Raw genomic sequence first — 72,089 nt, 5'->3', positions numbered from 1 at the left:
TTATATTACTGATGTTGTAGGGACATACAACTGTTTACACTGTGACATTTTGGGGACCAGTTCAGGTTTAGGATAATGTAAAGTTTAGGTCAGATTAAAGTCGGGTTGGGGATTAAGTTATGCTCAGGGTTGGGTTAGGTTTGGTAAATCAGGTTTAGTTTTGGTTAAAGATTAGTTTAGGTTAGGTTAGAGTCTGTTTACATTAAGGTCAGGATAAGGTTAGGTTTAGGTCAAATCAAATTCATGTTAAGGATGAGTTGAGGTTCGGTTAAGTCGGGGCTGGGTTTGATTAATCAGCCTTAGTTTTGGTTAGGGGTTAATTTGGGTTAGGTTAAAGTCAGGTTATGTTTAGGTTCAGGCATGGGCGTATCCACGGCCTTTTTAGGCGGATCGTGTGTCCCCCCCCCCAATACTGAGAAAATACCAATCTGTCTCAAATGGACTGAGACTGCCTGAAATTGGTCCTCTTTGGGAACTGTTTTTGTACCACCTTAAACAGAAACCATGGCGACAATATTGGTTGCAAAATTGTTCATATTAAGTCCAGAGCAGAGCAAATGGTGTCCGCGTTACTGCAGATGGTTTGTAAAATGGACAAACTCTTTAGTTTCTCTTCAGCTCTTTCTGTCATAACTGCTGCTGGCTCTACTTTCTGCCCCCACTGGTCCTGTGCTTGTTTGCATTTAGACAAGATGTGCATGTTTGGTTAAAAGCAAGAATGTCTGGGTAAAGTTAGATTCAGTTTGACTTAGGGCTGCACCTAAATATTTATTTTTAATTACTCACAACACTATTTTCACGATTAATCATTTTGTCAATGAAACCTCGGAACTTTTTGAAAAAATGGCCAACACAAGATCCCAGATGACATCCTAAAATGTATTCAATTTCATTATTTAACCCTAGAATATCAAATTTAGAGTCATGTAAAACCAAGGAAAGGAGCCCACTGTCACGTTTGAGTCTTCAACCGGCAAATGTTTCGCATTTTGTATTTGAAAGACCTCAACAATCATTAGATAATGGAAACTGATGGAGAATCGTTTTCTCTTCACTGACCGCTGCAGCTCTAGTTCGGTGTTTCCAGGAAGTAAATGTAAATCAAAAACCTTGTCTGCTTGTTGCTGCATTTTCAGACAGATTTTATGGCTCTGTAGCAGCTCATGAACTCCTGCAGTAAGATTTTCAACACTTCCTGTGTTTAAGTTGTCCCTCTTTAGCACTGGAGTGTTTTTCTTGACACATGACGGGATTCCTCTGTTTTCTCTCGAGCTGCTTTAAGGTAAACGTCGCACTGAACTGAGACCTGCTGTCTGTCTAAAACGCTCCTTTATCACCGCGGTGTGTAAACTAACAGAGCATGAAAATTCGACTTTACTGGAGGCTTCACTCACAGGAATGTTTCTGTGAGGCAGAGAAATTAAATGGCCAAAATTTACAATCTCAGAAGGTGAAGTAAGACAAAAAAATCCACTCTGCAAATCATCTGTGTAAAAGCAAAGCTGCTGGAGTTGTTGGTCCTAAAGGTTTTTATTCCTGAAGTAGACTATGAGTTGGTTGGTTTATAATTAAACAGCTGAGAGGAAAGTTTAGGGAAACTTAAATAACACCACTGAGCAAATGACACTCATTTGCACCACCTGTTGTTGTGAAAGCGTGTTAGACATCCCAGTTACGGCTTTAACACTTAACCCACTTTCAGATTTGTGAAAAAACAAATCAAAAACCATGTCGTCCAAAATTTCACGTCCCATAGTAGGACTTTTTGTAATTTTTTGGACGATATGCTATTGTATGACTTTTTTTATGATATTTTGGACATGCTATAGTATGACTTTTTTTTATGATATTTTGGACATGCTATAGTATGACTTTTTTTATGATATTTTGGACGTGATATTGTATGACTTTTTTTTATGATATTTTGGACGTGATATAGTATGACTTTTTTTATGATATTTTGGACGTGATATTGTATGACTTTTTTTATGATATTTTGGACGTGATATTGTATGACTTTTTTTTATGATATTTTGGACGTGATATAGTATGACTTTTTTTAATGATATTTTGGACGTGATATTGTATGACTTTTTTTTATGATATTTTGGACGTGATAATGTATGACCTTTTTTATAATATTTTGGACATGCTATAGTATGACTTTTTTTATGATATTTTGGACGTGATATTGTATGACCTTTTTTATAATATTTTGGACATGCTATAGTATGACTTTTTTTATGATATTTTGGACATGCTATAGTATGACTTTTTTTTGTGATATTTTGGACATGCTGTAGTATGACTTTTTTTTATGATATTTTGGACGTGATATTGTATGACTTTTTTTATGATATTTTGGACGTGATATTGTATGACTTTTTTTATGATATTTTGGACGTGATATTGTATGACTTTTTTTTATGATATTTTGGACATGCTATAGTATGACTTTTTTTATGATATTTTGGACGTGATATTGTATGACTTTTTTTATGATATTTTGGACGTGATATTGTATGACTTTTTTTTATGATATTTTGGACATGCTATAGTATGACTTTTTTTATGATATTTTGGACATGCTATTGTATGACTTTTTTTTATGATATTTTGGACATGCTGTAGTATGACTTTTTTTTATGATATTTTGGACGTGATATTGTATGACTTTTTTTTATGATATTTTGGACGTGATAATGTATGACCTTTTTTATAATATTTTGGACATGCTATAGTATGACTTTTTTTATGATATTTTGGACGTGATATTGTATGACTTTTTTATGATATTTTGGACATGCTATAGTATAACTTTTTTTATGATATTTTGGACATGCTATAGTATGACTTTTTTTTATGATATTTTGGACATGCTATAGTATGACTTTTTTATGATATTTTGGACATGCTATAGTATGACTTTTTTTATGATATTTTGGACGTGATATTGTATGACTTTTTTTATGATATTTTGGACATGATATTGTATGACTTTTTTTATGATATTTTGGACATGCTGTAGTATGACTTTTTTTTATGATATTTTGGACGTGATATTGTATGACTTTTTTTATGATATTTTGGACGTGATATTGTATGACTTTTTTTTATGATATTTTGGACGTGATATAGTATGACTTTTTTTAATGATATTTTGGACGTGATATTGTATGACTTTTTTTTATGATATTTTGGACGTGATAATGTATGACCTTTTTTATAATATTTTGGACATGCTATAGTATGACTTTTTTTATGATATTTTGGACGTGATATTGTATGACCTTTTTTATAATATTTTGGACATGCTATAGTATGACTTTTTTTATGATATTTTGGACATGCTATAGTATGACTTTTTTTATGATATTTTGGACATGCTATAGTATGACTTTTTTTATGATATTTTGGACGTGATATTGTGTGACTTTTTTTGTGATATTTTGGACATGCTATAGTATGACTTTTTTTATGATAGTTTGGACGTGATATTGTATGACTTTTTTTATGATATTTTGGACGTGATATTGTATGACTTTTTTTTATGATATTTTGGACATGCTATAGTATGACTTTTTTTATGATATTTTGGACATGCTATTGTATGACTTTTTTTTATGATATTTTGGACATGCTGTAGTATGACTTTTTTTTATGATATTTTGGACGTGATATTGTATGACTTTTTTTATGATATTTTGGACGTGATATTGTTTGACTTTTTTTTATGATATTTTGGACGTGATAATGTATGACCTTTTTTATAATATTTTGGACATGCTATAGTATGACTTTTTTTATGATATTTTGGACGTGATATTGTATGACTTTTTTATGATATTTTGGACATGCTATAGTATAACTTTTTTTATGATATTTTGGACATGCTATAGTATGACTTTTTTTTATGATATTTTGGACATGCTATAGTATGACTTTTTTATGATATTTTGGACATGCTATAGTATGACTTTTTTTATGATATTTTGGACGTGATATTGTATGACTTTTTTTATGATATTTTGGACATGATATTGTATGACTTTTTTTATGATATTTTGGACATGATATTGTATGACTTTTTTATAATATTTTGGACATGCTATAGTATGACTTTTTTTATGATATTTTGGACATGCTATAGTATGACTTTTTTTATGATATTTTGGACATGCTATAGTATGACTTTTTTTATGATATTTTGGACGTGATATTGTATGACTTTTTTTGTGATATTTTGGACATGCTATAGTATGACTTTTTTTATGATAGTTTGGACGTGATATTGTATGACTTTTTTTATGATATTTTGGACGTGATATTGTATGACTTTTTTTTATGATATTTTGGACATGCTATAGTATGACTTTTTTTATGATATTTTGGACATGCTATTGTATGACTTTTTTTTATGATATTTTGGACATGCTGTAGTATGACTTTTTTTTATGATATTTTGGACGTGATATTGTATGACTTTTTTTATGATATTTTGGACGTGATATTGTTTGACTTTTTTTTATGATATTTTGGACGTGATAATGTATGACCTTTTTTATAATATTTTGGACATGCTATAGTATGACTTTTTTTATGATATTTTGGACGTGATATTGTATGACTTTTTTATGATATTTTGGACATGCTATAGTATAACTTTTTTTATGATATTTTGGACATGCTATAGTATGACTTTTTTTTATGATATTTTGGACATGCTATAGTATGACTTTTTTATGATATTTTGGACATGCTATAGTATGACTTTTTTTATGATATTTTGGACGTGATATTGTATGACTTTTTTTATGATATTTTGGACATGATATTGTATGACTTTTTTTATGATATTTTGGACATGATATTGTATGACTTTTTTATGATATTTTGGACATGCTATAGTATGACTTTTTTATGATATTTTGGACGTGATATTGTGTGACTTTTTTATGATATTTTGGACATGCTATAGTGTGACTTTTTTATGATATTTTGGACATGCTATAGTATGACTTTTTTTTATGATATTTTGGACATGCTATAGTATGACTTTTTTATGATATTTTGGACATGCTATAGTATGACTTTTTTTATGATATTTTGGACGTGATATTGTATGACTTTTTTTATGATATTTTGGACATGATATTGTATGACTTTTTTTATGATATTTTGGACATGCTATAGTATGACTTTTTTTTATGATATTTTGGACATGATATTGTATGACTTTTTTTTATGATATTTTGGACATGCTGTAGTATGACTTTTTTTTATGATATTTTGGACGTGATATTGTATGACTTTTTTTTATGATATTTTGGACATGCTGTAGTATGACTTTTTTTTATGATATTTTGGACATGATATTGTATGACTTTTTTTATGATATTTTGGACATGCTATAGTATGACTTTTTTTTATGATATTTTGGACATGATATTGTATGACTTTTTTTTATGATATTTTGGACATGATATTGTATGACTTTTTTTATGATATTTTGGACATGCTATAGTATGACTTTTTTTATGATATTTTGGACGTTATATTGTATGACTTTTTTATGATATTTTGTACATGCTATAGTATGACTTTTTTTTATGATATTTTGGACGTGATATTGTATGACTTTTTTTATGATATTTTGGACGTGATATTGTATGACTTTTTTATGATATTTTGGACATGATATTGTATGACTTTTTTATGATATTTTGGACATGCTATAGTATGACTTTTTTATGATATTTTGGACGTGATATTGTGTGACTTTTTTATGATATTTTGGACATGCTCTAGTATGACTTTTTTTAATGATATTTTGGACATGATATTGTATGACTTTTTTTATGATATTTTGGACATGCTATAGTATGACTTTTTTTTATGATATTTTTGACATGATATTGTATGACTTTTTTTTATGATATTTTGGACATGCTGTAGTATGACTTTTTTTTATGATATTTTGGACGTGATAATGTATGACTTTTTTTATGATATTTTGGACATGCTATAGTATGACTTTTTTTGTGATATTTTGGACGTGATATTGTATGACTTTTTTTATGATATTTTGGACATGCTATAGTATGACTTTTTTTTAATGATATTTTGGACATGCTATAGTATGACTTTTTTTTATGATATTTTGGACGTGATATTGTATGACTTTTTTTTATGATATTTTGGACGTGATATAGTATGACTTTTTTTATGATATTTTGGACATGATATTGTATGACTTTTTTTATGATATTTTGGACGTGATATTGTATGACTTTTTTTTACGATATTTTGGACGTGATATAGTATGACTTTTTTTAATGATATTTTGGACGTGATATTGTATGACTTTTTTTTATGATATTTTGGACGTGATATTGTATGACTTTTTTTTATGATATTTTGGACGTGATAATGTATGACCTTTTTTATAATATTTTGGACATGCTATAGTATGACTTTTTTTATGATATTTTGGACGTGATATTGTATGACTTTTTTTTATGATATTTTGGACGTGATAATGTATGACCTTTTTTATAATATTTTGGACATGCTATAGTATGACTTTTTTTATGATATTTTGGACATGCTATAGTATGACTTTTTTTATGATATTTTGGACATGCTATAGTATGACTTTTTTTGTGATATTTTGGACGTGATATTGTATGACTTTTTTTGTGATATTTTGGACGTGATATTGTATGACTTTTTTTATGATATTTTGGACGTGATATTGTATGACTTTTTTTAATGATATTTTGGACATGCTGTAGTATGACTTTTTTTATGATATTTTGGACATGCTATAGTATGACTTTTTTTATGATATTTTGGACATGCTGTAGTATGACTTTTTTTATGATATTTTGGACGTGATAATGTATGACTTTTTTTATGATATTTTGGACATGCTATAGTATGACTTTTTTTATGATATTTTGGACATGCTATAGTATGACTTTTTTTATGATATTTTGGACGTGATATTGTATGACTTTTTTTATGATATTTTGGACATGCTATAGTATGACTTTTTTTATGATATTTTGGACGTGTTATTGTATGACTTTTTTTATGATATTTTGGACGTGATAATGTATGACCTTTTTTATAATATTTTGGACATGCTATAGTATGACTTTTTTTATGATATTTTGGACGTGATATTGTATGACTTTTTTTTATGATATTTTGGACGTGATAATGTATGACCTTTTTTATAATATTTTGGACATGCTATAGTATGACTTTTTTTTATGATATTTTGGACGTGATATTGTATGACTTTTTTTTATGATATTTTGGACATGCTGTAGTATGACTTTTTTTATGATATTTTGGACATGCTATAGTATGACTTTTTTTATGATATTTTGGACATGCTGTAGTATGACTTTTTTTATGATATTTTGGACGTGATAATGTATGACTTTTTTTATGATATTTTGGACGTGATATTGTATGACTTTTTTTATGATATTTTGGACATGCTATAGTATGACTTTTTTTATGATATTTTGGACGTGATATTGTATGACTTTTTTTATGATATTTTGGACGTGATATTGTATGACTTTTTTATGATATTTTGTACATGCTATAGTATGACTTTTTTTTATGATATTTTGGACGTGATATTGTATGACTTTTTTTATGATATTTTGGACGTGATATTGTATGACTTTTTTTTACGATATTTTGGACATGCTATAGTATGACTTTTTTTTATGATATTTTGGACATGCTGTAGTATGACTTTTTTTATGATATTTTGGACGTGATATTATATGACTTTTTTTTTATGATATTTTGGACGTGATATTGTATGACTTTTTTTATGATATTTTGGACGTGATATTGTATGACTTTTTTTTATGATATTTTGGACATGCTATAGTATGACTTTTTTTTATGATATTTTGGACGTAATAATGTATGACTTTTTTTATGATATTTTGGACGTGATAATGTATGACTTTTTTTATGATATTTTGGACATGCTATAGTATGACTTTTTTTATGATATTTTGGACGTGATATTGTATGACTTTTTTTATGATATTTTGGACATGCTATAGTATGACTTTTTTTTATGATATTTTGGACATGATATTGTATGACTTTTTTTTATGATATTTTGGACATGCTGTAGTATGACTTTTTTTATGATATTTTGGACATGATATTGTATGACTTTTTTTATGATATTTTGGACGTGATATTGTATGACTTTTTTTTATGATATTTTGGACATGCTGTAGTATGACTTTTTTTTATGATATTTTGGACGTGATAATGTATGACTTTTTTTATGATATTTTGGACATGCTATAGTATGACTTTTTTTGTGATATTTTGGACATGCTATAGTATGACTTTTTTATGATATTTTGGACGTGATAATGTATGACTTTTTTTATGATATTTTGGACATGCTATAGTATGACTTTTTTTATGATATTTTGGACATGCTATAGTATGACTTTTTTATGATATTTTGGACGTGATAATGTATGACTTTTTTTATGATATTTTGGACATGCTATAGTATGACTTTTTTTATGATATTTTGGACATGCTATAGTATGACTTTTTTTATGATATTTTGGACGTGATATTGTATGACTTTTTTTATGATATTTTGGACATGCTATAGTATGACTTTTTTTATGACATTTTGGACGTGATAATGTATGACTTTTTTTATGATATTTTGGACATGCTATAGTATGACTTTTTTTATGACATTTTGGACGTGATAATGTATGACTTTTTTTATGATATTTTGGACATGCTATAGTATGACTTTTTTTATGATATTTTGGACGTGATATTGTATGACTTTTTTTATGATATTTTGGACATGCTATAGTATGACTTTTTTTATGATATTTTGGACGTGATATTGTATGACTTTTTTTATGATATTTTGGACATGCTATAGTATGACTTTTTTTTATGATATTTTGGACGTGATATTGTATGACTTTTTTTTATGATATTTTGGACATGATATTGTATGACTTTTTTTTATGATATTTTGGACATGCTGTAGTATGACTTTTTTTATGATATTTTGGACGTGATATTGTATGACTTTTTTTTATGATATTTTGGACGTGATATTGTATGACTTTTTTTATGATATTTTGGATGTGATATTGTATGACTTTTTTTTATGATATTTTGGACATGCTATAGTATGACTTTTTTTTATGATATTTTGGACGTAATAATGTATGACTTTTTTTATGATATTTTGGACGTGATAATGTATGACTTTTTTTATGATATTTTGGACATGCTATAGTATGACTTTTTTTATGATATTTTGGACATGATATTGTATGACTTTTTTTTATGATATTTTGGACATGCTGTAGTATGACTTTATTTATGATATTTTGGACATGATATTGTATGACTTTTTTTATGATATTTTGGACGTGATATTGTATGACTTTTTTTATGATATTTTGGACATGCTGTAGTATGACTTTTTTTATGATATTTTGGACGTGATATTGTATGACTTTTTTTTATGATATTTTGGACATGCTGTAGTATGACTTTTTTTATGATATTTTGGACGTGATATTGTATGACTTTTTTTATGATATTTTGGACATGCTATAGTATGACTTTTTTTTATGATATTTTGGACGTGATATTGTATGACTTTTTTTTGTGATATTTTGGACATGATATTGTATGACTTTTTTTTATGATATTTTGGACGTAATAATGTATGACTTTTTTTATGATATTTTGGACGTGATAATGTATGACTTTTTTTATGATATTTTGGACATGCTATAGTATGACTTTTTTTTATGATATTTTGGACATGATATTGTATGACTTTTTTTTATGATATTTTGGACATGCTATAGTATGACTTTTTTTATGATATTTTGGACATGATATTGTATGACTTTTTTTTATGATATTTTGGACATGCTGTAGTATGACTTTTTTTATGATATTTTGGACATGATATTGTATGACTTTTTTTATGACATTTTGGACGTGATATTGTATGACTTTTTTTTATGATATTTTGGACATGCTGTAGTATGACTTTTTTTTATGATATTTTGGACGTGATAATGTATGACTTTTTTTATGATATTTTGGACATGCTATAGTATGACTTTTTTTGTGATATTTTGGGCGTGATATTGTATGACTTTTTTTATGATATTTTGGACGTGATATTGTATGACTTTTTTTTATGATATTTTGGACATGCTGTAGTATGACTTTTTTTTATGATATTTTGGACGTGATAATGTATGACTTTTTTTATGATATTTTGGACATGCTATAGTATGACTTTTTTTGTGATATTTTGGACGTGATAATGTATGACTTTTTTTATGATATTTTGGACGTGATATTGTATGACTTTTTTTTACGATATTTTGGACATGCTATAGTATGACTTTTTTTTATGATATTTTGGACGTGATAATGTATGACTTTTTTTTATGAAATTTTGGACATGCTATAGTATGACTTTTTTTGTGATATTTTGGACATGCTATAGTATGACTTTTTTATGATATTTTGGACGTGATAATGTATGACTTTTTTTATGATATTTTGGACATGCTATAGTATGACTTTTTTTATGATATTTTGGACATGCTATAGTATGACTTTTTTATGATATTTTGGACGTGATAATGTATGACTTTTTTTATGATATTTTGGACATGCTATAGTATGACTTTTTTTATGATATTTTGGACATGCTATAGTATGACTTTTTTTATGATATTTTGGACGTGATATTGTATGACTTTTTTTATGATATTTTGGACATGCTATAGTATGACTTTTTTTATGACATTTTGGACGTGATAATGTATGACTTTTTTTATGATATTTTGGACATGCTATAGTATGACTTTTTTTATGACATTTTGGACGTGATAATGTATGACTTTTTTTATGATATTTTGGACATGCTATAGTATGACTTTTTTTATGATATTTTGGACGTGATATTGTATGACTTTTTTTATGATATTTTGGACATGCTATAGTATGACTTTTTTTATGATATTTTGGACGTGATATTGTATGACTTTTTTTATGATATTTTGGACATGCTATAGTATGACTTTTTTTTATGATATTTTGGACGTGATATTGTATGACTTTTTTTTATGATATTTTGGACATGATATTGTATGACTTTTTTTTATGATATTTTGGACATGCTGTAGTATGACTTTTTTTATGATATTTTGGACGTGATATTGTATGACTTTTTTTTATGATATTTTGGACGTGATATTGTATGACTTTTTTTATGATATTTTGGATGTGATATTGTATGACTTTTTTTTATGATATTTTGGACATGCTATAGTATGACTTTTTTTTATGATATTTTGGACGTAATAATGTATGACTTTTTTTATGATATTTTGGACGTGATAATGTATGACTTTTTTTATGATATTTTGGACATGCTATAGTATGACTTTTTTTATGATATTTTGGACATGATATTGTATGACTTTTTTTTATGATATTTTGGACATGCTGTAGTATGACTTTATTTATGATATTTTGGACATGATATTGTATGACTTTTTTTATGATATTTTGGACGTGATATTGTATGACTTTTTTTATGATATTTTGGACATGCTGTAGTATGACTTTTTTTATGATATTTTGGACGTGATATTGTATGACTTTTTTTATGATATTTTGGACATGCTATAGTATGACTTTTTTTATGACATTTTGGACGTGATAATGTATGACTTTTTTTATGATATTTTGGACATGCTATAGTATGACTTTTTTTATGATATTTTGGACGTGATATTGTATGACTTTTTTTATGATATTTTGGACATGCTATAGTATGACTTTTTTTATGATATTTTGGACGTGATATTGTATGACTTTTTTTATGATATTTTGGACATGCTATAGTATGACTTTTTTTTATGATATTTTGGACGTGATATTGTATGACTTTTTTTTATGATATTTTGGACATGATATTGTATGACTTTTTTTTATGATATTTTGGACATGCTGTAGTATGACTTTTTTTATGATATTTTGGACGTGATATTGTATGACTTTTTTTTATGATATTTTGGACGTGATATTGTATGACTTTTTTTATGATATTTTGGATGTGATATTGTATGACTTTTTTTTATGATATTTTGGACATGCTATAGTATGACTTTTTTTTATGATATTTTGGACGTAATAATGTATGACTTTTTTTATGATATTTTGGACGTGATAATGTATGACTTTTTTTATGATATTTTGGACATGCTATAGTATGACTTTTTTTATGATATTTTGGACATGATATTGTATGACTTTTTTTTATGATATTTTGGACATGCTGTAGTATGACTTTTTTTATGATATTTTGGACATGATATTGTATGACTTTTTTTATGATATTTTGGACGTGATATTGTATGACTTTTTTTTATGATATTTTGGACATGCTGTAGTATGACTTTTTTTTATGATATTTTGGACGTGATAATGTATGACTTTTTTTATGATATTTTGGACATGCTATAGTATGACTTTTTTTGTGATATTTTGGACATGCTATAGTATGACTTTTTTATGATATTTTGGACGTGATAATGTATGACTTTTTTTATGATATTTTGGACATGCTATAGTATGACTTTTTTTATGATATTTTGGACATGCTATAGTATGACTTTTTTATGATATTTTGGACGTGATAATGTATGACTTTTTTTATGATATTTTGGACATGCTATAGTATGACTTTTTTTATGATATTTTGGACATGCTATAGTATGACTTTTTTTATGATATTTTGGACGTGATATTGTATGACTTTTTTTATGATATTTTGGACATGCTATAGTATGACTTTTTTTATGACATTTTGGACGTGATAATGTATGACTTTTTTTATGATATTTTGGACATGCTATAGTATGACTTTTTTTATGACATTTTGGACGTGATAATGTATGACTTTTTTTATGATATTTTGGACATGCTATAGTATGACTTTTTTTATGATATTTTGGACGTGATATTGTATGACTTTTTTTATGATATTTTGGACATGCTATAGTATGACTTTTTTTATGATATTTTGGACGTGATATTGTATGACTTTTTTTATGATATTTTGGACATGCTATAGTATGACTTTTTTTTATGATATTTTGGACGTGATATTGTATGACTTTTTTTTATGATATTTTGGACATGATATTGTATGACTTTTTTTTATGATATTTTGGACATGCTGTAGTATGACTTTTTTTATGATATTTTGGACGTGATATTGTATGACTTTTTTTTATGATATTTTGGACGTGATATTGTATGACTTTTTTTATGATATTTTGGATGTGATATTGTATGACTTTTTTTTATGATATTTTGGACATGCTATAGTATGACTTTTTTTTATGATATTTTGGACGTAATAATGTATGACTTTTTTTATGATATTTTGGACGTGATAATGTATGACTTTTTTTATGATATTTTGGACATGCTATAGTATGACTTTTTTTATGATATTTTGGACATGATATTGTATGACTTTTTTTTATGATATTTTGGACATGCTGTAGTATGACTTTATTTATGATATTTTGGACATGATATTGTATGACTTTTTTTATGATATTTTGGACGTGATATTGTATGACTTTTTTTATGATATTTTGGACATGCTGTAGTATGACTTTTTTTATGATATTTTGGACGTGATATTGTATGACTTTTTTTTATGATATTTTGGACATGCTGTAGTATGACTTTTTTTATGATATTTTGGACGTGATATTGTATGACTTTTTTTATGATATTTTGGACATGCTATAGTATGACTTTTTTTTATGATATTTTGGACGTGATATTGTATGACTTTTTTTTGTGATATTTTGGACATGATATTGTATGACTTTTTTTTATGATATTTTGGACGTAATAATGTATGACTTTTTTTATGATATTTTGGACGTGATAATGTATGACTTTTTTTATGATATTTTGGACATGCTATAGTATGACTTTTTTTTATGATATTTTGGACATGATATTGTATGACTTTTTTTTATGATATTTTGGACATGCTATAGGTATGACTTTTTTTATGATATTTTGGACATGATATTGTATGACTTTTTTTTATGATATTTTGGACATGCTGTAGTATGACTTTTTTTATGATATTTTGGACATGATATTGTATGACTTTTTTTATGACATTTTGGACGTGATATTGTATGACTTTTTTTTATGATATTTTGGACATGCTGTAGTATGACTTTTTTTTATGATATTTTGGACGTGATAATGTATGACTTTTTTTATGATATTTTGGACATGCTATAGTATGACTTTTTTTGTGATATTTTGGGCGTGATATTGTATGACTTTTTTTATGATATTTTGGACGTGATATTGTATGACTTTTTTTTATGATATTTTGGACATGCTGTAGTATGACTTTTTTTTATGATATTTTGGACGTGATAATGTATGACTTTTTTTATGATATTTTGGACATGCTATAGTATGACTTTTTTTGTGATATTTTGGACGTGATAATGTATGACTTTTTTTATGATATTTTGGACGTGATATTGTATGACTTTTTTTTACGATATTTTGGACATGCTATAGTATGACTTTTTTTTATGATATTTTGGACGTGATAATGTATGACTTTTTTTTATGAAATTTTGGACATGCTATAGTATGACTTTTTTTGTGATATTTTGGACATGCTATAGTATGACTTTTTTATGATATTTTGGACGTGATAATGTATGACTTTTTTTATGATATTTGGACATGCTATAGTATGACTTTTTTTATGATATTTTGGACATGCTATAGTATGACTTTTTTATGATATTTTGGACGTGATAATGTATGACTTTTTTTATGATATTTTGGACATGCTATAGTATGACTTTTTTATGATATTTTGGACATGCTATAGTATGACTTTTTTTATGATATTTTGGACGTGATATTGTATGACTTTTTTTATGATATTTTGGACATGCTATAGTATGACTTTTTTTATGACATTTTGGACGTGATAATGTATGACTTTTTTTATGATATTTTGGACATGCTATAGTATGACTTTTTTTATGACATTTTGGACGTGATAATGTATGACTTTTTTTATGATATTTTGGACATGCTATAGTATGACTTTTTTTATGATATTTTGGACGTGATATTGTATGACTTTTTTTATGATATTTTGGACATGCTATAGTATGACTTTTTTTATGATATTTTGGACGTGATATTGTATGACTTTTTTTATGATATTTTGGACATGCTATAGTATGACTTTTTTTTATGATATTTTGGACGTGATATTGTATGACTTTTTTTATGATATTTTGGACATGATATTGTATGACTTTTTTTTATGATATTTTGGACATGCTGTAGTATGACTTTTTTTATGATATTTTGGACGTGATATTGTATGACTTTTTTTTATGATATTTTGGACGTGATATTGTATGACTTTTTTTATGATATTTTGGATGTGATATTGTATGACTTTTTTTTATGATATTTTGGACATGCTATAGTATGACTTTTTTTTATGATATTTTGGACGTAATAATGTATGACTTTTTTTATGATATTTTGGACGTGATAATGTATGACTTTTTTTATGATATTTTGGACATGCTATAGTATGACTTTTTTTATGATATTTTGGACATGATATTGTATGACTTTTTTTATGATATTTTGGACATGCTGTAGTATGACTTTATTTATGATATTTTGGACATGATATTGTATGACTTTTTTTATGATATTTTGGACGTGATATTGTATGACTTTTTTTATGATATTTTGGACATGCTGTAGTATGACTTTTTTTATGATATTTTGGACGTGATATTGTATGACTTTTTTTTATGATATTTTGGACATGCTGTAGTATGACTTTTTTTATGATATTTTGGACGTGATATTGTATGACTTTTTTTTATGATATTTTGGACGTGATATTGTATGACTTTTTTTTATGATATTTTGGATGTGATATTGTATGACTTTTTTTTATGATATTTTGGACATGCTATAGTATGACTTTTTTTTATGATATTTTGGACGTAATAATGTATGACTTTTTTTATGATATTTTGGACGTGATAATGTATGACTTTTTTATGATATTTTGGACATGCTATAGTATGACTTTTTTTATGATATTTTGGACATGATATTGTATGACTTTTTTTTATGATATTTTGGACATGCTGTAGTATGACTTTATTTATGATATTTTGGACATGATATTGTATGACTTTTTTTATGATATTTTGGACGTGATATTGTATGACTTTTTTTATGATATTTTGGACATGCTGTAGTATGACTTTTTTTATGATATTTTGGACGTGATATTGTATGACTTTTTTTTATGATATTTTGGACATGCTGTAGTATGACTTTTTTTATGATATTTTGGACGTGATATTGTATGACTTTTTTATGATATTTTGGACATGCTATAGTATGACTTTTTTTATGATATTTTGGACGTGATATTGTATGACTTTTTTTTGTGATATTTTGGACATGATATTGTATGACTTTTTTTTATGATATTTTGGACGTAATAATGTATGACTTTTTTTATGATATTTTGGACGTGATAATGTATGACTTTTTTTATGATATTTTGGACATGCTATAGTATGACTTTTTTTTATGATATTTTGGACATGATATTGTATGACTTTTTTTTATGATATTTTGGACATGCTATAGTATGACTTTTTTTATGATATTTTGGACATGATATTGTATGACTTTTTTTTATGATATTTTGGACATGCTGTAGTATGACTTTTTTATGATATTTTGGACATGATATTGTATGACTTTTTTTATGACATTTTGGACGTGATATTGTATGACTTTTTTTTATGATATTTTGGACATGCTGTAGTATGACTTTTTTTTATGATATTTTGGACGTGATAATGTATGACTTTTTTTATGATATTTTGGACATGCTATAGTATGACTTTTTTTGTGATATTTTGGGCGTGATATTGTATGACTTTTTTTATGATATTTTGGACGTGATATTGTATGACTTTTTTTTATGATATTTTGGACATGCTGTAGTATGACTTTTTTTTATGATATTTTGGACATGCTATAGTATGACTTTTTTTATGATATTTTGGACGTGATATTGTATGACTTTTTTTGTGATATTTTGGACATGCTATAGTATGACTTTTTTTATGATAGTTTGGACGTGATATTGTATGACTTTTTTTATGATATTTTGGACGTGATAATGTATGACCTTTTTTATAATATTTTGGACATGCTATAGTATGACTTTTTTATGATATTTTGGACGTGATATTGTATGACTTTTTATGATATTTTGGACATGCTATAGTATAACTTTTTTTATGATATTTTGGACGTGATATTGTATGACTTTTTTTATGATATTTTGGACGTGATATTGTTTGACTTTTTTTTATGATATTTTGGACGTGATAATGTATGACCTTTTTTATAATATTTTGGACATGCTATAGTATGACTTTTTTTATGATATTTTGGACGTGATATTGTATGACTTTTTTTTATGATATTTTGGATGTGATATTGTATGACTTTTTTTTATGATATTTTGGACATGCTATAGTATGACTTTTTTTATGATATTTTGGACGTGATATTGTATGACTTTTTTTATGATATTTTGGACATGCTATAGTATGACTTTTTTTATGATATTTTGGACATGATATTGTATGACTTTTTTTTATGATATTTTGGACATGCTGTAGTATGACTTTTTTTATGATATTTTGGACATGATATTGTATGACTTTTTTTATGATATTTTGGACGTGATATTGTATGACTTTTTTTTATGATATTTTGGACATGCTGTAGTATGACTTTTTTTTATGATATTTTGGACGTGATAATGTATGACTTTTTTTATGATATTTTGGACATGATATTGTATGACTTTTTTATGATATTTTGGATGTGATAATGTATGACTTTTTTTTATGATATTTTGGACATGATATTGTATGACTTTTTTTTATGATATTTTGGACATGCTGTAGTATGACTTTTTTTTATGATATTTTGGAAATGCTGTAGTATGACTTTTTTTTATGCTATTTTGGACGTGATAATGTAAGACTTTTTTTATGATATTTTGGACATGCTATAGTATGACTTTTTTATGATATTTTGGACATGCTATAGTATGACTTTTTTTATGATATTTTGGATGTGATATTGTATGACTTTTTTTATGATATTTTGGACGTGATAATGTATGACTTTTTTTATGATATTTTGGATGTGATATTGTATGACTTTTTTTATGATATTTTGGACATGCTATAGTATGACTTTTTTTATGATATTTTGGACGTGATATTGTATGACTTTTTTATGATATTTTGGACATGCTATAGTATGACTTTTTTTTATGATATTTTGGACATGCTATAGTATGACTTTTTTTTATGATATTTTGGACGTGATAATGTATGACTTTTTTTTATGAAATTTTGGACATGCTATAGTATGACTTTTTTTTATGCTATTTTGGTCGTGATAATGTATGACTTTTTTTATGATATTTTGGACATGCTATAGTATGACTTTTTTATGATATTTTGGACGTGATAATGTATGACTTTTTTTATGATATTTTGGACATGCTATAGTATGACTTTTTTTATGATATTTTGGACATGCTATAGTATGACTTTTTTTATGATATTTTGGACGTGATATTGTATGACTTTTTTTATGATATTTTGGACATGCTATAGTATGACTTTTTTTATGACATTTTGGACGTGATAATGTATGACTTTTTTTATGATATTTTGGACGTGATATTGTATGACTTTTTTTATGATATTTTGGACATGCTATAGTATGACTTTTTTTATGATATTTTGGACATGCTATAGTATGACTTTTTTTTATGATATTTTGGACATGCTATAGTATGACTTTTTTATGATATTTTGGACGTGATAATGTATGGACTTTTTTTATGATATTTTGGACATGCTATAGTATGACTTTTTTTATGATATTTTGGACATGCTATAGTATGACTTTTTTTATGATATTTTGGACGTGATATTGTATGACTTTTTTATGATATTTTGGACATGCTATAGTATGACTTTTTTTATGATATTTTGGACGTGATATTGTATGACTTTTTTTATGATATTTTGGACATGCTATAGTATGACTTTTTTTTATGATATTTTGGACGTGATATTGTATGACTTTTTTTTATGATATTTTGGACATGATACTGTATGACTTTTTTTTATGATATTTTGGACATGCTGTAGTATGACTTTTTTTATGATATTTTGGACGTGATATTATATGACTTTTTTTTATGATATTTTGGACGTGATATTGTATGACTTTTTTTTTATGATATTTTGGATGTGATATTGTATGACTTTTTTTTATGATATTTTGGACATGCTATAGTATGACTTTTTTTATGATATTTTGGACGTGATATTGTATGACTTTTTTTATGATATTTTGGACATGCTATAGTATGACTTTTTTTATGATATTTTGGACATGATATTGTATGACTTTTTTTTATGATATTTTGGACATGCTGTAGTATGACTTTTTTTATGATATTTTGGACATGATATTGTATGACTTTTTTTATGATATTTTGGACGTGATATTGTATGACTTTTTTTTATGATATTTTGGACATGCTGTAGTATGACTTTTTTTTATGATATTTTGGACGTGATAATGTATGACTTTTTTTATGATATTTTGGACATGATATTGTATGACTTTTTTATGATATTTTGGATGTGATAATGTATGACTTTTTTTATGATATTTTGGACATGATATTGTATGACTTTTTTTTATGATATTTTGGACATGCTGTAGTATGACTTTTTTTTATGATATTTTGGAAATGCTGTAGTATGACTTTTTTTTATGCTATTTTGGACGTGATAATGTAAGACTTTTTTTATGATATTTTGGACATGCTATAGTATGACTTTTTATGATATTTTGGACATGCTATAGTATGACTTTTTTTATGATATTTTGGATGTGATATTGTATGACTTTTTTTATGATATTTTGGACGTGATAATGTATGACTTTTTTTATGATATTTTGGATGTGATATTGTATGACTTTTTTTATGATATTTTGGACATGCTATAGTATGACTTTTTTTATGATATTTTGGACGTGATATTGTATGACTTTTTTATGATATTTTGGACATGCTATAGTATGACTTTTTTTTATGATATTTTGGACATGCTATAGTATGACTTTTTTTTATGATATTTTGGACATGATATTGTATGACTTTTTTTTATGATATTTTGGACATGCTGTAGTATGACTTTTTTTTATGATATTTTGGACGTGATATTGTATGACTTTTTTATGATATTTTGGACATGCTATAGTATGACTTTTTTTTATGATATTTTGGACATGCTATAGTATGACTTTTTTTTATGATATTTTGGACATGCTATAGTATGACTTTTTTTTTATATTTTGGACATGCTATAGTATGACTTTTTTATGATATTTTGGACGTGATATTGTATGACTTTTTTATGATATTTTGGACATGCTATAGTATGACTTTTTTTATGATATTTTGGACGTGATATTGTATGACTTTTTTTATGATATTTTGGACGTGATATTGTATGACTTTTTTTATGATATTTTGGACATGCTATAGTATGACTTTTTTTTATGATATTTTGGACGTGATAATGTATGACTTTTTTTATGATATTTTGGACATGATATTGTATGACTTTTTTATGATATTTTGGATGTGATAATGTATGACTTTTTTTATGATATTTTGGACATGATATTGTATGACTTTTTTTTATGATATTTTGGACATGCTGTAGTATGACTTTTTTTTATGATATTTTGGAAATGCTGTAGTATGACTTTTTTTTATGCTATTTTGGACGTGATAATGTAAGACTTTTTTTATGATATTTTGGACATGCTATAGTATGACTTTTTTTTATGCTATTTTGGTCGTGATAATGTATGACTTTTTTTATGATATTTGGACATGCTATAGTATGACTTTTTTATGATATTTTGGACGTGATAATGTATGACTTTTTTTATGATATTTTGGACATGCTATAGTATGACTTTTTTTATGATATTTTGGACATGCTATAGTATGACTTTTTTTATGATATTTTGGACGTGATATTGTATGACTTTTTTTATGATATTTTGGACATGCTATTGTATGACTTTTTTTTATGATATTTTGGACGTAATAATGTATGACTTTTTTTATGATATTTTGGACGTGATAATGTATGACTTTTTTTATGATATTTTGGACATGCTATAGTATGACTTTTTTTATGATATTTTGGACATGATATTGTATGACTTTTTTTTATGATATTTTGGACATGCTATAGTATGACTTTTTTTATGATATTTTGGACATGATATTGTATGACTTTTTTTTATGATATTTTGGACATGCTGTAGTATGACTTTTTTTATGATATTTTGGACATGATATTGTATGACTTTTTTTATGATATTTTGGACGTGATATTGTATGACTTTTTTTTATGATATTTTGGACATGCTGTAGTATGACTTTTTTTTATGATATTTTGGACGTGATAATGTATGACTTTTTTTATGATATTTTGGACATGCTATAGTATGACTTTTTTTGTGATATTTTGGGCGTGATATTGTATGACTTTTTTTATGATATTTTGGACGTGATATTGTATGACTTTTTTTTATGATATTTTGGACATGCTGTAGTATGACTTTTTTTTATGATATTTTGGACGTGATAATGTATGACTTTTTTTATGATATTTTGGACATGCTATAGTATGACTTTTTTTGTGATATTTTGGACGTGATAATGTATGACTTTTTTTATGATATTTTGGACGTGATATTGTATGACTTTTTTTTACGATATTTTGGACATGCTATAGTATGACTTTTTTTTATGATATTTTGGACGTGATAATGTATGACTTTTTTTTATGAAATTTTGGACATGCTATAGTATGACTTTTTTTTATGCTATTTTGGTCGTGATAATGTATGACTTTTTTTATGATATTTTGGACATGCTATAGTATGACTTTTTTATGATATTTTGGACGTGATAATGTATGACTTTTTTTATGATATTTTGGACATGCTATAGTATGACTTTTTTTATGATATTTTGGACATGCTATAGTATGACTTTTTTTATGATATTTTGGACGTGATATTGTATGACTTTTTTTATGATATTTTGGACATGCTATAGTATGACTTTTTTTATGACATTTTGGACGTGATAATGTATGACTTTTTTTATGATATTTTGGACGTGATATTGTATGACTTTTTTTATGATATTTTGGACATGCTGTAGTATGACTTTTTTTTATGCTATTTTGGATGTGATAATGTATGACTTTTTTTATGATATTTTGGACATGCTATAGTATGACTTTTTTATGATATTTTGGACGTGATAATGTATGACTTTTTTTATGATATTTTGGACATGCTATAGTATGACTTTTTTTATGATATTTTGGACATGCTATAGTATGACTTTTTTTATGATATTTTGGACGTGATATTGTATGACTTTTTTTATGATATTTTGGACATGCTATAGTATGACTTTTTTTATGATATTTTGGACGTGATATTGTATGACTTTTTTTATGATATTTTGGACATGCTATAGTATGACTTTTTTTTATGATATTTTGGACGTGATATTGTATGACTTTTTTTTATGATATTTTGGACATGATACTGTATGACTTTTTTTTATGATATTTTGGACATGCTGTAGTATGACTTTTTTTATGATATTTTGGACGTGATATTATATGACTTTTTTTTATGATATTTTGGACGTGATATTGTATGACTTTTTTTTATGATATTTTGGATGTGATATTGTATGACTTTTTTTTATGATATTTTGGACATGCTATAGTATGACTTTTTTTATGATATTTTGGACGTGATATTGTATGACTTTTTTTTATGATATTTTGGACATGCTATAGTATGACTTTTTTTATGATATTTTGGACATGATATTGTATGACTTTTTTTTATGATATTTTGGACATGCTGTAGTATGACTTTTTTTATGATATTTTGGACATGATATTGTATGACTTTTTTTATGATATTTTGGACGTGATATTGTATGACTTTTTTTTATGATATTTTGGACATGCTGTAGTATGACTTTTTTTTATGATATTTTGGACGTGATAATGTATGACTTTTTTTATGATATTTTGGACATGATATTGTATGACTTTTTTATGATATTTTGGATGTGATAATGTATGACTTTTTTTATGATATTTTGGACATGATATTGTATGACTTTTTTTTATGATATTTTGGACATGCTGTAGTATGACTTTTTTTTATGATATTTTGGAAATGCTGTAGTATGACTTTTTTTTATGCTATTTTGGACGTGATAATGTAAGACTTTTTTTATGATATTTTGGACATGCTATAGTATGACTTTTTTATGATATTTTGGACATGCTATAGTATGACTTTTTTTATGATATTTTGGATGTGATATTGTATGACTTTTTTTATGATATTTTGGACGTGATAATGTATGACTTTTTTTATGATATTTTGGATGTGATATTGTATGACTTTTTTTATGATATTTTGGACATGCTATAGTATGACTTTTTTTATGATATTTTGGACGTGATATTGTATGACTTTTTTATGATATTTTGGACATGCTATAGTATGACTTTTTTTTATGATATTTTGGGACATGCTATAGTATGACTTTTTTTTATGATATTTTGGACATGATATTGTATGACTTTTTTTTATGATATTTTGGACATGCTGTAGTATGACTTTTTTTTATGATATTTTGGACGTGATATTGTATGACTTTTTTATGATATTTTGGACATGCTATAGTATGACTTTTTTTTATGATATTTTGGACATGCTATAGTATGACTTTTTTTTATGATATTTTGGACATGCTATAGTATGACTTTTTTTTTATATTTTGGACATGCTATAGTATGACTTTTTTATGATATTTTGGACGTGATATTGTATGACTTTTTTATGATATTTTGGACATGCTATAGTATGACTTTTTTTATGATATTTTGGACGTGATATTGTATGACTTTTTTTATGATATTTTGGACGTGATATTGTATGACTTTTTTTATGATATTTTGGACATGCTATAGTATGACTTTTTTTTATGATATTTTGGACGTGATATTGTATGACTTTTTTTTATGATATTTTGGACATGATACTGTATGACTTTTTTTTATGATATTTTGGACATGCTGTAGTATGACTTTTTTTATGATATTTTGGACGTGATATTATATGACTTTTTTTTATGATATTTTGGACGTGATATTGTATGACTTTTTTTTATGATATTTTGGATGTGATATTGTATGACTTTTTTTTATGATATTTTGGACATGCTATAGTATGACTTTTTTTATGATATTTTGGACGTGATATTGTATGACTTTTTTTATGATATTTTGGACATGCTATAGTATGACTTTTTTTATGATATTTTGGACATGATATTGTATGACTTTTTTTTATGATATTTTGGACATGCTGTAGTATGACTTTTTTTATGATATTTTGGACATGATATTGTATGACTTTTTTTATGATATTTTGGACGTGATATTGTATGACTTTTTTTTATGATATTTTGGACATGCTGTAGTATGACTTTTTTTTATGATATTTTGGACGTGATAATGTATGACTTTTTTTATGATATTTTGGACATGATATTGTATGACTTTTTTATGATATTTTGGATGTGATAATGTATGACTTTTTTTATGATATTTTGGACATGATATTGTATGACTTTTTTTTATGATATTTTGGACATGCTGTAGTATGACTTTTTTTTATGATATTTTGGAAATGCTGTAGTATGACTTTTTTTTATGCTATTTTGGACGTGATAATGTAAGACTTTTTTTATGATATTTTGGACATGCTATAGTATGACTTTTTTTTATGCTATTTTGGTCGTGATAATGTATGACTTTTTTTATGATATTTTGGACATGCTATAGTATGACTTTTTTATGATATTTTGGACGTGATAATGTATGACTTTTTTTATGATATTTTGGACATGCTATAGTATGACTTTTTTTATGATATTTTGGACATGCTATAGTATGACTTTTTTTATGATATTTTGGACGTGATATTGTATGACTTTTTTTATGATATTTTGGACATGCTATAGTATGACTTTTTTTATGACATTTTGGACGTGATAATGTATGACTTTTTTTATGATATTTTGGACGTGATATTGTATGACTTTTTTTATGATATTTTGGACATGCTGTAGTATGACTTTTTTTTATGCTATTTTGGATGTGATAATGTATGACTTTTTTTATGATATTTTGGACATGCTATAGTATGACTTTTTTATGATATTTTGGACGTGATAATGTATGACTTTTTTTATGATATTTTGGACATGCTATAGTATGACTTTTTTTATGATATTTTGGACATGATATTGTATGACTTTTTTTTATGATATTTTGGACATGCTGTAGTATGACTTTTTTTATGATATTTTGGACATGATATTGTATGACTTTTTTTATGATATTTTGGACGTGATATTGTATGACTTTTTTTTATGATATTTTGGACATGCTGTAGTATGACTTTTTTTTATGATATTTTGGACGTGATAATGTATGACTTTTTTTATGATATTTTGGACATGATATTGTATGACTTTTTTATGATATTTTGGATGTGATAATGTATGACTTTTTTTATGATATTTTGGACATGATATTGTATGACTTTTTTTTATGATATTTTGGACATGCTGTAGTATGACTTTTTTTTATGATATTTTGGAAATGCTGTAGTATGACTTTTTTTTATGCTATTTTGGACGTGATAATGTAAGACTTTTTTTATGATATTTTGGACATGCTATAGTATGACTTTTTTATGATATTTTGGACATGCTATAGTATGACTTTTTTTATGATATTTTGGATGTGATATTGTATGACTTTTTTTATGATATTTTGGACGTGATAATGTATGACTTTTTTTATGATATTTTGGATGTGATATTGTATGACTTTTTTTATGATATTTTGGACATGCTATAGTATGACTTTTTTTATGATATTTTGGACGTGATATTGTATGACTTTTTTATGATATTTTGGACATGCTATAGTATGACTTTTTTTTATGATATTTTGGACATGCTATAGTATGACTTTTTTTTATGATATTTTGGACATGATATTGTATGACTTTTTTTTATGATATTTTGGACATGCTGTAGTATGACTTTTTTTTATGATATTTTGGACGTGATATTGTATGACTTTTTTATGATATTTTGGACATGCTATAGTATGACTTTTTTTTATGATATTTTGGACATGCTATAGTATGACTTTTTTTTATGATATTTTGGACATGCTATAGTATGACTTTTTTTTAATATTTTGGACATGCTATAGTATGACTTTTTTATGATATTTTGGACGTGATATTGTATGACTTTTTTATGATATTTTGGACATGCTATAGTATGACTTTTTTTATGATATTTTGGACGTGATATTGTATGACTTTTTTTATGATATTTTGGACGTGATATTGTATGACTTTTTTTATGATATTTTGGACATGCTATAGTATGACTTTTTTTTATGATATTTTGGACGTGATATTGTATGACTTTTTTTTATGATATTTTGGACATGATACTGTATGACTTTTTTTTATGATATTTTGGACATGCTGTAGTATGACTTTTTTTATGATATTTTGGACGTGATATTATATGACTTTTTTTTATGATATTTTGGACGTGATATTGTATGACTTTTTTTTATGATATTTTGGATGTGATATTGTATGACTTTTTTTTATGATATTTTGGACATGCTATAGTATGACTTTTTTTATGATATTTTGGACGTGATATTGTATGACTTTTTTTATGATATTTTGGACATGCTATAGTATGACTTTTTTTATGATATTTTGGACATGATATTGTATGACTTTTTTTTATGATATTTTGGACATGCTGTAGTATGACTTTTTTTATGATATTTTGGACATGATATTGTATGACTTTTTTTATGATATTTTGGACGTGATATTGTATGACTTTTTTTTATGATATTTTGGACATGCTGTAGTATGACTTTTTTTTATGATATTTTGGACGTGATAATGTATGACTTTTTTTATGATATTTTGGACATGATATTGTATGACTTTTTTATGATATTTTGGATGTGATAATGTATGACTTTTTTTATGATATTTTGGACATGATATTGTATGACTTTTTTTTATGATATTTTGGACATGCTGTAGTATGACTTTTTTTTATGATATTTTGGAAATGCTGTAGTATGACTTTTTTTTATGCTATTTTGGACGTGATAATGTAAGACTTTTTTTATGATATTTTGGACATGCTATAGTATGACTTTTTTATGATATTTTGGATGTGATAATGTATGACTTTTTTTATGATATTTTGGATGTGATATTGTATGACTTTTTTTATGATATTTTGGACATGCTATAGTATGACTTTTTTTATGATATTTTGGACGTGATATTGTATGACTTTTTTATGATATTTTGGACATGCTATAGTATGACTTTTTTTTATGATATTTTGGACATGCTATAGTATGACTTTTTTTTATGATATTTTGGACATGATATTGTATGACTTTTTTTTATGATATTTTGGACATGCTGTAGTATGACTTTTTTTTATGATATTTTGGACGTGATATTGTATGACTTTTTTATGATATTTTGGACATGCTATAGTATGACTTTTTTTTATGATATTTTGGACATGCTATAGTATGACTTTTTTTTATGATATTTTGGACATGCTATAGTATGACTTTTTTTTTATATTTTGGACATGCTATAGTATGACTTTTTTATGATATTTTGGACGTGATATTGTATGACTTTTTTATGATATTTTGGACATGCTATAGTATGACTTTTTTTTGATATTTTGGACATGCTATAGTATGACTTTTTTATGATATTTTGGACATGCTATAGTATGACTTTTTTTATGATATTTTGGACATGCTGTAGTATGACTTTTTTTTATGATATTTTGGACGTGATATTGTATGACTTTTTTTTATGATATTTTGGACATGCTGTAGTATGACTTTTTTTTATGATATTTTGGACGTGATATTATATGACTTTTTTTTTATGATATTTTGGACGTGATATTGTATGACTTTTTTTATGATATTTTGGACGTGATATTGTATGACTTTTTTTTATGATATTTTGGACATGCTATAGTATGACTTTTTTTATGATATTTTGGACATGCTATAGTGTGACTTTTTTATGATATTTTGGACGTGATATTGTATGACGTATGACTTTTTTTATGATATTTTGGATATGCTATAGTGACTTAAAAAAAAAAATTGTACGACATGCATGTATGACTTTTTGGACGACATGCTAAAGTATGACTTTTTTATCACTTTTTGGACGACATTGCATGTTCTTGCTTCACATGGGTAGTGTGACTCTGTCACATTTTCGACGACATGCATGACGTTTGTTTTACATTATGGACTATTCGCATTACTTAGTCGTCCATATTTTGGACAACATACTGTAAGGTATTACTAATGCAGGAACATGCAAATTCCACATAGAAAGTCCCAAGCAGGAATCAAACCTGGGACCTTTAGACTGTGAGACAACAACGCTGACAACTGCACCAATGTGCTAGCTTCCGTAACATGAACGGAAGTCATAGTTATAGCATGTTGTCAAAAATAGCACAAAAAAGTCATAATATAGTGACTTTTTTTCATATTTTGGATGACATGCAATAATGACTTTTCTTTCATATTTTGGACGACATAATATAGTGTGACTTTTTTTTTTTCATATTTCAGGATGACTTTTTTTTAAGTTTACATGCTTGTCTCCAGCAGGAATCGAACCAAAGACCTCCTCAATGAAAGGCACCAGCCCTAACCACTACACCATTGTACCTGTAATGCTATAACTTTCTTTGCTACTTTTGAGGACATACTACAGTATGACTTTTATTTATATTTTGGACGACGTGTGTGATTGTAACCGGCACTAGTTTAAATAGCAGCTTTATTATAACAAGTCATTAATTGTCATTATTGATGTAATTAATACCTAAAACTTAAAATTCTCAACTGCAACGCAACAGAAATGAGGCACAACAAATGCTGCATCTGATTTTGTTTTGTTTTTTTTAGTTAATTTGTGTTGCTGTTGAAGCAGGTTCTACAGAGATGTAACTAATATCGTTATAAATGGGAAGAAAATATTCACTGATCCCCTCAGTTCAGCAGCAGCAAAAATTGGTCTCTAAAATGACCATTTAAAAATAAATCAATACCTTTCAATCGGATTTAACAACTGAAAATTATAATCCTCATGTCTACTAATTAAACAAAGAAAAGAAAACCAAACTCTTGTGTCATTGCATTTATTTAAAACATTCCAATCTATTTACAAAAACATACATTCTTTAGCATCTACATACAGTTTACATGGTTGGTGGTTCACTGCAGAGGTTCGCACATCACAGGTTCGCTCGATCTCGGCCTTCTGGCTCGCTCTATCTTAAATTAAGTTGCTGTACAGTTCATTTTTTTTTTCTTTTTTTCTTTTAAAAGGCACTAAGAAAAGGACAAGTGTACAACATTAAATGAGTTATTTCAACAACAGGTGTCACAGCTAAATCATAAATAGCTTTTGCCTTTGGCAGTGATCAAATTGAGCTCAATCATCACTGAAAGATTTTACATATGAACAGATATTCTTTTTCCTTTACATACTAAGGCTTATCAATAAATACAAGCACTTGAATGAAAAAGCAAAAACTTTGCACAATTGTCAAGTTTCACAGGAATGTAACAAGAGAGTGCAACCAGGTTGCAACAGTACAAACAAAAAAACCAAAAAAAAAATCATATTACAGAGCCACAAAATCAGGTGCGTTCAAAACACCTCCAGGCATCCAATCAGGTGACTGAGCAGTCGTATGGCTCACACGGCTGCGAATCACAGCAGCGGCACTTTTAAGTTCTTAATCAATGTTTGCTGTTCTGTGGCAGTAATGCAGAGCAAATCTACACATCCAAGAGATTTAATTTTAGAAAGGGGACGTCAATTTAAAACACCTGTTCAGAGAGGAATACAAAATTCACACACAAAAAATAATAATAATTTTAAAAAAAAGTCACAAATTTGAGATATTCTTCATTTCCTTATTCCTGAGAATCTGACTGAAGCACCATCTGAATACATTGAAGCCTCAATTTCAAGAATAGCACCAGTGAAACTCGGATATCTCGCAGGTCCCAAAAAAACAAAACAAAAAAAAAACAAAACAAAAAAAAAAAAGGAAGGAAGAAGATTGTTTCCTCTCAAAAAAAACAAAAACCTTTTTATTAAAAGAAAAGGCCCGAACAAGTGGATTCCTCGCCAGCTTCTCCTGATCGCAGTAGAGTCAGTCGGGTAAACACATTTCTTTATGGAAGCTGCTGCTGGTTCAGACCAAAATTCAAACATAAAAAAATAAAAAAAAAAGTAAAAGTTGCGTTACCTGCCTAAGAACTGCACTCCTGACCATCTTCATATTCTAGGTTTTATGAAACCAGAAGAAAATGAAAACGCACAGGAATTAAAAGTCTGAACTTAGTGTTTAAAAAAAAAAAAAAAGTAAAAAAAAAAAAAAAAGGTCGGACTGCTGGGAGAGGTAGCGCGTCCCGCTGGTAGCTGGTCACGTCCTGTTCAGGGATTGGCTGGTTTCTCTGTGCTGTTGGGGGGGGTCAGTGCTGTTGCCGTGGTAATGGGCGACATCCGACAGTCGAGGCTGTCGATCTGACGCTCCTGAGCTTTCCTCTGCAGGACGGGAGACAAAAAAAAAAAAAAAAAAATTGACGTTAAAAGACAAATAGATTTCATTATACAGTAAAATAAACCTAATCTTTTTATACTTATATGGTGCCAATGATTACAAATAATTCAGAGAAATAAAACTGAATTACAATGTGGTATCGGATGATATTTAAGCTTCACTGCCATCAAAACACGTTGGATAAAAAAAAATAAAACATTATCCTGCTTTAACGATTCTTAATGACATTTAACTTTAAAATTTTGGGCAATTTTATCCTGTTTGCTCTTATAAAAAAGTGTAAATTAGCACCGATATTGTCAAGACATTGCCGTTTGTGGATGATTACAGCAACCAAGAACTCTCACCGAGTCTAGTTTGAAGATAGAACAAATCTAAATAGTCCTATAAGAGACATAGCATCACTTAAAAGTCTCGTGCCCTGATGGTATTAATAAAAAAAAAAAAATATTTAAATTCTGTGCGTTGTGCTCACCAGCAGGTCCAGATAGGACACGTGTGTCTGGATGTTGTGTCGGTCTCCAGATTTGACTTTGGGGAAGTTCCTGAGTTGAGGTTTGGCTTCAGATCGCAGCGTGTCCATGAAGGCGCTCATCCACCGGACGCAGGGAGACACGCTTTCCCACGTCAGACCTGAGAGACGCAGGACAGAAAGAAAACCATGTGACTGGAATTCTGATACACGTATGAAAAGAATACCTTAAAACACAATATTTGGGGAGTTTGAAAGTACAGTCAAGCTAGAATTGTTCAGATGAAAGCCCACTAAGCGGACCGAATTAGAAAATGTTTAGATAAACTGAAAAGAAAAAAAAAACCTACCGGAAACTTTATGAACGACGTCGAAGGTGGAGAAGTGGCAGAAGGCGGCCGCAGCAAGAACGCTGTAGCTGTAGTCCAACGAGTTGATGTCCATTATACACAAGTCCAACAGCTGCAACACAGGTCAAAGGTCAGAAACAGGTTGGTTTTTTTTTTTAATATATATATATATATATTTTTTTTAAACATCCATCCTGGATCACGACGTTAAAGAAGGTTGCGGATTTGTTTTGTTTTTTATTCGGGTGTGAAAGTACCTGCGTGATCTGGATGTACATTTCTTGAGAGAACTGCGGCTCCAGGAAGTTCTCTCCGTCTTTCTGGGCTTCCACCTGAGCGTACAGCTTCAACCAGGAGATGGGCGTCTCCGGGCACAAGTTCCAGTCCAACGCCTGCAGGACGACATCAACACAGATGTCAAACATGCGAATGATTGGCATGTACGATTGCTACCGAAACGTCAGCGTCTAACGGGTGCGAGTCTGTTACAGGAGTTTTTTGTTGTTGTTTGTTTTTCTTTCTTTCTCTCGCATCGACGTACCTTCAGTACGTGAAGCTCCGTTCGCTGGATGTCCCACATGTCGCAGGCGCCGTCTGTCACGTATGCAAACTCGTAGATTTTAGGAGGGTAGATTTCCTAAAAGAGCGGCGGGGGACGAAGAGTTTGTGAAAAATGCATTAAAAAAAAAAATACACGAAGAATCACAAGTAGCCGTCATCGTTCCACGGACGCGCCCGACGCTACGTGCGCGTTGACGGGAGCACGGCGAGGGACTCACCTCTATCTTGGAGGCGATGAAGAGCGCGGTGATGCCGATGAGCTGCAGGTAGTCTTTGTTGACGTTCTCCTGAGTCAGCATGAAGCGGTCGAAGAAGTCCTGGGCGAGATAAGCCGTCTGTCTGTGGAGGCTGTACACCTCGCTCACCTGCAGAGACACGGACACAGATTAAGATCCCAAAAAATATTCCAGATAAAAATCAGTACAAGAATGTGAAACTCCGTCTCGGTACTGCGACTCACCTCGAGCAGCCAGTCCAGCAGAATCGACCTCATCTTGGGCTGCAGTTTGGGATGACGCTGCAAGTAGCTCTTGTCGTGGACGTACTTCAGCTCCTTGTTGAGCATTTTGATCCACACGTCGTCTGAACTGGCCCAGCTGGAGGATAAAAACACAGATTTACCATCTAATGAGCCAAACTTGGGAGAAGCAGCAGTCGGTTGTTATTATTTTAATTATTATTATTATATCTGCTTACGAATCTTTTTAAGATTGACCTTTGTTTCTTTTGAGTTTATTAGTACTGTAAAACGACAACAATTCAAGTACATGTGAAACCTCAGATCTCCCACCATCAACAGTCGACGGCTAGTTTTTACATCTGCATGCATCTTTTTTGTCATTTTGACTTCTTACAAGCGCCTGAATTCGACACGTTATTCTTCACTTCCCTGCTGTATCACAACAACCCCTAAAAAATACCCTTCATTCATGAAACGACTTGTAATCAAAACAACCCATTTATTCAAGGTCTGGAGGAGACTTAAATTTTATGCTTTTGTTTTGTAATGCTATAACTTTCTTTGCTACTTTTGAGGACATACTACAGTATGACTTTTATTTATATTTTGGACGACGTGTGTGATTGTAACCGGCACTAGTTTAAATAGCAGCTTTATTATAACAAGTCATTAATTGTCATTATTGATGTAATTAATACCTAAAACTTAAAATTCTCAACTGCAACGCAACAGAAATGAGGCACAACAAATGCTGCATCTGATTTTGTTTTGTTTTTTTTAGTTAATTTGTGTTGCTGTTGAAGCAGGTTCTACAGAGATGTAACTAATATCGTTATAAATGGGAAGAAAATATTCACTGATCCCCTCAGTTCAGCAGCAGCAAAAATTGGTCTCTAAAATGACCATTTAAAAATAAATCAATACCTTTCAATCGGATTTAACAACTGAAAATTATAATCCTCATGTCTACTAATTAAACAAAGAAAAGAAAACCAAACTCTTGTGTCATTGCATTTATTTAAAACATTCCAATCTATTTACAAAAACATACATTCTTTAGCATCTACATACAGTTTACATGGTTGGTGGTTCACTGCAGAGGTTCGCACATCACAGGTTCGCTCGATCTCGGCCTTCTGGCTCGCTCTATCTTAAATTAAGTTGCTGTACAGTTCATTTTTTTTTTCTTTTTTTCTTTTAAAAGGCACTAAGAAAAGGACAAGTGTACAACATTAAATGAGTTATTTCAACAACAGGTGTCACAGCTAAATCATAAATAGCTTTTGCCTTTGGCAGTGATCAAATTGAGCTCAATCATCACTGAAAGATTTTACATATGAACAGATATTCTTTTTCCTTTACATACTAAGGCTTATCAATAAATACAAGCACTTGAATGAAAAAGCAAAAACTTTGCACAATTGTCAAGTTTCACAGGAATGTAACAAGAGAGTGCAACCAGGTTGCAACAGTACAAACAAAAAAACCAAAAAAAAAATCATATTACAGAGCCACAAAATCAGGTGCGTTCAAAACACCTCCAGGCATCCAATCAGGTGACTGAGCAGTCGTATGGCTCACACGTCTGCGAATCACAGCAGCGGCACTTTTAAGTTCTTAATCAATGTTTGCTGTTCTGTGGCAGTAATGCAGAGCAAATCTACACATCCAAGAGATTTAATTTTAGAAAGGGGACGTCAATTTAAAACACCTGTTCAGAGAGGAATACAAAATTCACACACAAAAAATAATAATAATTTTTAAAAAAAGTCACAAATTTGAGATATTCTTCATTTCCTTATTCCTGAGAATCTGACTGAAGCACCATCTGAATACATTGAAGCCTCAATTTCAAGAATAGCACCAGTGAAACTCGGATATCTCGCAGGTCCCAAAAAAACAAAACAAAAAAAAAACAACAACAAAAAAAAAAGGAAGGAAGAAGATTGTTTCCTCTCAAAAAAACCAAAAACCTTTTTATTAAAAGAAAAGGCCCGAACAAGTGGATTCCTCGCCAGCTTCTCCTGATCGCAGTAGAGTCAGTCGGGTAAACACATTTCTTTATGGAAGCTGCTGCTGGTTCAGACCAAAATTCAAACATAAAAAAATAAAAAAAAAAGTAAAAGTTGCGTTACCTGCCTAAGAACTGCACTCCTGACCATCTTCATATTCTAGGTTTTATGAAACCAGAAGAAAATGAAAACGCACAGGAATTAAAAGTCTGAACTTAGTGTTTAAAAAAAAAAAAAAAAAGTAAAAAAAAAAAAAAAAAGGTCGGACTGCTGGGAGAGGTAGCGCGTCCCGCTGGTAGCTGGTCACGTCCTGTTCAGGGATTGGCTGGTTTCTCTGTGCTGTTGGGGGGGGTCAGTGCTGTTGCCGTGGTAATGGGCGACATCCGACAGTCGAGGCTGTCGATCTGACGCTCCTGAGCTTTCCTCTGCAGGACGGGAGACAAAAAAAAAAAAAAAAATTGACGTTAAAAGACAAATAGATTTCATTATACAGTAAAATAAACCTAATCTTTTTATACTTATATGGTGCCAATGATTACAAATAATTCAGAGAAATAAAACTGAATTACAATGTGGTATCGGATGATATTTAAGCTTCACTGCCATCAAAACACGTTGGATAAAAAAAAATAAAACATTATCCTGCTTTAACGATTCTTAATGACATTTAACTTTAAAATTTTGGGCAATTTTATCCTGTTTGCTCTTATAAAAAAGTGTAAATTAGCACCGATATTGTCAAGACATTGCCGTTTGTGGATGATTACAGCAACCAAGAACTCTCACCGAGTCTAGTTTGAAGATAGAACAAATCTAAATAGTCCTATAAGAGACATAGCATCACTTAAAAGTCTCGTGCCCTGATGGTATTAATAAAAAAAAAAAAAAATTTAAATTCTGTGCGTTGTGCTCACCAGCAGGTCCAGATAGGACACGTGTGTCTGGATGTTGTGTCGGTCTCCAGATTTGACTTTGGGGAAGTTCCTGAGTTGAGGTTTGGCTTCAGATCGCAGCGTGTCCATGAAGGCGCTCATCCACCGGACGCAGGGAGACACGCTTTCCCACGTCAGACCTGAGAGACGCAGGACAGAAAGAAAACCATGTGACTGGAATTCTGATACACGTATGAAAAGAATACCTTAAAACACAATATTTGGGGAGTTTGAAAGTACAGTCAAGCTAGAATTGTTCAGATGAAAGCCCACTAAGCGGACCGAATTAGAAAATGTTTAGATAAACTGAAAAGAAAAAAAAAACCTACCGGAAACTTTATGAACGACGTCGAAGGTGGAGAAGTGGCAGAAGGCGGCCGCAGCAAGAACGCTGTAGCTGTAGTCCAACGAGTTGATGTCCATTATACACAAGTCCAACAGCTGCAACACAGGTCAAAGGTCAGAAACAGGTTGGTTTTTTTTTTTAATATATATATATATATATTTTTTTTTTAAACATCCATCCTGGATCACGACGTTAAAGAAGGTTGCGGATTTGTTTTGTTTTTTATTCGGGTGTGAAAGTACCTGCGTGATCTGGATGTACATTTCTTGAGAGAACTGCGGCTCCAGGAAGTTCTCTCCGTCTTTCTGGGCTTCCACCTGAGCGTACAGCTTCAACCAGGAGATGGGCGTCTCCGGGCACAAGTTCCAGTCCAACGCCTGCAGGACGACATCAACACAGATGTCAAACATGCGAATGATTGGCATGTACGATTGCTACCGAAACGTCAGCGTCTAACGGGTGCGAGTCTGTTACAGGAGTTTTTTGTTGTTGTTTGTTTTTCTTTCTTTCTCTCGCATCGACGTACCTTCAGTACGTGAAGCTCCGTTCGCTGGATGTCCCACATGTCGCAGGCGCCGTCTGTCACGTATGCAAACTCGTAGATTTTAGGAGGGTAGATTTCCTAAAAGAGCGGCGGGGGACGAAGAGTTTGTGAAAAATGCATTAAAAAAAAAATACACGAAGAATCACAAGTAGCCGTCATCGTTCCACGGACGCGCCCGACGCTACGTGCGCGTTGACGGGAGCACGGCGAGGGACTCACCTCTATCTTGGAGGCGATGAAGAGCGCGGTGATGCCGATGAGCTGCAGGTAGTCTTTGTTGACGTTCTCCTGAGTCAGCATGAAGCGGTCGAAGAAGTCCTGGGCGAGATAAGCCGTCTGTCTGTGGAGGCTGTACACCTCGCTCACCTGCAGAGACACGGACACAGATTAAGATCCCCCCAAAAAAATATTCCAGATAAAAATCAGTACAAGAATGTGAAACTCCGTCTCGGTACTGCGACTCACCTCGAGCAGCCAGTCCAGCAGAATCGACCTCATCTTGGGCTGCAGTTTGGGATGACGCTGCAAGTAGCTCTTGTCGTGGACGTACTTCAGCTCCTTGTTGAGCATTTTGATCCACACGTCGTCTGAACTGGCCCAGCTGGAGGATAAAAACACAGATTTACCATCTAATGAGCCAAACTTGGGAGAAGCAGCAGTCGGTTGTTATTATTTTAATTATTATTATTATATCTGCTTACGAATCTTTTTAAGATTGACCTTTGTTTCTTTTGAGTTTATTAGTACTGTAAAACGACAACAATTCAAGTACATGTGAAACCTCAGATCTCCCACCATCAACAGTCGACGGCTAGTTTTTACATCTGCATGCATCTTTTTTGTCATTTTGACTTCTTACAAGCGCCTGAATTCGACACGTTATTCTTCACTTCCCTGCTGTATCACAACAACCCCTAAAAAATACCCTTCATTCATGAAACGACTTGTAATCAAAACAACCCATTTATTCAAGGTCTGGAGGAGACTTAAATTTTATGCTTTTGTTTTGTAATGCTATAACTTTCTTTGCTACTTTTGAGGACATACTACAGTATGACTTTTATTTATATTTTGGACGACGTGTGTGATTGTAACCGGCACTAGTTTAAATAGCAGCTTTATTATAACAAGTCATTAATTGTCATTATTGATGTAATTAATACCTAAAACTTAAAATTCTCAACTGCAACGCAACAGAAATGAGGCACAACAAATGCTGCATCTGATTTTGTTTTGTTTTTTTTAGTTAATTTGTGTTGCTGTTGAAGCAGGTTCTACAGAGATGTAACTAATATCGTTATAAATGGGAAGAAAATATTCACTGATCCCCTCAGTTCAGCAGCAGCAAAAATTGGTCTCTAAAATGACCATTTAAAAATAAATCAATACCTTTCAATCGGATTTAACAACTGAAAATTATAATCCTCATGTCTACTAATTAAACAAAGAAAAGAAAACCAAACTCTTGTGTCATTGCATTTATTTAAAACATTCCAATCTATTTACAAAAACATACATTCTTTAGCATCTACATACAGTTTACATGGTTGGTGGTTCACTGCAGAGGTTCGCACATCACAGGTTCGCTCGATCTCGGCCTTCTGGCTCGCTCTATCTTAAATTAAGTTGCTGTACAGTTCATTTTTTTTTTCTTTTTTTCTTTTAAAAGGCACTAAGAAAAGGACAAGTGTACAACATTAAATGAGTTATTTCAACAACAGGTGTCACAGCTAAATCATAAATAGCTTTTGCCTTTGGCAGTGATCAAATTGAGCTCAATCATCACTGAAAGATTTTACATATGAACAGATATTCTTTTTCCTTTACATACTAAGGCTTATCAATAAATACAAGCACTTGAATGAAAAAGCAAAAACTTTGCACAATTGTCAAGTTTCACAGGAATGTAACAAGAGAGTGCAACCAGGTTGCAACAGTACAAACAAAAAAACCAAAAAAAAAATCATATTACAGAGCCACAAAATCAGGTGCGTTCAAAACACCTCCAGGCATCCAATCAGGTGACTGAGCAGTCGTATGGCTCACACGTCTGCGAATCACAGCAGCGGCACTTTTAAGTTCTTAATCAATGTTTGCTGTTCTGTGGCAGTAATGCAGAGCAAATCTACACATCCAAGAGATTTAATTTTAGAAAGGGGACGTCAATTTAAAACACCTGTTCAGAGAGGAATACAAAATTCACACACAAAAAATAATAATAATTTTTAAAAAAAGTCACAAATTTGAGATATTCTTCATTTCCTTATTCCTGAGAATCTGACTGAAGCACCATCTGAATACATTGAAGCCTCAATTTCAAGAATAGCACCAGTGAAACTCGGATATCTCGCAGGTCCCAAAAAAAAAAAACAAAAAAAAAAAACAAAAAAAAAAAAAAAAGGAAGGAAGAAGATTGTTTCCTCTCAAAAAAACCAAAAACCTTTTTATTAAAAGAAAAGGCCCGAACAAGTGGATTCCTCGCCAGCTTCTCCTGATCGCAGTAGAGTCAGTCGGGTAAACACATTTCTTTATGGAAGCTGCTGCTGGTTCAGACCAAAATTCAAACATAAAAAAATAAAAAAAAAAAGTAAAAGTTGCGTTACCTGCCTAAGAACTGCACTCCTGACCATCTTCATATTCTAGGTTTTATGAAACCAGAAGAAAATGAAAACGCACAGGAATTAAAAGTCTGAACTTAGTGTTTAAAAAAAAAAAAAAAAGTAAAAAAAAAAAAAAAAGGTCGGACTGCTGGGAGAGGTAGCGCGTCCCGCTGGTAGCTGGTCACGTCCTGTTCAGGGATTGGCTGGTTTCTCTGTGCTGTTGGGGGGGGTCAGTGCTGTTGCCGTGGTAATGGGCGACATCCGACAGTCGAGGCTGTCGATCTGACGCTCCTGAGCTTTCCTCTGCAGGACGGGAGACAAAAAAAAAAAAAAAAATTGACGTTAAAAGACAAATAGATTTCATTATACAGTAAAATAAACCTAATCTTTTTATACTTATATGGTGCCAATGATTACAAATAATTCAGAGAAATAAAACTGAATTACAATGTGGTATCGGATGATATTTAAGCTTCACTGCCATCAAAACACGTTGGATAAAAAAAAATAAAACATTATCCTGCTTTAACGATTCTTAATGACATTTAACTTTAAAATTTTGGGCAATTTTATCCTGTTTGCTCTTATAAAAAAGTGTAAATTAGCACCGATATTGTCAAGACATTGCCGTTTGTGGATGATTACAGCAACCAAGAACTCTCACCGAGTCTAGTTTGAAGATAGAACAAATCTAAATAGTCCTATAAGAGACATAGCATCACTTAAAAGTCTCGTGCCCTGATGGTATTAATAAAAAAAAAAAAAAATTTAAATTCTGTGCGTTGTGCTCACCAGCAGGTCCAGATAGGACACGTGTGTCTGGATGTTGTGTCGGTCTCCAGATTTGACTTTGGGGAAGTTCCTGAGTTGAGGTTTGGCTTCAGATCGCAGCGTGTCCATGAAGGCGCTCATCCACCGGACGCAGGGAGACACGCTTTCCCACGTCAGACCTGAGAGACGCAGGACAGAAAGAAAACCATGTGACTGGAATTCTGATACACGTATGAAAAGAATACCTTAAAACACAATATTTGGGGAGTTTGAAAGTACAGTCAAGCTAGAATTGTTCAGATGAAAGCCCACTAAGCGGACCGAATTAGAAAATGTTTAGATAAACTGAAAAGAAAAAAAAAACCTACCGGAAACTTTATGAACGACGTCGAAGGTGGAGAAGTGGCAGAAGGCGGCCGCAGCAAGAACGCTGTAGCTGTAGTCCAACGAGTTGATGTCCATTATACACAAGTCCAACAGCTGCAACACAGGTCAAAGGTCAGAAACAGGTTGGTTTTTTTTTTTTAATATATATATATATATTTTTTTTTTAAACATCCATCCTGGATCACGACGTTAAAGAAGGTTGCGGATTTGTTTTGTTTTTTATTCGGGTGTGAAAGTACCTGCGTGATCTGGATGTACATTTCTTGAGAGAACTGCGGCTCCAGGAAGTTCTCTCCGTCTTTCTGGGCTTCCACCTGAGCGTACAGCTTCAACCAGGAGATGGGCGTCTCCGGGCACAAGTTCCAGTCCAACGCCTGCAGGACGACATCAACACAGATGTCAAACATGCGAATGATTGGCATGTACGATTGCTACCGAAACGTCAGCGTCTAACGGGTGCGAGTCTGTTACAGGAGTTTTTTGTTGTTGTTTGTTTTTCTTTCTTTCTCTCGCATCGACGTACCTTCAGTACGTGAAGCTCCGTTCGCTGGATGTCCCACATGTCGCAGGCGCCGTCTGTCACGTATGCAAACTCGTAGATTTTAGGAGGGTAGATTTCCTAAAAGAGCGGCGGGGGACGAGAGTTTGTGAAAAATGCATTAAAAAAAAAATACACGAAGAATCACAAGTAGCCGTCATCGTTCCACGGACGCGCCCGACGCTACGTGCGCGTTGACGGGAGCACGGCGAGGGACTCACCTCTATCTTGGAGGCGATGAAGAGCGCGGTGATGCCGATGAGCTGCAGGTAGTCTTTGTTGACGTTCTCCTGAGTCAGCATGAAGCGGTCGAAGAAGTCCTGGGCGAGATAAGCCGTCTGTCTGTGGAGGCTGTACACCTCGCTCACCTGCAGAGACACGGACACAGATTAAGATCCCCCCAAAAAAATATTCCAGATAAAAATCAGTACAAGAATGTGAAACTCCGTCTCGGTACTGCGACTCACCTCGAGCAGCCAGTCCAGCAGAATCGACCTCATCTTGGGCTGCAGTTTGGGATGACGCTGCAAGTAGCTCTTGTCGTGGACGTACTTCAGCTCCTTGTTGAGCATTTTGATCCACACGTCGTCTGAACTGGCCCAGCTGGAGGATAAAAACACAGATTTACCATCTAATGAGCCAAACTTGGGAGAAGCAGCAGTCGGTTGTTATTATTTTAATTATTATTATATCTGCTTATGAATCTTTTTAAGATTGACCTTTGTTTCTTTTGAGTTTATTAGTACTGTAAAACGACAACAATTCAAGTACATGTGAAACCTCAGATCTCCCACCATCAACAGTCGACGGCTAGTTTTTACATCTGCATGCATCTTTTTTGTCATTTTGACTTCTTACAAGCGCCTGAATTCGACACGTTATTCTTCACTTCCCTGCTGTATCACAACAACCCCTAAAAAATACCCTTCATTCATGAAACGACTTGTAATCAAAACAACCCATTTATTCAAGGTCTGGAGGAGACTTAAATTTTATGCTTTTGTTTTGCTAAAAGCAGAGGGAAACGGTCGTCCCATGTCCTGCACATTCTCTGCATAAGTACAATGAAACGGGAAAACAAGGATTAAAGTCTGAATACAAAAGCGGGCGCGGTAACAGCTCGGCCGTTAAAAGAAGCCCTCGGCTGCCTCATTGAGGTGTAAAATGGACGGTTACCTGAGGCGAGGAATAGGGGAGGCCTTGATGAAGAGATTCTTGAAGGAGTACTGTTTGAAACTGGACGGGTCGGCCGGCTCCAGCTCTTTGTGGGGAGTTTCGATGAGAATGCACGGACTCGCTCCGTCCTCCGACCAACACTTCTGGAGAAACCAAAAACACACAAGGGTGAATAAATTAAAAAACAAAAACAACAGACTTCTCCTTGTGTGATCTGATATCTTAAAAATTACCATTAAAAGATCATATTAAGTTTGTGGGCCGTCGGTCCGAAAAGTAAAAATCTTCCCAAAAGAAACTGATGGACGTCTTCCACACACGCAGCAACGATTAGGGAAAAGACAATCTTACTGTTTTCTTAAGCTTATAACTAGTTGATTTATTGTCTGAGGTGGATGTCGAGTCTTTTCCACCTTTCTTTGGGTGGATGTCTCTTTTTTTTCCCTTTTTCAATTTGTTCCAATTTTCTAACAATACGCAAATGTTACTTAAATCTTTAAACATTAAAATAAATAATAAAGCATACTAGTTTTATTCAAATGCACTTCATAAAGAAAACTGCCCTCAAAATTGGCAAGAAGTTTCCACTTCAGTTCAACCTGGTGTTGAAAAGGAGGTACTGCACGGCCACTGCAGATTCATGCTGGAACGTTTTCCTTCAGACTGACCGTATAAATGATAAACCCACTCAACTAACTTAAGATGCTTTCAAGGAATACAAAGGAAAGGCTTGGGCAAATAAACAGGGGAAAAAAAAACAAAAAAAAAAACATCAATAGATTTCATAGAAAGAAAGACACCAAACAAAATGGACGCCATGTGTATATAGACCACTAACCATCAGTTTACAGTAACTTGTATGTTGCAAACTCATGAATGAAAATACACATTATAATATAACCAAGAGTGTAAAACAGGGCAGAACACACTGGAAGGGAGGGCAGCCACAACACAGATAATAGACTAGTAACAACACACTGCACATATCCCGGGCTGAGGCCTTATCAGCTATTAACACACCCAATCATTTGGAGTCGATGACAAGTGGACCACACTGACCTGTATTTCATAGCTTTGTTTCTTGGCGGTAGGCTGTAGTTTCTTCTTGCAAGGCTGAAGAAGAAAATGTAAAGAAAGAACGGTTAGTGTGTTAAGAGCCAAAACAGGACAACAAAACCAAACACAAGACTGAACAGAAAAGAAACTGGCGACAAAAGCGAACCTCGGTCTTCCTCTTCTTCAGCGGGACTCTGACGGTCGGTTCAGGTGCGTTTGAGTTCCTGGCTTGAAGTGTGATGCGATCGCTGAAATAAAAAAAATCACATCGTAATCAGTGACCGTCTTTGGTCGCGGCTTCAACAAAGCACTCATCATGTCTGATTGAATTAAAGATGTGTAGCCGCAACCGAAGAGAAATCCTTATCAACATACGGGCCCATTGTGATTTAAACGGGACTCGAAGATTAGCCATTCAAGAGGAGACGAAAGCGACAACTACTTTGATAATTCATCAAAAATCTATCTTGGTTTTTTAACGACATCCCCCCCCTCCCCATAATGGATTTGATTTCACTAACGGTCTCGAGGAAACCGTGTTGGGACACTTTTCACCATTTTATAGATTACACTTTAAAACTAATCAAACCCAAACACAAGACCCCGCAGAATATACCGAGACATAATTCAAGCTCCCGTAAAGAGGACAGTTAGTATTCAGATCGAGGCCTCATTTAAAAAAAATAAAAATAAAAAAAAAGGCCCACAGACAAACAGCTGCTGCTTACCTGCGTCTGGACATGGTGCTGACTATTTATGGCCCAACTGCAAAGACAAAAAGAGGGAGAAAAGAGGGGGGGTGAGATTCAGGCAGAAATTCAACACTGAAATGTTTATTATAACATTTTTTTTTTTTTTTTTGTCCAGCACTAATTAAGACTTTTTATATTCTACTGGAACCATTTCAAGACCACAGCATGTTTCAGGTTACTCGGGTGGAGGCTGCAAAAGCATGTGATGGCCCAGAGCTATGTGGTCCAAAAAAACACATAAATGTCATCAAGAGCTCAAATGGCTACTGGTGAGTCCTTAAAAAAAAACAAAAATAAATAAATAAAAGGAGCCACGGAGGGTCCTGAAGACTCCCAAAATATTACAGGAGGAGATGGAAGATCTTTTGAGGCCAAGTTGAGCCTTAGCTTCTGATCACAGATGGGGAGGACATGCTAGGTTGTGTGACCAGCAATCAAGAGAGCTACAGCAGCTCGATCAAATCAATAAAGTGCGCCGAACAAAAGGACCGTGAAGCGGACGAGTTCACGGCAAAGAGGGAAAAGCGGTTTAAAACGTGTTTAAATACGGGGGGAGGGAGGGGTCAAACTAGCCCTCGTCGGGTTTCTGCAAAAAAGTGTGAAAACTTGCGGCCGAGGAGGAGGAGGAGGAGGGGGGGGGGGGGGGGGGGGGGGCCCCGGTTGTTCCCTCGATTTCAAACCAAAAAAAAAGCTCCAAAATACCCCGTTTCGACCCCGGTTTCTCACCGTCTCACGAGCGCACGTCTCCGGACATCTCCGGCGCGGTTCGGGGTGATTAAAATCGCCAAAATACCAACTTTAAATGAAAGGATTGAAACTCAAAGGCGCGCCAATTTCCGCAGCTCAAAAGCGGGAGGATTTGAGTTCTGCCTCCCCCGAGCCTGGCCCGAGTCCGCGGGAGGGAAAGAGGAGGAGGAGGAGGAGGAGGAGGGGGGAAGAAACGGGTCGAAATGACCGCTAAAGACGAGCCGGACGGACCTCGAACCGGCAGCGGAAACTCTCAGGTGGCACACAACTCGTGGCGAACTTTGTTCGAAGCCCGTCAAGAGCCGGTGAAGTCGGGCGAACCGAGACCGACCGCGAGGCTAAGCTGCGGAGGAGAGCTACTGTAAATTAGCAAATTTAGCCCGGTAACCGCTAACTAGGTCAACAATAACCCTCTTTAATAAAAATTTAAAAAAAAAAAAAACCACACACGCGCGGGATTAAACCGGTGATGTTCAGCTTTTGCGTGCGAAGAGCTGAACACCCGAGCGACCGAGGGAGACGAGTGACAAAGCAAAAGAGTAGAAACTTTTTTTTTTTTTTTTTTTGCTCCGAGTTTTTTTTTTTTTTTTAAAAAAGCAACAACAGGAACCTCGGTGTTTGTCCCGATAAAAGTTCACCAAAAAAAACACCAAATACACCGAGAAAACTACATGCAAGACAACAGGTTGAAGTAGAAGTAGAAACAGCATCGAAAAGTAAAATAAAAGACTTAAAAACTGGGATTGAAGCCGCCGTGTTCCTCGCATATCCAGATTTAAGTTGTTTTTCCCACCAGATTACGACCAGATTATGACGATTTTTTTTAAAATCCGGCTTCACAATGTTAAAACTTAAGTTCTACCTGTAAACATCCGCTATAAAACGTCCACATATTGGGTCTAAATAAGCTCTCCGGCTCGGTTGCTCTTACCTCCTCGGTGAAGAATGAATGAATGCATCAGCTGGTGGCGCCGGCGCCAATCCTTATATCCGCATCTGCTTGGCGCCACGAGTGCGCATGCGCGTTCCCGGTTAACAGAAACGCGCTAAATGTTCAAATCTGAACGGAGATTTTTACAAACGAGCAACACCGGGCGGATTAAATGGGGTCGACGCGCTCTCCTTTTGCGTGAAACGGCTTATTGCGCGCGTCGGGACGCGGAGAAACGGCTTATTTGCCGCGTCGAAGCGGAGTTTGCGTTCATTTCCGACGGACACCGACGCGCGGGGAGGTTTTACGGCGCAAACACCGCTTTCCTGACGTTGCGGTTAAACTTTAACGACTCGGTAGTCGCTGAGGTTTCATTTTTGGACGGACGTTGGCGGTAATCTTTACATTTCGCGGAGTTACGGTCGACTTTTTGCGCGGCATTAAAACCTCCTTCCGCAGGCGGGTCCCGCCTGTGGGCGGGGTCTCCGCGACTTCAGCCAATGGGAGGGCGAGCGGTGACAGCCGCGTGCTTCTTCCGCAGAATGTAAACAGATGGAGCACGTGGAGCTGCTGTCAAACCAGAGTTGAAGAAAAGCGACTGCTGACACGTTGGTTTATTGCTTTTTATTAACCATTGAGGAATTACTTAACCAGCCTACCGGAGCATTTCCGCTTTACACATTAACAATTGCCGTTGAGCATATTCAATAAAACGACCACAAATATTTGCAAACCATCAACATTGAGACAATAACTGCTTAGAAATAATAAAAAAAAACTACCGAGCCATAAAATGATGCGAAGAACTCAAATCTATCTCGAGGACAATATGTGTTGATTTTCAGCAAAAATGGACTGAGAACTTTACAAAGTAATTATTTTGCAAGCAGGAATGGACTCGTGAGCGTGTTATTATTCATTGTTAATCAGAGTAATACACGAAAGGGCATGTTAATGGTGAAGCTAGTGGGTTCTTATGTTACTGTTGGGATGCTGTCCAACAAAGCATCATGCTTGATTTTATTTAACGTTTTTTTTTTTTCAAAAGGCATTCAAAACCCTCAATATCATTCAATAAACATTAATTTGTTGCTGTAGAATAAAAAATTAAAAAAATAAAACTGTTGTGCTGGTTTTTTTTCCAAGATATCTTTATCTTGAAAAACATCAGTGACAGTGTAAAATTCAGGCAAAAGAAGGTAGACATGCTTTCTGCATGGTTTCTGGTTTCATTTCCTGTTTGCGCTTGTTATTTCACTAAGTTAAAAACCAAAGCTTCAACCAAGAAAAAATTAAATGTTATCAACACTGATTTTACAAAGGCTAAAGCAATAAACAGACGGATATTTGTGTATGAAAACATTTATTATAGGCTAATAAGAGATCACATGTATTAACTATTACAGTTTAAAAACAGATGACCCCACTTTTGAATTAGCTTTTTTTTGTTTTGTTTCTGACATCTGAACAGAGTGAATTGATCTGTCTTACATCCAAAATACAAAGAAGGAGACCAGTTATGTCGATAAATAAAACGTTAACCCTAAAATTCCTACAACCTTTTTTTTTCTTTTTGGCAAAGTGCTGTATTATTCCAGTAAACTGCACAAAAAAAGCAAAAATGTCTAACACTTGGTGAAAAATAAAAATGCCACAAAATGTTCTTCACACTTTTTTTCAAATAAACAACAGGAGAAAAGAGGTTTTGCTACATCATTCTGTCTGGTTTGTTGTGTCATATTAAAAAAAGCTGTACACTGGCTGGGCGGATGGTGACGGCGAGAGCGTACAGGCTTCCTCCGAGTGATGCATAGTTGGTTTCTGATATCTGTTTGTGTGTTTTTACTTATTACGTCCACTCTGAACGTGTTTGAAAAAAAAAAAAAAAGAAGAAAAAAAAAAAGAAGAGAGTTCAAGTTCTTCATTGATGCATTGTCATTACAACATTTCAACCTGGAAGGCACGTGATCCACAAATTTCAAGGCATTGAACAAAAACATTACAAATCCCTGTTAGTTTTGATGATGGAGAGATGAGCGGAGAACAGAAACTACAAAAAAAAAAAATGTTTTCAGGCTCCCGACAGCAGAAGGAGCCTTTAACATCTCCGATCCCTTCTGTCTTTAAGGTGTCTTTTTTCCAAAACATCTTAGTTAGCACAAAATAACATCGTTCATGATTGCAAAGCTCCATAGTAGAGAGAGACATTCGAGAAATAAAAAAAAAAGAAGCTTAAAAACACCAGAGACCCACTCCACTATCGTATACTATTATTTACAGCGAACCACATAATAATGCTAACATCCCATCAACACGAGCAGAGAAAAGCTGACGTCAGATTTAGATGAGAGATTCAGGGACCACACTGCAAAGTTTCCATCACGAGCCACTGAATATTTTCCGAGGCTAAATATTTTGTTTTTCTTTCATGTGTTCATACTGCACAGGCTTTGACATCTTGTCAGCTTTATCTTAAAGCAGAATGCATTCTTTAAAGATCAACTTTAAATGAACTTGCTTTATTTGAATCATTTTCTCTCTTTCGTGTTGGACTTGGATGACAACAACCAACGCTGTTGGTTAAATGAAAATAACTTTCTTGAGTAAATCAGCAGAACGTGAAGTTACAGCTCGAGATCATTCAAGAATAAAAGAAACCATTGTTTAAACTGACGCCCATTTTTGCTGGAGATGGAAAAGGAAACAAATTTTTTTTAAAAAGATTAGGAATGATGAAACCAATTGGTTAAGTCAGAATTACTGGATCCTAAGGACAAAATAAAAGATTTGAATAAACAACTGAATCAAATTTAAAAAAAAATTTGATGTTAGGTCAAAATGTTGGGATAATAACTCCATACCATTGAATAAGAAGTGAAAAAGTGACTTAAGTCAAAACGTTATTAGTTTTACTGACTTAAATGTTTTGACTTTTTCAGTAAGAATTAAGAGACAGTTTGTTGTCATAATGAAACAATGGTTTAGATTACATATCTCAGAATTTTGACGATAACTTTTGTTCCTAACATTTAATCTGTTTCTCTTCCTTTTCCTGGCAATAATGGTCCTCCATAGCTTTCAGTCACTCTCTGCAGTGTGGCGACTCGGCCCGGGCTCCACTTTTCCCTACAGCAGACACATTAAAAACAATAAATAGTCCACCATTTCAGAGCACCGAGACCAAGAACTTTTAACAAATACTCAAAAGTTAAACAACACAAAAAACAAAACAAAACAAAAAAAAACATCAGTATTAAAAATTAGTGAAAGGTTAAAGATCACTGCTACTTTTTTGGTTTAAATATTTTAACAGTTTTAACAAAATGTAACTAAGTTAACATGGAAAATAGAACAGTTAAAATAGCATAAGGTACATTTCTAAAACCAATGTTAGGTACACTTGAGCAAAAAGTATAAACATAGCTGAAAAAGACCAACAGTTTCTCCATCTTGATGGATTCCCAACAGTCGACTGACAGCGTCAAAGAGTTCATTTTCACAGTCCTGGGACCAAAAGAAGTTTCCGAGACACTAAAATATACGTCGATTATTTCTCACAAATGTTTTCACGAGGGAAAACTCGCAGGGAAAGAGCTGGAAAAGTCCAAGCACGCAGAAAGAATCATCAGCTGTCAAGTAAATCTGCATTTTCCTAAAGTGTAAAGGTGATTGGTTGTGACCCTGAGAAGTGGACTGCAGATTTATTTAAGAACAAACAAAAAGAAAAAAAAAAAAAAAAATTATCTTTTTCCATTTTCTTTTTTTCCACCATCATGACACTAGCACAACTCTACAACCATGCAACAGATTTGCACACTAACATAACCCAACATACCTAAGCAAAAAAAAACAAAAAAACAGACGCATATATACCAACTTCATACTGATATGTAATTTGTTTTTTTCTTTTCAAAAAATATTTTGGAAGTTTTTTTTTTACATAAATGTTTTTTTACATTTCTTTTCATCTCAAAGCTACCGTTAAAACAAGGCGTTTAGTGATATTTAACCCAGTAATTTTTACCATCTTTTTTTTTTTTTTTTTTTTTTTTTTTTTACATCTTCAAAAAAATATTGTGAAAAGTACTGAATTATAAAGTCAGAGGCAGGTTCAGATGGCGTCGCAGGACGAGCACCGCATTTAACTGAATGGTGGTTCTGCAGGACTCAAAAGGCAGGAAGTGAAAGTAACAAATCCCCTTAAAATCTGTTGCGAGCGTATGGTGTTGTGTTTTGTATTCCTGGCCTCATTTGTAACTGTGGTGTTTTGTTAATATGAACTGGTCAAACACAGACAACATGAGGTCAAGTGAATTATCAAGGGATTTCTTCTACGACTAGTCAACAATAACTAAAAAAAGAAAACAAAATATAAAAAAAAATATTTGATTTAAGGGAAAAGCAGCTGCAGTACAGAGTTGAGTTTGAGTCGGATGTGATTCTAAATGTGTTGAAACTCTGTTCTGTTTCTCAGTTTTCAGTCACAACACCCGACAGTTTCACAGAAAACCCTGTGAATGCAGCATCTTCTGAAACCTTCACTATTTAAACATAAATGGAGTAAATGTCCTCCTGAAACTTTTGCTACTACAGTGAGAAATATCATAATTTGAGTGTTCTTAGAAAAACAAGAATTCAAACAGTATTTTACATTTAAAGAGGCAGTGATTTAAGTATTGCACTTTCAAAGAGGCTAAAAACGTTCTACATTTGTTCTGTGATTAAGTTGCAATAAAGCTTTTAAATGGCTCCATTAGGAAGGCATAACTTTATCACAGTTATTACAGCTGTTAACAAAGCTGTAATGAAACTGAGCTGTGCGGATGGACTCTGTTCTCCTGTGAAATGCTGGAACTCACTGAAAAACAGGGCAGAGGCTACGAGCACGAGCAGTGTCCGATTATTTGAGGGGATTTTTTTTTTTTCCTTTAAAGTTTTATTTCCCTGTGACAGAAACGCACCAACGACACGAGCCTCCGCTGTGAACGACACGAGGACACTGGCGACGTTTTGATTAAATGGAAACGTTGTGCTGCTGCACTGCACATCTTCAACTTGGGATCTAAAATGTCTTCTGTCAAAGTTGCCCGAGCAGTTGCCAAGAGAACCGGCCAATCGCTCTGTGAGGCTCTGAAATGTTGCCGTCGGGTCATCCTGCCACGCCGTTAACCTGCCGCTGAGTAAAGTGACCTACAGCGTTGATTCTACACATTAAAGTTGTCCATAAAGAACAAGAACAAGAAAGAAAGAAAGAAAGAGAGAGGACGACGTCGTGGCATCCGTTTCTCTCTGTGATCCGAAGAAACAGTTGTGTGAAAGGGGGAGGAGGGGCGGAGCCTCACATGATGACCTTTTCCTTTCACATCTCTTCTTCTCAGCATTGAACTAATGGATGGATGGATGGATGGATGGATGGATGGATGGATGGATGAGGAGGAGGAGGAGGAGGATGAGGAGAAGAGAAATTCTTCACTGGCCACATGACCTGATACAATGAAACAAAAAAACCCAAAAAAATCGCCAGCCACGTTCCCTATTTCACCGTCCAATCAGATTTAAGAACAGATCAGGTGCGTAATTGGTGGCTGATGATGTAATTAACTTATTGCTGGTGTTTGTTTCTTGATGAGAAGAAAAAAAACAAGAGGTGTGTGTTTGTGGGTGGCCAGTGTTAAGATTCCCGTACTGCTGTAAGTATTGAGGTCGTTGATTATGATGATGTTGATGATGTTGATGATGACGAAGGGGATGAAGTTGTCGGGACGCCTCAGAAGTTGAGGTGTCTCTGGCTGGGCTGGTGCAGGTGAATGGTGCTGGCCTTCGGGGGGCGCAGCAGGTTGAGGCGTCGCAGGGCCTTGCGGGACAGCGGCTGGGTGCGCTGGGCGGCGTTACCCGGCCGCTGCTGCAGGAGGCCGGCCTGGGTGGAGAGCGCCGCGGCGTAGCAGGTGGAGTGGAGGCTGGAGCGGCGCTGGACGACCGCCCCCTCCGGCCTGCAGGAGGCGGGAGAACAAAACAAATTAGCCGATGGACGCCACTACCGTCTGAAAACAATTCTGCTCATCAACGGAGGTGTTTTTAAGGCCAAAGCGGTTTGGAGCCGGTAGTGACCATATTTGGACGAGCTGGGGGTGGGGCGGGGGATACTACCCACCAATAGCTGTAAATTAACTGCACCCCAGGCCTGTTAATCAAACAGACATGTCCCCTCCCCCCCCCCAAAAAAAAAAATTTAATTTAGCGAATGACATACAGAAAACTTGTGGAGGAATTTTATTGACCGAGACTTTCATGAGGGACGTTGAATGGGAGTCTATGGAGGCTTTTGGAAGCTAACCTCTAGTGGCCCCCGGTGGTATTGCAGGTTAAGGCACTTCCGCATCGCCCTCATTTTTCAGCGCTGCAATCTACGTCCACCTTGAAATACAGTCTATGAGCCAAGCAGACATCATGAGAGCAGCTCTCGGTACTGTACCTGTGACGAGGCCCCTCCAGCGAGCGTCTCGACTTCTCCTTCCCGCTTGAGCCTGTCGGGGAGGCGGGCATTTTGCCGGACAAAAAGTCCAGCTCCCGGTCAAGTGAGCGTTGTGGCAGGGGGTCGAGGGTCAGTCGTGGGGGGCTGTGGTGGGCGTAGACGGACATGCTGGGGTGTTCGATCAGCAGGTTCTCCAGAGGGCTGGTCTCCAGGAGGATGGGCTGGCAGCCGCGGCCGGTGAAGCAGGGTGGAGGGGTGACGAACCAGCTCTCCTCCAGAGAACCGACACCCAGACGCAGGAACCCGCCCTCGTCTTCTTCCTCGTCGTCGTCGTCCTCCTCCGCGCCGCCGTCCGTGGAGTTGAGGGAGGTGCAGGAGGAGTAGCGGATGCGGGGGCTGGCCATTGGGGAGGGGATCATCACCAGGTCCTCCTCGTCCTCCTCGTCATCCTCGTCCTCCTCGTCCTCCTCTTCCTCCTCTTCCTCGGGGTTGATGGTGGTTCCAGAGAGGCCGTCGCCACACTGACTGGAGCAGGCTTCAGCTGCAGACAGAGAATTAATCCATCAATATGTTGCTGTAGGGATTTTTTTTTTTTTTTACTTTACATGGATAGAATTAGTTTCAAGCATCATTTCACCAAAGTGATGAGAAGCATATTTTCTCACAACTCATTTGGAGAGATCTTTTAAGACCTCTGATGAATCTCAATTTTCTGTCTCCACTTCAATACATGAATATAATTTAGTTTGTGGTGCTTAAAACTTTTGATTTGATTCCAATTCTTTAGGTCACAATTCAATTTAGAATCAATTCTGAGAAAGAGAAGCACTTTATTTTGTACCAAACGACTGACTGTTGATGAAGGTCAGTCTGACTAACAGGGGAAAAAAAAATGCTAATCCTATTCATAAAGTTATTTTAAGTTAGTTGGTTAAATGCATCAACTTGCAAACATCTTACCGTTTTCTATAAAAAAAAAAATTATTAAATGAAAGTGACATTTACCAAAAAAAAAAAAAACAGGAGACGAATGGGATTCATCCAAGTAAATATTTACCAAACATGTGGACACATTTAGTTTATCATCACTACATATTGATAGCATGTCAGTTGATAAGTGACAAGAAATGTTAGGAATGAGATGTGAAAGACATGTTTGAGGTTATTTATAAACACTGTCTGCAGTAGTTTGTCCACCAGGGAGCACTGACAGGTTACTTTTTTTTTTACACAGCACAGTGCATAAAAATGTCTTCTTTGACAGATAATTAAACCCATATTTAACCAAAATGCTGTGTATGTTGTGCAGCTTGTTGAAATGGCCGTCGCTTTGGAGTTTTTCCAATTTCCATCCCACTAAATTTCTTTCACCGCCATTATTCTGAGGTGGAGGCAAGAAACCAAAACGGTTTGCAAAAAGTCACAAATTTAGGTGAACTGACCATTTCTATTTGACAAGACTTAAACGAGTCTGCTTCTTTCAGCAGGCCATCTTACTGCTCCAGCTGTTATTTCGCTTTTTGGTTTAAAATTAAAAAAAAAAAAAAAAAAAAAAAAAAAAAATACACAAGTGTAGTATCTTCAGTCTGCCAGCAGGAGGCACTGTGGCTCGTCTCCACAGCAGCGGGTGGGGGACTCTGGTCAGATGTAAACAACAATCACTCTCTGGATGCAGCTCGGCATCGCCGTGTTTTTCTGTTTGTGTTTGCAAAACACGCCTGTGAGCAAACTGAACCTGCTTCACACCGACAGAGCATCTTAATCTCCTCTCACCCTCCCTCCCCCCTCCCTCCCTCCTTCCCTCCCCCGCGCTCGGCGTTTCCTCAACAAGGAGCTGCAGGAATCCACCGTCGTTACAATCTTTTTTTGCGCATAAATCACCGCATACGCCCGTCCGGCTCGGCCGTGTGCAGCCGCGGAGGCTTTCCAGAAAGCTCTCGCTTTTCGATCCAGCATCGGCTTCTCACGATGCACCGAAAAACAGGAAGTTATGAGACGGAACATGATCTCGAGCGAGCAGACTGGAACCTAAAAATAACCGCAGCGTCGACTAAAGCAGATGTCTCCGTTTGATTTCAGTTCTGGTTAAAGGCCATGCTGTTTTAAAATAAAGCTTGTAAATAACAAAAACATATTTGATCTTTATTGAACCGTGCTTTTTGTGGGGAGGACTCCGTTGTTTTAAGAACTCAAAACACCTCCGATCAAACCCGTCTCTCGGCCCGCGCGCTCCCAGCTGTTGACGAGCGTGCATTTTCACTTTTTGTTTCCGTGCGGAGCTCATTTCCACACGCGCGACGCGAACGCCACCCGGTGGCTCCGACTCCCAAGGAGTTCACGGAGGAGTCCTTGTTTACCCGCTGCGGAGAGCTGACTCAGCACCCGGCAGCTGATCTGCAAACTGTGTATTCCTCTGCAGCGGCGGCGGCGGCGGGACGGACCAAAAGGCTGTCCGGAACCATCAGCGGGAGGACCTCTTCTCCTTTTGCAAACGGGAGCAGGGTCCTGCGTGCGGTTGGAGGAGGAGGAGGAGGGGGGGGGCCGGGGGTCAACCGTGCAACAGCGGGGAGCGAGGCACCGTCGTCGGCGAGCGCCGGCGGTGTTCCGGGTGTCGGGTTAATGAGGTCAGTCTGGATTACGAGCGAACCAGCTGACCCGCCACATAGCTCTGTCTCCTCTGTGGACCGCAAAGACTCGAAGTCTGCCATATGCACGCTCTCCGTGCGTGAGACACCGAGAGGCTTGGGAGCTCTGAGCTGTATTTTGCAACTGACAAAGTCGTTTTTTTAAACGCCACCCTGCGAGAATTGGCTCTCGGGACTTGGAACACCATCACACTGTGTCCTCCAAAACACTAATGTGCTTGCAGTTCTGTTTATACAACTTTTAGGTGCACATACATACATACATGCGTAACACAAGGCACAGTCACATGTGCGCAGCTGACGTAATACAGTAAGAGGAGGGTGCTGTCAATCAGGGTCTTTCAGATGCATTTAATTCACTATATTCAGGAAATGAACCATGTTCAATTGGATTTTTTTATATCATGAAACTACACTACGATGGTGGATGGTTCCATTTTTTTTTTTATCAGCTTGAAAAAGGAGCTTTTTAATGACATCTTTCTGGTTGAAAAAGGTTGGTTTGTTTACATTCACACCAAGTTGCAAACCTGAGAGAAAAAGCCAACAGACCACCTTAAAGTCTTTCTTTTCTGCCGAGGAATGCAGCAGGAATGAGTTTTAGTTATTAGTCTTCACTAACTCAGCGTGGTGTAACTTAACGATGGGAGAAAAAAACAAAACACCCGGCGCCGTATCCAGGTGTGTTTCAGCGGAGGTTGTGTTGGGAGGCAGCTCTGTGCCCATACATGTCCACCATCCACTGACCCGGAGTGGGAACCGGCGGCATCTATATTTACCTCCTGCGGTACCTCTGGCGCTTTTGTTTCGACCCGTTTGCAGGTTGCCCATAAACTGCCTCTGTTTCTCGCCCCTCCTGCTTGAAATATTCACACGGCCTCGGAATCGGAGACGGGTCAAGTCCAGTCAAGACTGGCGAAGGGTGAACGGTGGGCCAAACCAAAACTGTGCCAAGATTCAGTCAGAGCCATTTGGGAGTCGCTGCAGTGTGTCATGTTTCTGAATACAGTTTGTGTGTGTGTGTGTGTGTGTGTGTGTGTGTGTGTGTGTGTGTGTGTGTGACTTGTTGAACTGCTCTCCCTGTCGTGTCTGTTTTGACTGGGATCTTTTTTTGGTCGCAGCCAGCTCTGGAAACTTGGCTCAGTTTACCTGCAATTACAGAACTCTAAAGTTATACAGTGTGTTCCTGTGCAACCTGTCAAACCATGTCAATTTAATGTCTCTGTGCACGTAGAAAAATACGTGTACTCCCCTCCGTTTGATAAAATAATCTGAATTACTTGCTTTGTCACTCTTCATTAAGCAGATTAATTCAAGTAAATTTGTATGTATCTTTTTGTCTTTTGTATGTTTTTATAGTATCATTTCTTGAATTAACTTCATCCAAAATAATTGTTTTCACTTTTTTCATATGCTAAAACAACCAGCTTCATGACTAGTGGTCCACCCTTTTTGTATAATATGTGCCAACATGTCAGAAAGTTCCGCAGTATTTGGTGCTTCGGTCTAAAATCGAAGAGCGTTTAACTTCACTGAACCATAAAGCTGCAGAGCCGCAAAATGTGGACGATGTTGGGAGAGTTTTTGAAAGCCGGGTGATACAGGAGCAGTTCTCTGGAGGAAAAACTGAACTCAGACTTTATTGGATTCATTTTAGATTTACTCCAACACGCGTCAAACTTACCCAGGTAGTTGACCAGGATCCAGTCTTCATCATCCTCCTCCTCCTCCTCCTCTTCGCCGTCTCCGGGTCGGCTGCTTCGACTCAGCTCCTCCACGTCGTCTCCGAACAGAGCGTTGGCGAACCTCTGGAACATCCTGGGACGTCCTGCGGGGGCGTGAGGCAGAGGGAGGGGCTGAGGGAGGCGCGCGGCTCGGGGCGACGGCGGGGAGGCGTGACGGGCACTTTGGTCATCAGCTGCAGGGTTCACGGCGACGGGAAGGCTCGGGAAAGGTGCTAAAGTGCATCAATAAGGTGTGGTCATGGATCATCTGAGGGCCAGCAGACACCGGCTGGACATCGCTCAACGTCGGGATCGCTTCGAGTGCAAAAAGTACAAAACAAGGCCTGAGAGGAGACGAGAACGAGAGATGGGTTCAGTCAGCAGATTCAACTACTCGCTTTTCCTTTATTATTCCACATCACGTCTCCAAACATTTCAGGCAAGTCTGAGTTGCGCTTCAAGTCTTCATTAGTTAATACAAGACAAGGAAAGTCTTTCACGTTGCTGCATAAATATGACACATCTGAGCATTTTCTATTTAAATATTTTCTTTTACAAAAGTTGATCAAGTTTGTTCAATGCGAACGACTTAATTTCCACATCTTGTTCATTTTTTTTTTTTTTTTTTTTATTGTTCCGGTATCTCACCGGATGAAAATGTGAGTTTCAAGTCTGACAAAACTATAGTGTCAAAGCTCATGCTCTACTCTAATTCAAATGATGGCCACTTGGGGGCAGCTAAACAATCTAAAAATACAACATCTGACATATTTATCACCTTATAAAGTTGCTATGGATCACTAATCTTAGCAAACAGTTTTCTACTTGAACATCCACCACAGACGCAGCAACACGATCCTTCAGCTGGAGTGATGTTTGTGTCCAATATTCACTCCTTTTTTGGCTGTTTTTGGTCTCCACCAACTCCCGAAGGGAGGATCTGTCTCTTTAGTGACTTAACGCTCTCCTCCCTTCACCAGCTTTAACTGCGCCTGTCTGCTGCCACAAAACCAAAACTAGGACCAAAAGAGAGAGGCAGGACAGACTTGGGGATCCTTCTCTTTTGGTTACATCGTCATCAAAGTCGTTGTTAATGTAGAAATCATTGAGCTACTTTTTATGACTGCAGTGATTTGGATGTCTGGTTGTAAATGTTTGCAGGTGCTGGTTTTACCTGCCAAACGTTACATCCTCATAAAAGACATTATGGGAACCTGCTAAACACACTAATGCCCTCTAAATAAACGACACACACGCCGAGGACTTAAAACGAATGCACCGTTAGTATTCGACTTGTAGAGGCACAAACATCCGAGCCGTAAAGTGAATCACCATCACGGAATTAATATCTTGTCAGCTCTGATGGACACGAGCAGCAGCTGCAGTTTCTTCAGTTATTGATCTGTTGGGAGGCGAGCAGAGAGGAGCTGTCGGGTCCGTGTTTTATTCGCCCGTAATAAAGAGATGTCCTGTGCTCGGAGGACACACAAGACACAGCTGGCCGGCAGCCCGTCTGCTGGACTCACTACGGTCTTTCACGCCGGGAAATTGGACAAAAAGGAAAAAGTGATCGGTGTCACTGTCTCACTGCAGCTGCTGTATAAATGGTATCCTTTGGCACAAATATTGGCCAAGTGCATAATGCTTGTCTCGCCCCTTCAAATCCCCCTATTGTCCCTCATTGTATATTATAAAAGGTCCCCTGACTGTCCAGCTGCCAAAATCCAGAAGAAGGAATCTGAGTTGATCATGCTAATATCCTTATCTAGATCAAGCAACAAAAAAAAGAAAGCTCGACACCAGTGTCTGCTCGGTGGCATGTTTTACCTCTCAGGTTACATACAGCACAACACTCTGCAACTGGTGCAACTTCTAGGAACCATAAACAGCTCTGCAGACACTACAGATGGGTGTAGAGAATACCATACCAAGTCTAATTTCTTTTTTGGGGGGAGGGAACAAAATGCTAATTCAGTATTATGATCTCTATTACTGATATGAATTGAAGTGGAGTAATACCATCAAGTGGGAAACATGATAACCAATTTCACCTTGATCAATGTAGATGTGTTATCTGCTACACTGATGAAAGTGTATCTATGAATTTGTGAGTGAAATATTATGTATGTACTTACTTAGCATTATAAATAATACACAGTACATACAGTGCTGCTGTTTAGGGTTTTAAGGGTAAAGGTTCAAGTTGTAAAACTGAGCTCTAATTAGAGCTCTCATTATATTATTATATATATATATATAATGTATTTATTTTACATGTCAATCAAAAATTATCACTGCACCAAACTGAATGGGTCTTGAAGGGTAGCAAATCATTGCAATGCAACACTGAAAATAACAACTAAAAATCCTAATCATTTGCCATCTGTAATAAGACCTTAACAGAGGATAACTGACTAAATAAACCAGTAACAACATCAGAAAAATATACAAAAATTGTAGCCCAAGTCCTTGTTTTGTATTCAATATGCATTAAAATGGCTTGCCAGTCGATTTGAGAATAATAGGAGATTCCAGTAGGCCTATTGTGTTGTTAATCTTCAATCACGGATTACAGCCTTTAAGATTTAAACTAGCTGCAACAATTACCGTTTGTAATCACCACTAGGGTTAGACACAAACACGTCTCCTCAAACCAAACGGTCTTGAACGCCTCATCGGCAGACGACGACACGAATCTCCGTTTTTTGTTTTTCTACCTACACGTGAACGCGCATCGCCGTCGGCTGTGGTGCGTTTAAATCCTCTCGTGCCAGCTCGTATTTCTCGGCCGTCGTTCACACTTTATGTAAGGAGGAACAAATAGAAAGCGCTCTTCTTTTTTACACCCCGCCTCTGTAAACATCGAGCAGCTGTGACGAGCAGAAAACAGGAGAAGAGGTTTCAACTGCCTGATTGACACACCGACAACAGCAGGCTGATAATCTGCTGCACCTGTTTCTCCTCCACTATCCACCCTCCTCCTCCCTGACGAGACATTTCAGGGGATAAATACCAAACACGATTGTAGTCTTCTCATTAAAATAATCACCAAACACAAAGAAAAGCTCCCCGTGGGCGATTAATGTCGTTAAATGGGTCACTGAGTCATGGCTGTTGAAATAGATGCATCTATTTAATCAAATCCCTCATTAGTTATTAATTCGAGTGTAAATAAACGGACTGCAAAAGAGGTATCCTATGTAGGACACCCAAAATCTTTAAATCTGATGTCTCTGCTGTATGAAGGCTGCAGGATTAGGAATAGACATCACTAGATGTCCCATAATCCGGGACGTCGAGGAGGTTAAAACCTATATTACACGCAAATTGGGATTTTTGTTTTGTTTTTGTTTGTTTTAGTCTACCACATTAAAACTCAAACTATAAATTACAGTAAGTGGAGCACGCTTATGAATCGCATCGGGTTTTATTGGCCTTACATGTTGTAAAACTTGCAAAACTATTATAATTGCAATTTGTCTACAACATGTTCACAACATCGTGAAAATAGTTTTATTAATGTCCTACTAACAATTATATGCCTTATTGATTGATCTACCGGGGTGGGGGGAGAAGAGGGGGGCGCAAAAAAAAACAAAAACTTTTCATTCTTGGATTCTTTTGTCTGAAAATAGTTTTTAACATATCCACCGTAACTTCTCCTGAGCTCAAGATGACAAAAGCAGCAAATCTCCATGACTCGATAAATGACGAATATGCGTCCACTGTTCTTGATTAAGTTGCATGTCGATTAATCGGCCAGCCCGTTCGGTCTTAAAATGCGAGATTCTCCAGTCGGTCCGTAGGGTGGAAATAAACTGGTCGGGTAAATAATGTGGAGCAGCAGCCTTGTGGTTGTCGGACGGTTAAACAAGGGGAAGGGGAGGAGGCTGTAATTCTACACTTGCAGGGCTGGACCGCGTAGCCTGGCTCGCCTGCTTAACTTTTATCTCCGAAAATAAGTGATGAAATAATTGCCAGAATAAAGCAATAACCTCTCCCGAGTCCAGGTAAATCACTTGAAGTTTTGCGAGGCAAACGCAGCTGCAGATGGCTTATTAAAGACTGGCGAGACTGAGCTAACGCTACCGAGTCAGCCGAATTAAAAAAAAAAAAAAAAAATGCATTGTTACAGTTTACTGACTCAACGTAGCTTCTTTGATACTTGTCTTGTTTTTTGGTGTTTTTTTTTTTTTTTAAGTGGAAAGTGTCGCAACTGTAATGCAGATGGAAATGATAATCAGCATCAAAAATAAGAGGCTGAAGTGCCGTTAATGTTCACCGAGAAGAAAACAAAGAAACTCACCTGCGGCAGAAGAGGGGGGGGAGATGTAAACGAGTTCAAATCGCGATTAAATTCCTTAAAACTGAGGTAGATGCGTTACTTTTCGAAAAATAGAAAAACTTGAGGTTTCTTCGCGGAAGAAATAAAATATAAAACACGCTAATTTATGGACTGAACATCGGGAGTCACGGTGCGGTTTAAGCGTTTTTTTTTTTTCTTTCAGTCCGTTTCCTCCTCGGTCCCCCGACTGCGCCTTCTTTTGTTGTTGTTGTGGAGCTCCAACAGCTGATCGCCGCGACGTCACCAAGGACAGCCTATCGCAGGGGACGGCCCAAAGGCCGAACGCCCAATCAAAAGGCGCAGTACGGGCTGTCACTAACCCACGTGACGCCAACTCCCTCCTCTCCTGCTCCTTCTCTCCCCCCCCCCCCCCCCCCCCAAAAAAAAAAAAAAAAAAAAAAAAAAAAAAAAAAAAAAAAGGCATGACTGGGCAAAGGCTCCGCTGAACAGAACTAAATGTGGCTTTTTTTCCTCAAAAACAGGCAAATGTTACATAAACAGACCAACATCCGAGTCCAGCTGCCGGGTTTCCTGTTTTCTAAGCATGCGCACACTTTGTTGGAATATGATTACACCGCTGTAAACTTTGCATAATAGTCATAAAACATTAACAACTAAATAACACAATGAGTGGAAGTTTTCACGACACCTTTGATCCGTCCTCGGCAAAACTAAAAGTCGAAAACCCAGAAACCAACCAGTACTTGGAAACCTGCACGGCAGCAAGTCCTTTTGCCCCAAATTCTCTTGAGACCAGCTTCTTGAGTTGTGAAAAACTTTGTAGTTTGACAGGTTTTTTTAAAAATTGTAAACTCCAAATTTAGAAAAAAAAAAACACAGGAATTTGATTTATTATCTTTGGGTTTCAGGGAATAGTGATGACCATATTTCACTCTTTTCTCACATTTTATACAGGTAAAGATAAAGTAAAGTTGTGTTGGATTTGTCTTAACCTGAAGAGAGACATTCGTCAATGGGGCCGCCCTACATTCATGTTAAAGGCATGTCCTGGACTAACTCATTCATTTACCCAGAATTTAACAATCATCTAAACATACAAATAAACTTCCTTATAAGGCACAACCATGTTAGTAAGCGCTTTATTGATTGTTACTTAGCAATTTATTCATGCTTTATTTATCTTTTATGCTCGTAATCGGTAGTTGTCACCGGTGAATACTATAAATGCTACAAATCTTTGCTGCTGTTGCTGCTAATTTCTTGTTCTATTAAGTTAATGTTTTAGAAAGTAGTTAGAAAATGTCCAACACAGTTTCCTAAGGCAGCATCGACAGTCTAAAAACCCCAAATACCCACTTTGCAGTCATTGAAGAAAATCAGAAAATTCTCATATTTTAAAAGCTGAAACAAAAGAATCACTGGAAGTTTTGCTTAAAAATGACGTGAAATCGCCGCACAACTCAAAAAGCGTTCACAGGCTGAAAAGCTGAGTGTTATCTCTCACGTTTTTCAATGTTTGGTTCGTTCCAGTTTCAATGAGCTGCACAAAAAAAAACGTTGAACTGCACCGAATGACACGCTGAACCGCAACTTCAGCCTCATGCTGAGGAGATTTGGATAAAAAAAAAAAAAATCTGATATTTGGGTCAGCGGTTGGAACAACAGGCTCCATAAACCTCATGAGAGTGAAATTAGGAAACCCGGCTGTCACCACCTCCCGTTGCTTTGGGCCTCACCCTCCCGTTTCCCTCCACCCGACCCATAACGGGGAAGAAAAGCCATGAGCTCCAGACAAAAAAAAAAGGCCCGGATGTTATGTTTTTGATCCTGAGCATCTCAAACCAGCAATATGATCTCTGTTCTTTAACTCAAACCATAAAGTTTTTTTTAATTTTTTATAGTGACAAACTATCGACATACTTTCTGGTAAATTGCAATTGTAAGCAGATGTAAAAGTTCATTAAAGTTTTTGCCAACTAACTTAAGTTTACATAAATAAGTGAAAGCTGCAGTTTAAACAAATAACGAATGATGTCTGTAATAACAAAAGTTAGAATTTGTTAAAAAAAATACTGTACTTTTAATACTTTTTTGGATACATATTTTTCAAAATAAAAGTTAAAAAAAAAGTGCTTCGAATGGAGAAATCAAGATGAAATAATGGAATAAAATCAGACTTAAATCAGATATTCTTTATGGCAGAGAATGAAGTGTAACTGAAATATCCAGCAGTGACACAAGCAGTGAAAGAAGGGCGTCGAATAAACCGATCTGACTTTTTAATGGCTTAATACTCCGTTTTTGTTTTGTTTTTTTGTTTTATCTCACAATGTAAAATAAAAAGTTTATTTTAAGATTTTCTGTTCTCTCTTTTGGAAGAAATTTGTGACAAGACAACTTCAGAAATTGTTTTCATCGGAGCACTCTGACCTTTGACCTCCGACCGTCTGGCGGTTCAGGCTGACTGGATTCCTAAAAGATGCACACTCCTCTGAGCACGAGCGTCGGCTGAAAGTCTAAAACGCAAACAACATAATAAAACACATACCAAAACACCGTCACGAGAATGCTAACAGGGCAGATTCTGCAGCTGAGTTACCGTCTGCAGATTCATGTCTCGGTTTGTTTGTTCTAATCCCAGTTTAATCACATGTTGACAAGCAGGAAACACGAGCAGGTATTTCCTGTCATACCTGATGTCAAATTTACTGTGGAAGTCTGTGGGTCTCTGAACAGGAATCTTTTTTTTTTTTTTTTTTTACTTCTTACACCGAGAATTGTCACTTTTAACTTGTAACTTCTTTTCCACGTCCATTCCCTGATTATTTACGCTTCACGTTCTCACTCTTGCTCTCCTGGTTTTTATGATTTCAACAATCTCGCTGCTTTTCCAACCGCCTGCCGTGTTTTCAACTCCAAAAGTAAGACAGGCCGAGCTGCGCTTCAGTGCGAAATGTTCTGCGTCAGTAACACAGCTGGAAGCGACAAATGGAGCCGAGGGGAAAGGTACAACCTATTAATAAATGACACACGGCCCCAGAAGAATATTTAAAACTTGTAGGGAGAGCTGTTAGTGAGCGACCTTCTATAATACTTTTTGGTATTTTTTTGGGGGGGTATTTTCAACTACCTGTGGTCGTTTTGCGTCTTTTTAGTGTGATTTTGTGCCTATTTGGAGTTGTTTTTTTTTGTGTGACATTTGGATAGTTTTGTGTCCGTGAAGTTGTTTTGCATTTCTATGTGGTCTGTCCCCTGTTGCTCTGGGGCCATTGTTTTGTGTTTTATGCGCATATTTTTTGGTATCTCCGAGGTAGTTTGATGTTTTCTATCTCTTTCTGTTGGTTATCTATTTCTTTGTGGTCATTGTTTTGCACCTTTTTGTGTTTTGTGAGTCTTTGGGGGTTGTTTTGCATCTCTTTGAGGTTAATTGCTACCCACTGCAGTCATTCTGTTTCTTGGTTGATTGACTAACCAACCAGAACTGTTTACAGTCACTACAAACAAAGGCTTTGGCAAAGCCTCCAGAAACCCCCCTCCCCTCCACCCTCCTCCACACACACTCCCATCCCAGCTGAAAAAACAGAAACACCTGCTTAAAATCCATGCGGAAAAAGCCGCGGAGAAGCAGGACACGGGAACAACATGGTACCCTCGATTTTTCCATTCCCAAAAAATACAAGGACACACCTGTACTGTTCTGACATCACAACACTGATAAGGCGTCCTCCACCGCTCCCTTCCTATGTTTTTTTCTTCTTTCCAGTGTGTTACATCAGCACTATTTCATGTCTTTAGCGGTCTCCTAATCTGCTGTCTGAAACTGGAACTGGATAGTTTATCTTCCTGAATAACCACGCAGTGCAAGTAAGCTCACAGAAATCCTTAATTGTTGACCTAAATACGCACCTAACCTTTTCAAATATTGGCACGAGACCAAATGTGTATGGGGTGAGTAACTTTATTGACTACAAGTTGATTTTGTCCCTAACAAACCAAACTGAAGCCCTACAAGTTTATTTTTGCTCAATCTACCGTTACATCCACGATGAAGGAGCTTCATTTGAGATCAGATCTTGATATGCCTTATTCCTCCGTGGCATCGCGCTCCACCGTTGTCCTGATTATAATCAGTCAATGAACGCACGCTGTTGCACACGTCCCTTCATTACCATGAAAACACAAACTGTAGTTTATTTTGACTCGGTCCGACACACACCATCCCGCTTCCCCAAAGACTCGCTGCAGTGTCAAACGCGGATTAATCCCCTGCTGAAAATAGTCCGCTGCTGTTTCAGTAACATTTTCATAAAAATGTGCTTCCGGTTACTTTAAGAAATTCCTGAACATTTGTAAAAAAAAAAAAATTAAAAAAAAAAAAAATGTTTTAACGAGGTGCTTTCATAGTTACCGTCTAACCAATCGGGAGACGGAGTAACGCTTTCAGTTCGGGGCTTTTTCATGGGATTTGTTGACAAGTCATCCTTGAAGTGGTTCGTCCTTTACTTTGAAAAGTGCAGGAAAACTGAGGCACGAAAAAGAAACCAGTAACTTTATATTAATCTGCGTATAGATGAAGATTCAGGTACTTTCGGGGTTATAAAGGACTATTTGTTCCCCGCTGAATCTAACATTGTTTGTTTGAAACTGGGGTCTTAAATTTCTTATTAACTTATTGTACAGGCCTACTGAAGCGCACGAGGTGTTCAGTACTGTGTGTGTGTGTGCGTGCGTGCGTGTGTGTGTGTGTGTGTGTGTGTGTGTGTGTGTGCGTGCGTGTGTGTGTGTGTGTGTGTGCGTGCGTGCGTGTGTGTGTTTGTGTTACTTACGTTGTGCGAACATAAATGTTTACAGTTTGCGGGGACTTAACTTCCTTATCGGGACGAATAGCAAGTCCCCACAACGTACTGTAAACCTGCAGTTTAAAGATTACGATAAAGTGATAGAAACAAGAGCGTCTTTGTTTGTTCGTGAAGGAAGTACCCGCGAACAAAATGTCCCATTTAGGAGATAACTTAGATTCATCTCTCACAACAATGCGCCAAGGCCTTTTCTTCTGCTGCGTCTTTGCGTAATCCGGCTAATGTTTACTGTCTGCGTTGCACAATTCTGTCCTCCGAGCGGACAGCGGAGGTCAACGACCTCGTGTTGTTGTCGCCGAAGACCTATTGAGTAATGAGCGGTGTGCGCTGCAAAAGTAGTTCTGGAAAAATGCTAGCGCCTGTTTTGAGCTCAACCTTAGTAAGCGATCACTTCCTGTGGCTTTAAAACGCCACGATCAAAAATGCGTACTTCGCTCGAGGGATTCCAGCAGCGAGGGGGAACAAAAGTGAGGTGATAATTTGTCTAATTCATGATGTGAATTTGTCCCCTTTAACTCCCGGTGCATTAACATGGCACGTAAGTAAAAGTATGAAAATATTATCAGCGATAATTACTTCAAAAGCATCAAAGCAAAAATACCTCCTACTCAAGCAAAACGGCCTGTCGGACTTACATGTTTTTTTTTTTCTTTATGTAAAGCACTGATTCAGGCTAATTAAATAATGCTGGTGGTATTACTTAAGGTATAACACAAGCCGTATTTATATAAGTTCATAATGTTTTTAAAATCTTAATCTTCAAAGTAACTAGTTGTCAGATAATCCTAGTGGAATATTTTCTCCTGTAATGTTGTGGATGTATTAAGTATATAAAAAAAATTACTTCAAAAAGTACAAATACAAATGCAAGTACTTCGTTAATTCCCACAACTGCATTATAACTTTATTAAAGTGAAGTTAAAGCTAAAATTTTGTATGAACATTTTTTTTTCTCCAATATTCTGTGAGTTTATACTCAAAATGTTGTTGTTCAGATACAAAAAAAACACAAAAAAAACCATTTGAATATGTTCATTAGGACTGCAGGAAATTATAGTTACTTTTAAATGGATTAATTGAATCAAACACGAATCAGTTGCTTAAAAAAAGATAACGAAAACAACTGTCGCTTGCAGATTTACACTCCATCTATTGGGGATAATCCAGTCGTGCCTGAGGTTTTCTGCGCGCTCATTACGTGAAACTAATTGACTTTATAACAAATGAGCTTATTATAAACCAAACTAAAGGTCCTAAAACTGAAGCCTGAATCTCTATGACGGAGAACGAGCGGCACAAATGATGAAGACTCGAACGATAAAGAGAAAACTCGGGGTCTTCGGTAGCTCCGGGGGGTCTGGGCCTCCCTGCAGCAGGTCCCCAGTTGGTAATCCAGCGTTGCTTCTGAGGACGTCAACGTTGACTTGCATTCGTTTCGTGGAGCCTTCGGTTGGTGAAATGCGTTCGCGTGTCGCGTCCGCAGCGAGAGCTCTTCACGGTGAAACACATGAGCAGCGTGGAAACCGCTGTTTCTTCCTCTTCTGTCGGCTGGAAAACAACAAAACTGCGACGCAGATAACTTCTGATAGGAAGAAAGACACCAGGACAATGGACATCGATGGGGGTGGGAGGGGGGGGGGGGGATGCTGTCCCCCTTGTTAGCAAATTGACCAAAATGCCTTCCCCCTTGTTTACTTGCAGTTCCCACAACCCTCCGTCCCCCGCTCCAACCTCTGCTCCAACCCCTTTCTCCAACCCCTTCTCCAACCCCCGCTCCAACCTCTGCTCCAACCCCTTCTCCAACCCGTGCTCCAACCCCCGCTCCCACCTCTGCTCCAACCCCCTTCTCCAACCCCCGCTCCCACCTCTGCTCCAACCCCCTCTCCAACCTCTGCTCCACCCCCTTCTCCATCCCCCGCTCCAACCTATGCTCCATCCCCCGCTCCAACCCCTTCTCCATCCTGCGCTCCACCCCCTTCTCCAACCTCTGCTCCACCCCCTTCTCCATCCCCCGCTCCAACCCCTTCTCCATCCCCCGCTCCAACCTCTGCTCCAACCCCTTCTCCATCCCCTGCTCCATCTCCCACTCCAACCTCTGCTCCACCCCTTCTCCATCCCCCGCTCCAACCCCTGCTCCATCCCGCGCTTCAACCCCTTCTCCATCTCCCGCTCCAACCTCTGCTCCAACCCCTTCTCCATCCCCCGCTCCAACCTATGCTCCACCCCTTCTCCATCCCCCGCTCCACCCCCTTCTCCATCCCCCGCTCCACCCCTTCTCCATCCCCCGCTCCAACCTCTGCTCCACCCCCTTCCCCATCCCGTGCTCCAACCCCCGCTCCAACCTATGCTCCACCCCTTCTCCAACCTATGCTCCACCCCTTCTCCATCCCCCGCTCCACCCCCTTCTCCATCCCCCGCTCCATCCGTGCTCCAACCCCCGCTCCACCCCCTTCTCCATCCCCCGCTCCAACCTATGCTCCACCCCTTCTCCATCCCCCGCTCCACCCCCTTCTCCATCCCCCGCTCCACCCCCTTCTCCATCCCCCGCTCCAACCTATGCTCCACCCCTTCTCCATCCCACCACCATTGATTAACCACCAATTGATTAACCAGTGAATTTACAAATTCACTGCTGATTGGCTCATCCATGAATTTAAAATTGTTTATAACTAAGTGAAAGTGATTGTTAGTTCTGGTCACACTGTTACAAGATATATTGTAAAATACAACCAGTTGCGTGAACTTTATAGTTTTTGTAAAGGAAAACTAAATTTCGTCTTGTTTATAGGATTCAAATGAATTCTTTTTCATTGGTTTTGTCAACCATCAGATCTAAAATAACATTATTTCTCCCCCCCCATTTCATTGTCGGTTACATAGTGAAATTGCTCTCAGCAGACTTCGAGCAGCAAATAACAACATGATCCAGATAACGTCCACACCCTTCTGGTCTAAGTAGAGTGTACGGTGCTAATCATAGAGGTGGACAGAGGAGGAGAGCATCACGCTGCGGAGGTTGTTTCTGCAAACTTTCCACTGTAAACCGTTTGAACTCACTCCATGAACTGAATTCAAGCTGCAGGTCACCGAGAAACAAAAAGGTCTAAAAAAAAAAAAAAAAGCTGAGCTTTCGACAACCCAGACAAGACTTTGGGTGGAGCGTCACTTGAACTGGCGATAAGTTTTGACACGCAAAGAGCGAGCACATGCGAGTACACCCAGAGGAAAACTACAGAGAGCGAGCTGGAGGGTCTGATGAGCTGATATCAGACAGAGTAAAGGAACACTTCATTCCTGCCTTTATTTGTTTTATGAATACTGGCGAGTCAGGAAGAAAAAATAAATAAATAAAAAACAAAAAAACAAAAAACTGCTTTCACACAGGAAAGGACAAAAAAAAAAGAAAAAAAAAAAAAAGAAAAAAAACCTGAAGTGACATCCTCCTCTTGAGTTGCATCAGCCGAGCAGAGCGGGAGGCAGGACGAGCCGCGGACAGCCAGCCACATTGGCTCCACACGTCCCGTCAGTTATCTCTGCCGAAGTAGCGACTCCGCTGGCTGAGCTCGCCGTCCCGCCGCTCGTAAAGTGAGTTAATAATAGCGGCGAAATCTCGAAACGGTCTGTTTTCCGTTCTCCGCCAAAAATAACTTCAGGAAAGTGCATGAAGAGTCATGGCTTGGAAAAAAAAAAAAGAAAAAAAAAAAGAGTTTTGAGTGCATGCGAAGAGGGTCCGCCACGAAAAAACAAAACAAAACAAAAAAAAACAACCATAAAAGGCACAGTCGGAGATAAAAATGAGCAAAAGAAGCGAGTGTGAACAATAGATAGTTTAATGGGGCCTTTTACGGGAGGGGGGGGGGGCGCAGCACTGCAGGTCATTAAAGGTCATTTAACCCTTTAACCCCTTTATTTTTAGAGGCGGGGGCAAGTATTCTGATATGCTACTTAAGTAAGTGTGATACAGCAGTGGACTAAAAATAAAGCCCTAAAGAGGACTAAAATAGTACTTGCTGATCATGAAAATGTACTTACAGTCAAGGTGCCGCCACGACCTGCGACGTGAGGGAACTGACTGATGTCATGAGCTTTGTGTGGTTTTGTAAGATGGCACTAATCATTAAAGAAGCACATGACAAAGGTTTCTCCGGCAACCTCGGCTCGGAGAAGAAAACATGATTGACAAAACAAAACATGAACTGTTCTTTTACATTTTTAAAGAATACTTTTTTTTCAACGATTGTATAAATCCTTAATTATTATTTACATTAGATATTTCCTGGTTCCAGCATTGTTTTGTAAACAAAACACACCTAGTGCACTCATTAGTAATACAAATATTTAAACTGGGGGGGGGGGGGGGGGGGGGGGCTGGAAGATTATTCTGCTATTTAAAAACAACAGATGCACCTCTTAAATGTAATTTTCGCATATTTGTAGCAGATAAGTGGATCATTTTGAGACCCATTTCACATCGGTATGATGCTCACTTTAGTTCTGGTTAATGAGCAAATGGTTTCACGTGTAAACAGATTGCAGCTGCATTTTATCTTTTAAAAAAAACAACTTCTTTACGAGCAGAAGAGGATGATCTCTTATTTCAAGTATCAGCTCCTTTTCAGCAGATTAAATGAAACGGTCACGTGCGAGACAGATCGTAGGCGACACGCCGTCTGCAGCTCCTGCTGTTCAGCCTGTTTTTTTGTTTTTTGTTAATTATTTTTGTTTTTTTAATTATCCAGATCAGTTGGGAGCGTCAGATGCAACACTTGTAAACAGGGGGAGTGTTTCAACAGCCTGTGGCGGAGAACGTATCCCGTGGCAGGTTTTGTTGTACCGATGGAAGAAGCGCTGTTGGCAACCCGACCGACTTCTTCAGCTGCCGGTTGGGACGCTCGGATTCCTCCCCTATCTGAGCTGCAGGGCGATACCGGAGTCTGCTGGATACTTCACTGCGTTTGCGTGCAGCCCCGTCGGTCACGCTGTAGGAAAAAAAAAATACATACCTCCACGCAGGGACGTTTTGAGGCCTAAAGTTGTGCCACAGAGTCTGAGACAGTTTCCCGTTTACAATCAATATCAACCTTGTTTTGCACGGTTAGTTGGACTTTTTCATGCAACCCGCTGATAATCGTTTTAGATTTTATCGAGTCAGTTGAGAGGAAGTCGAGAGAGGTGTGTTTGCTAATGGCTTAGTTGATCATTAGGTCCCTGGTGAAGATTATTTGACTGAAACTAAGCTCTTAATTTCACTTCATGTGATAAAAAAAAATGACACTGAACTGATTTTGTTTTTCTTTTGTAATATCTAAAATTTCAAACACATTTATTTTTTTAAGGCTGTCTCTCAAAACAAGTAGAGATGTGATATTTCTCGGGGGGGGGGGGGGGGGACAACTTTTTTTTGTGCTGCATATGCCTCCTCTAACCATATGGATCCAAAATATTTGCAATAACCTTATTTTTTAAAATAGTGCTTATATTAAATATAGTAATAAGTCTGCAACTGATGACGATCATGTCATTTTTAATTACAGGCAGCTCCCATTCGTCAGGCTAAACCGCCGTCCACCGCCACAACTTTTTAATTACCAGATACAATCATAGAGTGAAATATCTGTTTTATAAATCCATCGTCTTAAATCCAGCATTTAGACACGGCAACAAATCAATGGCCCCCCAAAATATAAACAAATATCGATAACTCCCCCCGCTTTCCCGGATAAATCCAATAAAAGAGTCTCACTCGTCTAACAATGAACTAACAGCCAAAAAGTTCAAGATAGAAAACTCAAGAGTATAAAACAAAACTCAAAAACAAGAAAGTGAAACCGGACCGAAGTGCGGTTTTCACATGAAACTGTTTTGAGCAACAAGAATGCAGCTGGTGCTGGAGGTCAGAGGTCAAACAGACGCTCCAGTGAACTGCCAGTGAACAGAAATGCCCTTAAAAGGTGCAGTGAGCCGCAGGTGAGACTTCAACCTCAGCTGACCTGAATGCGTCAACAACCACGCCTGGGCGTCCTCACAGGAACATAATGCTGGGTGTTTTAAAAACAAAATCACACCACGTGTTGTAAAAATACAGAAAATGACCGAATAGATATTTTTAATCCACTTTAAAATATCAAAAAGATCCAACGCCTTTGTCCGCGCAGAATTACGTGAATGTAAATTATTGAGTCACAAACCCTGAACATAAAAATGTTCGCCGCAACGTGCTTTGGATGACTCAGATTCAACA

The 72,089-nt window shown here is 35.3% G+C and overlaps 4 protein-coding genes across 5 annotated transcripts; all 4 read right to left on the bottom strand.

Annotated features, from left to right (window-relative positions):
* Nucleotides 1–31,033: 31,033 nt before the first annotated feature.
* On the bottom strand, nt 31,034–33,419 carry LOC138215992 (G1/S-specific cyclin-E2-like). Its single transcript, XM_069178540.1, has 8 exons — nt 33,358–33,419; nt 33,051–33,186; nt 32,809–32,955; nt 32,571–32,666; nt 32,287–32,421; nt 32,030–32,141; nt 31,683–31,840; nt 31,034–31,191 (listed from the first exon to the last, which is right to left on the bottom strand). The coding sequence occupies exons 1-8, from the start codon at nt 33,417–33,419 to the stop codon at nt 31,081–31,083; spliced, it is 957 nt and encodes a 318-aa protein (XP_069034641.1). The 3' UTR covers nt 31,034–31,080.
* A 1,937-nt stretch (nt 33,420–35,356) lies between these two features.
* Nucleotides 35,357–37,718, bottom strand: LOC138215982 (G1/S-specific cyclin-E2-like). The gene is made up of 8 exons (XM_069178529.1): nt 37,657–37,718; nt 37,350–37,485; nt 37,104–37,250; nt 36,867–36,962; nt 36,583–36,717; nt 36,324–36,435; nt 35,977–36,134; nt 35,357–35,487 (listed from the first exon to the last, which is right to left on the bottom strand). Exons 1-8 carry the CDS (start codon nt 37,716–37,718, stop codon nt 35,377–35,379), a joined length of 957 nt encoding a protein of 318 aa, XP_069034630.1. The 3' UTR covers nt 35,357–35,376.
* A 1,938-nt stretch (nt 37,719–39,656) lies between these two features.
* LOC138191824 (G1/S-specific cyclin-E2-like) lies at nt 39,657–44,196 on the bottom strand. The gene is made up of 11 exons (XM_069138858.1): nt 44,141–44,196; nt 43,579–43,660; nt 43,416–43,469; nt 42,357–42,499; nt 41,648–41,783; nt 41,402–41,548; nt 41,166–41,261; nt 40,882–41,016; nt 40,624–40,735; nt 40,277–40,434; nt 39,657–39,787 (listed from the first exon to the last, which is right to left on the bottom strand). The coding sequence occupies exons 1-11, from the start codon at nt 44,152–44,154 to the stop codon at nt 39,677–39,679; spliced, it is 1,188 nt and encodes a 395-aa protein (XP_068994959.1). The 5' UTR covers nt 44,155–44,196; the 3' UTR covers nt 39,657–39,676.
* A 2,255-nt stretch (nt 44,197–46,451) lies between these two features.
* tp53inp1 (tumor protein p53 inducible nuclear protein 1) lies at nt 46,452–61,236 on the bottom strand. 2 transcript variants are annotated; one of them, XM_069141087.1, is made up of 4 exons: nt 60,990–61,236; nt 56,644–57,027; nt 52,315–52,855; nt 46,452–51,832 (listed from the first exon to the last, which is right to left on the bottom strand). In XM_069141087.1, exons 2-4 carry the CDS (start codon nt 56,774–56,776, stop codon nt 51,610–51,612), a joined length of 897 nt encoding a protein of 298 aa, XP_068997188.1. In that variant the 5' UTR covers nt 56,777–57,027; nt 60,990–61,236; the 3' UTR covers nt 46,452–51,609. The 2 variants fall into 2 exon arrangements, with proteins under 2 accessions (XP_068997188.1, XP_068997197.1); XM_069141096.1 differs by lacking the exon at nt 60,990–61,236 and having other exon boundaries at nt 56,644–60,983.
* Between the last annotated feature and the right edge of the window lie 10,853 nt (nt 61,237–72,089).

Source organism: Embiotoca jacksoni, unplaced genomic scaffold, assembly GCF_022577435.1.
Source record: "Embiotoca jacksoni isolate LCO1_2020_lvr unplaced genomic scaffold, fEmbJac1.0.p SCAF_11, whole genome shotgun sequence".
In the NCBI taxonomy this organism is placed as follows: Eukaryota; Metazoa; Chordata; class Actinopteri; family Embiotocidae; genus Embiotoca; species Embiotoca jacksoni.
Note: the sequence above shows the minus strand (reverse complement) of the source record. Positions and strands in the feature narration are given on the sequence as shown.

Bases quoted from the DNA above. Each gene is read 5' to 3' on its own strand.
- LOC138215992 (XM_069178540.1), bottom strand. From the start codon at position 33,419: ATGCATGCAGATGTAAAAACTAGCCGTCGACTGTTGATGGTGGGAGAT. The intron at 33,187-33,357 runs GTACTTGAATTG...TTTATCCTCCAG, and splicing joins GGAGATCTGAGGTTTCACAT to CTGGGCCAGTTCAGACGACG. The intron at 32,956-33,050 runs GTGAGTCGCAGT...GTGTCTCTGCAG, and splicing joins TGCTGGACTGGCTGCTCGAG to GTGAGCGAGGTGTACAGCCT.
- LOC138215982 (XM_069178529.1), bottom strand. From the start codon at position 37,718: ATGCATGCAGATGTAAAAACTAGCCGTCGACTGTTGATGGTGGGAGAT. The intron at 36,718-36,866 runs GTACGTCGATGC...GTCGTCCTGCAG, and splicing joins CGGAGCTTCACGTACTGAAG to GCGTTGGACTGGAACTTGTG. The intron at 36,436-36,582 runs GTACTTTCACAC...CCTGTGTTGCAG, and splicing joins TGTACATCCAGATCACGCAG to CTGTTGGACTTGTGTATAAT.
- LOC138191824 (XM_069138858.1), bottom strand. The intron at 40,736-40,881 runs GTACTTTCACAC...CCTGTGTTGCAG, and splicing joins TGTACATCCAGATCACGCAG to CTGTTGGACTTGTGTATAAT. The intron at 39,788-40,276 runs GTGAGCACAACG...CCCGTCCTGCAG, and splicing joins TGTCCTATCTGGACCTGCTG to AGGAAAGCTCAGGAGCGTCA.
- tp53inp1 (XM_069141087.1), bottom strand. From the start codon at position 56,776: ATGTTCCAGAGGTTCGCCAACGCTCTGTTCGGAGACGACGTGGAGGAG. The intron at 52,856-56,643 runs GTAAGTTTGACG...CTCTGTCTGCAG, and splicing joins GATCCTGGTCAACTACCTGG to CTGAAGCCTGCTCCAGTCAG. The intron at 51,833-52,314 runs GTACAGTACCGA...CGCCTCCTGCAG, and splicing joins CTGGAGGGGCCTCGTCACAG to GCCGGAGGGGGCGGTCGTCC.